We start from the raw sequence: 70,807 nt of genomic DNA, 5'->3' as shown, positions 1-70,807 counted from the left end.
ATAGCCTGCTGTAATACTAGAAATGACAGAAGGGAACCTCAATTACTGCCACAACAGCACGTCAGTGTCGGGGGGGTACAGTCCGGTCACCAGCGCTGCGATGTTCACGGCTGGGGTGGTGGGCAATGTGATCGCCCTCTGCCTTCTGCGAATCCCACAGAGGAAGAGGAAACACAAACACCGGGTGTACCTGTTCCACATCCTGGTGACCTGCCTGGTGCTGATGGACCTCCTCGGGACCTGCCTCATCAGCCCGGTGGTGCTGGCCTCTTACAGCCTCAACCAGACCCTCGTTAACCAAGACCTAGAATGCGGGGCGCTGTGTAAATATTTCGCTTTCACCATGACGTTTTTCACCCTGTCCACCATGCTCATGCTGTTCGCCATGGCCGTGGAACGGTTACTTTCCATTGGGTGCCCTTACTTTTACCAGAGACACATCACCAAGCGCTTCGGATACATAACCATCCCGGTCACATACGCGACCTGCCTGCTCTTCTGCTTGCTAGCCATCATGGGTTTCGGAGAGTACGTGCAGTACTGCCCAGGGACCTGGAGTTTCATCGACATGAACGCCCACACCCGGACCAACAAGGTCTATTCGTTCGTCTTCGGCAACGTCATGCTCGTAATCATCTTCTCCATCCTCCTGTGTAACGTCTTGGTCATGGTTAATCTAATATTCATGCACAGAAGACACAAGCGCCGCCGCGGTTCCGCTATCCCCCGGGGCAGGACAGACAGGGGCGCCGCGGTCTCCCTCACCGAAGAAGTGCAACATGTGATCCTGCTGGCCTTCATGACAGCCTGTTTCATGATTTGTTCGTTGCCCTTCACTGTAAGTAGTTACTGCTTGGGGTACTTGACCCCTTTAGAAGCTTAACGTGGGGTGTATTTGAAACATTGCCAGATGGTGAGGTTTGGCTCTGACTTTCCCTTGCTGCTCATCATAGTGTTTTATGTATGTATGTATGGATGGATGGATGTGGTGGATGGATGGATGGATGGGTGAATGGATGGATGGATGTGGTGCAGTACCTCCCAGTTTGTTTCCTTGCTCAGGGGTTTAGTTTTTTTTCCCACAGCAGCAGAAACATTGCTAATTGTCCAACAGACCATCCAGCTTATGAGAGTCAGTGAGACTTGCTATCAGTCATGCAGAGTAGCAGTATTTTAATATTTAGAAATATGAAACAAGCCTCAACACATTCCATGACAAACGTTTTAGCCACAGTCTCCCTGCAGCAAAGATACTACGAGGCAGCAGTTTGTCTTTAGCTGTGTGTTTTGTTTGAAATATTTGCATATGCCGAGTTAATACCATTTTGTCGGCACAGTAAATTTGCAAAGATATGTGTGCGTGTGCCTGCCAATACCCAAAACAGGTTTGCCTATATAAACTAAACTAACAGTACTAAACTGCTTCCCCTATTTCAACCTGTAGCGGAATCTCTAAGGGTTGGAGTTAAATGTAATAGACATCATAATTAAGGTTCCCAGCAATACTAATATGTATGTGTGTTTTGCTCTCCAGAAAAAGCAATCCAGCAGCTTAATAGGACTGGTTTGCGGCTGTGGGAGGGGGTTTGGACTGAAAAACTCGGATTTTCCAGTTGAGTGGCGGCGCTCGTTTTTTGTGGCTCATCTGCTTGGTTGTGCAAACACTGCCTGTCCTAACACAGTTTCAGTGAAACTGATGAATTATTAACAAGCGTTCTGTGAAGCGCGTAGGCGTGGCATTTGTACGCTTTCTAGACAGCAAAAAAGAATGGAGAACTCCCACATGGTTTAAATAGGCTAATCGCGTCAGACTCAGAGGAAAGAACTGCGAAACAGCTTCATGAGCCACAATGTGATGAAAGCAAGGAGGTGATTGGCAGGATTTCGGTGTGTGTTTGTGGAATTGATCCGTGTCAAGGAGGAGTTGCTGGGAAGACCTTGGAAGTGTTTAGCATCCCGGCGCCATCAGCACTTCCCGGTCTACTCTCATAGTACAGACTCTTGCTCCATGCTTGCTTTACTCTTTGCACTGGTTAACTATGTACTACACCATGCTTTTGCTGTGCTTTGCTACACTTTTGCACACTGTATTCCCGCATGACGAACGTGTAAGGGTTTCACAGAGCTGATTTCATACGGTTTGATCTTCCCAACACACTTCCTCTCTGTTGCTGGCTTCTTTATCAACAAACCTTTTTTTTTTTTACTCCATCAAGAGAAAAAAACAAAACCAGGAGTCGTTTAAGTAACTCCTCAGGAGTTAAAGCTTTGTCCTCTTATTTAAAAAAGTTAACAGCCCTGGTTTGCCCAAACATGCTTTACTTTGCACTTCAATTAGCTAAACACCCCTTTGTTTTTTTTTTCTTTTTCAGATACAAGCGTACATCCACCACTTTTACCCAGCCGAGAATCATGAAATGGACCTGAGGGCACTCCGGTTTCTGTCCTTTAACTCCATCATTAACCCCTGGGTGTTCATCATTCTCAGCCCTTCGACCTGGCGGGTCTTCATCAACATGCTCCGCAGGTCCCCGACCTCCAGAAAACAGGAAGGGGTGCAGGCCTCGGTCATCCTGCAGAGCAAGAAACAAAACCAGCTGGAACTGAGCAGCAAGACGCCTTGGAAGGGGGCCTCTGCCCCAGACAACCAGAACCCAGCTGTTTAAGTTTCAGGGTTATTCTTGTCTTGTTTATAAAGTTGCTACTACACTTGTATATGGTTATTGACAGGCCAGTGCTGTTCAGGTAAACTCAGGGATAAACACCAGCAGTCGGCAATGGCATCAGGCACGCACAGTATACTGTATTCCGAGGGACCAAAGCCAGATCTATCAAACCTACAGGCTCTAACAGCAGGAATGTAGACAAAGCAAAAATTGCTAGTTTACGTTACAGAGATAACTCAAGAATGCCGAAGCATTCCCTTGGATTCCTTAGGCTTCGTAACTCAAGAAGTGTTTCTATTCTACAGAAGAAAATCATGCTCATGGAGCAAAGGGCTTTGGGAATGTCCATCATCTGGACATATGGGGGGGGGGGTGTATAAAGAAGTCACAGACAAAAAAAAGTCTTTCCTTCCAAGCAAAGTGAACCAAATTCCCCCCCTTCCTGCCTGGCCAGAGTTACATAACAAACTTGGGGAGCATCCCAACATCTCGGAGGCCAGTATGCATCCTCACTATGAGCCAATCAGCTAATGAGGACTGAAGAGCAGCGTCTGAGATTGCATTGGTTCACAGCACGAGCCCCCCTTCCAGTGAGAAGGGATGGAAGTATCACTCCAGCTCCTCACTGCAACAGGGAAATGCCAGCGTAATCTATGTCTTATTATGACGACCTAAATAGCTGCGTTTTTCAATAACTTTTTAGCTGATGGAATGGGTCCTTGCAAGTATAGGTTACCTTTTATTGAAGTATGGATCGATAATTCTAGAATGATTAGGATAGAATTGGAAATGGATGCCACTTGTTCCTGACAGGACTTGAATAAGAACAAGGTGCACAGACTGTTCCACTGTGACCCATAGATGTACTACTGGAGATCAGATAGGGGCACCAGCATAGCTGAGACACAGAGACCTCTTTCACACAATGAGCATCCCTGGCATCTCTATCAGTTCACAGCGGTCTTGACGACATGTACATGGAGAACTATTAGGAGCAGTATCCAAAGCAAGGAGATATAACACACTGATTCTGCTGATTATCACTGAGGTGGAAGAAAGAAAAGGGAGGCGTTTTACTACAGCCTGCGTCACAGAGGAACTGAATTCCCCGCCACCCCTACAAACACGAAACGCTTCTCCTCAGACCACTGGAATGGAAAAGCAAGGAGATATAACACACTGATTCTGCTGATTATCACTGAGGTGGAAGAAAGAAAAGGGAGGCGTTTTACTACAGCCTGCGTCACAGAGGAACTGAATTCCCCGCCACCCCTACAAACACGAAACGCTTCTCCTCAGACCACTGGAATGGAAAAGCAAGGAACATTTTTTTTCCATAAACATTACTCTGCCAGGTTCTGTTTATTTGGTGTACAGGGGAAAAAAAAACAGCACTGAGTAGGAAGATGAGCCCTCGGAAAGAGATGGGCCCCCTGCCGCTCAGAGCAGCGATGTCTCTTGTTGATTGAATGAGATAGACTGGTGGATTACAGGGATGGCGATAAGACTCTCATTGCGTAGTAGTTTGATCGTTCCTGGTTTTATGAGTTTAATAAGACACACCTGAGTTGTTACCTATACACTGTGGCTAATCAAGCTCATAGTAAAACCTGGAATGGGTGACACTGCTATGCAATAGGAGTCTGGTTTCCATCCCTGAGTTAGTATTGCGGCTGACCAATACTAGTACATTAGTACATATACTGCAAGTGTAACCTTCAGTGCCAGTGCAAAACCTGTCCTGTACAGTGTTATTTCTGCCTAATGCTGCACACCAAACACTGCAAGCATTTCTTGTAATAATTGATTGTATCCCGGCTTCTTGTTTTAAGAGGTTAGTTGCCCAGGTTGGGGAGCGTGGGTGTCAGTGTATCTCAATGGGAGAGCTGTTGCATGCCGCTGACCTACAGCAGCAAAAAGGGTTCAAATGAGGTCGAACCCTAAATAAAGCCTTTTTTTTTCATCTTATTTGTCCAAGGTTGTTATAACGTTAAAAAAAGATAATGAAAAGAATTCAAGAAATAATTACTATCTGCAATTTAAAAACAAACAAACAAACACACACACACACACTGTCAGATCCTCTTAATAGAGTGAACAAACACACTGTCTGATCCTCTTAACAGAGTGAACACACACACTGTCTGATCCTCTTAACAGAGTGAACACACACACTGTCTGATCCTCTTAACAGAGTGAACACACACACTGTCTGATCCTCTTAACAGAGTGAACACACACACTGTCTGATCCTCTTAACAGAGTGAACACACACACTGTCTGATCCTCTTAACAGAGTGAACACACACACTGTCTGATCCTCTTAACAGAGTGAACACACACACTGTCTGATCCTCTTAACAGAGTGAACACACACACTGTCTGATCCTCTTAACAGAGTGAACACACACACTGTCTGATCCTCTTAACAGAGTGAACACACACACTGATCCTCTTAACACACACACACTGTCTGATCCTCTTAACAGAGTGAACACACACACTGTCTGATCCTCTTAACAGAGTGAACACACACACTGTCTGATCCTCTTAACAGAGTGAACACACACACTGTCTGATCCTCTTAACAGAGTGAACACACACACTGTCTGATCCTCTTAACAGAGTGAACACACACACTGTCTGATCCTCTTAACAGAGAGAACACACACACTGTCTGATCCTCTTAACAGAATGAACACACACACTGTCTGATCCTCTTAACAGAGAGAACACACACACTGTCTGATCCTCTTAACAGAGAGAACACACACACTCTTAATAGCGTGTCCGGTGTGCTGGAGGCAGGGCAACAAAGGGTTACATGGACTGTTGTTGTTGTTTTTGTCAGTAACAAGCAATCTGTGCACTTCAGAACACTTTTACTCCCCTTCCCTTTTCACCTCAATACATGTTCCACTTCCTGTCATGGAATCTGTGGGACAGAGTTCAGTAAGTGTGTCCAAGTTGTTCTTAATATTATTATAACAATATCTTGATGTGCAAAACAGGATAGGGTTTTGTCCTGGGCCGTGAAAAAAATGGTTCAAAAGAAAAATCCCAGCCAAAGTGTTGCACATGTCTTTAAAGTGCAAGACAAGCAGACCTGCAAGTGCAGCATCGCCTGGTGTTCTAGCACTATGTTGTATACTGAGGACAGGCACATTTGAAATGTACCATTGCTGCAAGCATGGCATTGATCTACAGAGCTGAGAACCTCATCCCTGCTCAGTAAGGGTGCAGCAAAAATAAATCATTCTTTCCTGGTACAGAAAACAGCATTACCAAACCGCACCCTGATGCAGAGCTAAATCAAACTATCTCAACAGAGAATTGCACCCGAGAGGGGACCAATACACACATCAGCAAAGTGCCTGCCGGACACAATGCTGTTTATAGCTCTTTTTAAATCCATGACATAGAGTTGTGTTGCTGTTAAATTGCTGGTATGCTCTAGAATCGAATGACTGATATGTCTTTGTATTGCGTATTTTGTATGGCTGTCCAGGGAATGTCATTTCATTTTGTAACTGCCACATGATTAAAATGCACTGATTCACATTGTTTTTTTAATCTGCTCAACACTGCAGAAATCTAAGTAAATGAATAGCGACTCACTCACTTGTGTGTGTTACTGTCATTGTGCTTAACAACTCCATCATCCTTAGCTAAGATATCTTCCTGAATGCAGCCCCAGCTTCTCAGCTGCAGGCTGGACTCCATCAGGGCTAGTTTCACACTGTGATTATCACTAATCGTGGACGGCCTTACTTCAAAAATAGTGCTAACTGGGGTCTGTGAAACTAGCCGTATATAAATTACACTTGCTTGTCTCTACCCTTATAAAAGTTCAACGTAGAATAAGCCACAGACACAGAATGCAAATGCCCTCTGTATAATAAGAAGTTGCCAGGATGGAGCACTTAAACTATATCAATGGGAGTTTGGTTGACATTGGAAAAGGAAACCCCTTTGTTAATCACCACTAAATGGTTGTGTATTGCGCTGACCTGACCCAACTCTTAACCCACTGGTCACGTGAAAACTGATCCATGCAAAGAGGATGCAGCTGTCAAGACAGAAGACTGATGGAAGAGGATTCGGGATCCACAGGAAAGCAGGCAGCAGTCAGATACGAAAGCAGGTAAAACATCTATTTTGAGCTTGTCAGGCTGCTGTTGTCAACGGTGTTTTTCTTCCTCCACCTTCTGCTTAACCCTGGATTGTAGAGTCTGAAACACACCACACATTCCCTGGACAGGTAAACAACGTCCCAGACAAGGTTTGCATCAAATAGATACATGCAGGGCAATGGACAATAAAAAGTCAAGTTTAGAACTTCAAAGTTAAGGCCTTTCCAATGCACCAAACCCAGTATGAGCAGCTACAGAACACTAACCCAGCAGCCCTGACCATCATGCACCAGGGCTGGCGAGTGCTGTGATTTCCCAGAGCACTGTGTAGGTGTATACCTGGCTCTCAGAGGTGAAGAAGAGTTTGGGTTTTTATTAGTAATTCACTGCTTAAGTGCCATGAGTCAGAACCAAAGCTAAAAACGAATCCAGCCAATAAAACCACGGAGCTTACTGGGGTGCTGGGATTGAAACAACTTCCCTGCAGCCTCTCATTAGCAATGATTACAAGCTATTATCCAGCTCATTTCTGTCTGCTTTCTGTGCTCTCCTCTTCCCTTCATTATTGTATTCCTTTATGGCCTGTGTGTACTTTGTGGCTTAATTAAATCAATAATTATGCTGGCCCCATACTTAGTAATCCAGGCTGGTGTCCTTCATTTAATGGATCAGCATTGCCAACACAGACATCATCTGACCAGTCTCTCAAGAACAACGGCCATGTGATCACACCCGTTTAGTGCTGTAGACACGCTGGCAAAACACAGTGTAAGAGGGAGCAGTGGTGGTAAATAAAATAAGGAAGCTCATCCCTGTAAAACCCAGTGCAGTCTGGCTTTTGGTTTGATGTGGACTGTTCTTCTAGGCAGGGTTGATTGTATCGCTGCAGTTTGGTGGCACCTCTAAAGAGCAGACTGCATCAGAAAATATCTTCAAAGGGCAAAGGAGACACAACGGGGCTAGATTCTGGAAGACACCGAATAAAAGTTACCAAACCAGAAACACACAACCCAGACATATCAGTTTGGAGCTTGTTGGTAGGCTTTCCTTTCTCTTCGTAATTAGTTTAAAATTGTAACACAAGTTTTTTTCCTTCTTAAAAAAAAAAAAAAAAATGTGCCGACGGCAACCTGGAAGTAAGCAGCTTTGAGAATGTGGTCTCAACGTTTCTTGTGGCCGCTATCCGTGGTTTTATCAGACGAGCTAGCTGATAGGCGGGTCAAGCCATTTGAATTCGCGTGCCTCCTAAACACACAGCTATCAGCATTCATCTCCTGTTCGTTTTCACTAGTAACACCATTCCTTATAATGCAGTATAAGTTGCAATCCTCATATGAAGCACCATGCCTCAACATGTTTCACACTTCACTTCAAGGTGAGCTGAGCATGAACTTGCACAGATCATGTCTGCGCTCCTGCTGGTTAGACCTCGGCGGGCAGGTCAGGGTGCTATTCGTCCTGGAGTCCCTCTGCAGGCGCGATGCTGCTAACGATCAGGAGAAGGCACTCCACCACCAAATTGCTGTGATTACTGCTGGTCATTATTTAGAATTATTGTCAAAAAAGGAACAGGTACAACAAATTAGAATGGGCTGGTCTTACTGGAGAATGTATGGTCTCTTTATTATTAAAACAGTTTGATATACATGAAACGATTCTAGACTGTTGTTAATAAAGCTGCCTGCGGGGTCTATATCTACTGCAGTAATGGGGTTGTTAAGTGCAGTCCTTCTTAAATAGGCCTACTTACTAACTACAGTGCACTCTGCATGCACTACCACCACAGCAGCTAGTGAGTAGCAAAACTCAGTCAGGCTACAGGACAAGCCAGTCATTTTAGTGGACTGTATTATCACCTAATTGCTGCTGTGCAGTTTTACTGCTGTTATGAAATGATTTAACACTTGGTCTCAGTTTACAACTGGATAACATTTCAACATTTCACCCCCAGAATCGGCTCTCAAGAACCTCAATTCACCAGACGATGATGAACTCATTCAGTAAAACAAGCTAAGTTATAAAAACAGATGCACATTTCCCAGGGCAGACGTTGTAATTGAAATGCTTGCAGGATGTTAGGAGTGCTGCAGAGTATATTGTGATTGTTTCAACATCAACAGCGTGATAGAGAGTGTTACAGCCTGCCTTTGTAAACACTTTCTTTGCGGTGTCTTCTTGGCATGCTGACCAACACACGCAGCACGGAAGTCAGCAGGGAGTTTGTCAGATACTAGAAATCACAGGCTGATGAGTGAGGAAAGAAGCAGCACCATGAATCACAAGACTTGCGAGATCAGAGTTCATTCTGGGATGAGGGTTTACTTTGGGTTATCACAGGATTCCACGAACACCGGGACAGGGCAGAACAGTTCAGGCTTTTCAACGCACATACCCCAATGCTTTCTGGGAAGTGTAGTCCTGCCATGAAAGGTACCTGAGACAGGTAAAACGTACCAGAATGCATTGCGATGTGAGTTGAAAATCTTGTTTAATGTCAAAGGTTAACAGGTAACAGAAGCATCATTTGAAACGTGTGTCTGACTTCCGCCTCGCCACACGCATTCCCGTTCCAGTAGAAGGTGCTGGAGGCAGCAGTACTCAGCATGTGGCACTGTGCCATTGATAACGATGGCACGGCAGCAGTATCAACATCCCATTTCCTGATTCAGTGTCAGATTGGATCCGGGCAGCAGAACCAACAGCTCTGTGTTTTGTTTAAGTTGTTATTTCAACAAGATAAAATCCAGGATGCAATACTGTATTTCCTATTCCGATTAAGAGCAGAGCAAACCTGGAGCTTTTTACATGTTGTCATTTAAATGTTATTAACAAATTAGGGATGCTTCACTCAGGGGGTGGGCCAGAGTCGAGCTTTCCACTGCTGCTCTTTGTTCCAACCCTGTTCTACACTGTTTAATTAAACCTGAATCCGGACCCTGATGTAGTTCATTATCTCACTGTACCTGTTAAACCTGGAGCAGAACAGCCCTCCAGGGCTGTGATTGGACATCCCTGCGTTCATCTAATCCACATGTTCCTAATGTTTACTAGTTTAATATCACAGTATCTTCAGTGTTTAGTGAAGTTGTGAAAGTCTCGAGTACAGAGCACACAATGCATTCTGTTAAAATCCAGAGTTAAAAACTCACACCAGCCCTGAACCCAGGTGAGGTTTACTCAGGTGCGATGAGTTCAGAGCAGATTTAGCAACAGACAGCAGTGACAAGCAGAATCACACACAGGGACCAGAGGTAGGAAACTGGGGACACAAACAGGACCTTTCAGGGAATTCCTGGAACTCACACAACTGTTAATAGAAATGATATCCTGCCATTGATTTAGACAAGCAAACAAACAGCCTCTGAATCATGGCCCTTCGTCCTGTTGTGGCATTCTGACTGAACGGTGCTCTGTCTTCTAAACTCTTCTCACACACTAAGAAACTAAACCAGATGCTTTCCCAGCACGGGAGCCACGGACTTGAAGGGGTCTGAAAAATGACTGGCATTTCCAGTCAAAGCATAACAACATTACAAAACGGGCAGAGCTATGCTGCATGCCAAACTGTCATCGTACCAAACTGGCATTTGTGAGAAATGCATGGGTCCCGCCCCGGTTCTTATTTTTGTGTGTCATGTTGTATGTGGTGTGTTATTGTTTCTGTGGATATAGTGGTGCATGGGGTATAATGTGGGCTATGTGGCACGAGTGATTTAAAATGTATATTTGTATTTAGACACAGGGATTGCACAATCACTTCCCTTGCACAAATGAGTTCACATGCTGGGATTCAAGTGAATGATTCATTAGTAATTGAACCTGGGCACAGCTGTATAGATAGATGCACTCACTCGCGGTGGGGTGTTCGGTGAGTGGATAAAAGAAAGATAACAATTGCTACTCGTGCTGGAAGCACCTGCGCCGTACTTTCTGCTTTATTCGTCTATTTATTTTGGCCAAGGCACCGTTTCGTTTTTTGTTTTGTAAAATCTTTTGTTTAATAAAAAGCGCAGCGCGGTAGATCTCAGTTTCACCCGCAGTTGCCTTGTGTGCTGCGGATTCATTTCCTGGCCTGACGTCCCACTGCACTTGTAGCTCACTACAATGTTTCCTATGCGCAAGATGTTACCAAAATGCCAGTCTCCAATAGTACTGAAAAAATAAACCCACTGGTATAACTAACCACCAAGTCAGAAATCGTGGTGGAAAAAAATGTGCTTTCTTTAAAAAGCGTGGATGGTGTGGGATCATGGGCTCCAATAAGTGCCTCTCATACTGAATTCTCTCACAGAAGCCCTCCTGTGGCCAGTGCTTCACCAAAACACTCCCAAATAATCAAGTTAAATGAAGAAGGCTGATTACTATATGTTCTCAGGCACTTGTATACAACATACTGCACATCTGCAGCAATGTTTCCACGCAATGCAGTTAGCTGTTAGTTGCGGATCAGTGGAGTTTATGAGCAGAGGATAAGTCTGTAGTCATCACAGGAAAAGGTGGGGGGGGTCTGGATTGTGCACATTCTCATGAATCTCGCACAAACAAGTGTGAGCAGGCAGAGTGGGCGCAGAGCTCCTTGAAGATGAGAAAATGGAAATGTTACTGCAGAGAGAGAGAGAGCTGAGCAGAGAGACGCAGCGTCACACCCTGCTGTGCAGCTCAGGAAAGCCAGGAGCTGAGCAGAGAGCCGCAGCGTCACGCCTCAAAAGAGCCAGGCAGCTTCTCATTCTTACTCAAGCACCCGAAGAAACCTTGAAAGCCCCACCTAGACTTAACAAACAACATACCCTGTGTGTAAATATATCCGCTTCAGTTACTGTGTATAATTGTAACATGTTTTTCTTTTGCTCTGTACCACCTGAGTCTGGCTGTGCCATCAGCTGAAATCACAATTGGTTTTATGTCTCAACTTAAATGTTCTAATCTAATGAAAAAATAAGAAACAAAATTTGTATCGTAGTAACTAAAGAGCTTGTAGGAAGCTTTACATTTAAAAACAAACAAAAAAAGAAAACATTCAATAAATTGTGCTGGCGTTTTCCAGAAAATATTAATTCAGTGGAAACATTAAATCACATCATAAAAGTCACTGAATGTAACTGTTGCCACCAACACTTAATCCTCTGCAAGCATGATATGTTTATTTCAAATACACCTGTCATGGGAAACGTCTTTCTAATAACATTATAAAATTACACTTTTTTTAAGGCTGCTTCAGCAAATTTTTCCAGGTGCCAAGCGCCTGTAGCTGAGCTAGGCTGTGCATTTAAAGTGTGAATGTGGGATCTTTCGGAACCTGCAGGTAGGAATTAACATGCCCTCCTGTGGTTTCAATGAAAGGAGCAGCAAAGTGAAATGCCCGGTACAGCAGACCGGGCTGCAAACTTTCTAGAATTGCACAACACAGCAATTGATTTATGAATCATCCAAGAGCATTTCTTTTGATGGTTATTTTCCACATCGTTGTCTCTAGCTAGTTTTCCCCTTAGTTCAGCAGTGCTGTATGACTGATCAAGAGGCAGTGCCCACTCCACTTGATGCTCCTGCTCCAGTATTGTACACTGTAGTTTAGACTTGTATAGTACTGCAGAGTTGATCACACTGTTAGATTGCAACATGCAGCCCGATTAGCTAACACAGTGTCACATGACCAAAACAATTTGTGCCCTTGCTCATGAAACTGGCTAATAGTCTAATATTATTGCCCTCTGACATCACAGGCTAAAAAAAAGAAAAGGATTGAGTGCAGTTTTCTAGTTTTTTCCAGTGTAGTGGAAACTTTTCCCCTCCTGGACTGAAACCCCAATGGGGAAATGTATCCCGAAGCCTGTCATGAGTGACCTCTTGGAATGAGGGACACATGGACAGCACATTGAATTTACCAGAATTATGGGAACAAAGATGAGTCAAACTCAATATTGCAGGACTTACTAGAAACAGGACTGGCCAACTATCAGCTTGCTTTGTCAAACACATAATCAGGATGCCTAGCAGACCTGTGCAACTCCTAACGCTGAGTGTGAGTGAAAGCAGGGTGCAGGGCAATGCATTCCAAATGCATTCGCTGTGGATCTGGAGCTCAGAGCTGCAGAATAACTGGCCTTGTCATTCTCACTGTGGTCAGTTCCTCTGCTTTGAAGTTCAAGTTCATATGTTAAACAGTCCTTGCTGTTGAGTGATAAAAGTGAACTTTGTTTCTAAAGAATTCAGCCAGAGGTCCAAAAAGAACCCCAGCAGCTTGGGTTAGATTCCAGCCCAGTGAGGGCTGAGGTTTACAGGGCTCTGTGCACTAATCTCCAGTTCATCCTTCTGACGATTCCTGGATGTTAAACATCTTCCTGTTCTGCAAATCCCAAATCCCTACTCTAGTAAATGATGGATCAGTATCCTCTGACAAGATATCCACCCTGTCAATGTTTTTTTTTTTTACATATTAAATTCCGAAAGTGGATTTCTAAAATCTTCATTTGAAACATTATTTTGAATGAAGCATCCTGGGTGCTTTCAGAAATAAATTTATGTTTCGTTATCTTTAACAGTTCTAGTGCGTTGGAAGTGCAGAAATGAAGATAACAAAGAACCATCTGGACATTTCTAACATTTTCTTTTGATTGTGTTTCCAGGATGGATTGTACACTCAAGAGAACAGCTTCAGCTGGGTCAGTAAATCGTCCATTCTGAAAGCAACAGTTTATAGGAACAGTCACAAGGGATATACCATTCTTGGAGAGCACAGCAGATCTTAATTAGCATGTCTGATGTATAAAGCACTCAACAACAGACTCAATCACTCCCCTGAGAGCTTGTTATCTCATCCCTCTGCTCTCCGGTGCCTCTAGTGTCTTATAAAGGGATTGCACATGAGATATGTGAATTGAAGTGGCACAGCCTGGTTCACGACTGCTTTTAATTCCACATCAACAGTTCATATATAATGGTACCGTCGTTACCTTTTCACAGGTTCACAGCAATAATTAGGCCCTTTAGTTTGCATTGTGAATTTTGAAAGCGGTTTGTTTCTTTTCTAAGTGAAAGTCGTTTTCCAATCAAAGCAGCAGTGGAAGGGATCCAGCGCGCAGGGGCCAGGAGGGAGGAGGAGAGAGGGGCCCATGCTCACAGTCTAATGGTGGCTCTGCTTCACACTTTATTGCCTGTGACTGATCATTTGAAAGGATTGTTTCAAGCATGGAAATGAATACGACCTTTAGATAACAAACCTGTTATAATGAGTACAGCATACAGCACACTCATTCATTACAGTAAGGGGAAAAACCAAACAACTGACATTTAACCACCTCCTCAAGTGAGTTGGGTGAGTAGCTGTGTGAATAGCGGTTAGCTGCTGTCTGAGTCACAAAGCAGGAGGCATGCTGGAGTTTCAGCACAGCACACAGGATACTTTTTTCAGTTTCTGAGTCACTGGCAGCATCCAGTTAACACCCTGAAGGAATTGGAGGTGAAACAAAAATGTTCACAGTGCATTCCCAGCCTCTGCTGTGTCCTAATAACCTTCAGGTTTATTTCTGTTAATAGGGGTACTGTCTCCCCTTACACCTGAACCTGGTCTACACTGGTCCCCATTGCCATCACCATCACCAATATTTTCTATAGCAAATTCAATTTATTCATTTCATTTTTATTAAATTCCATTTGCATAGCCTTTCTGCTGCTGTCATCACACACTGTCCACTGTCACAAAATATTTCTGTAAGTAAGGCTTCAACAATGGAGTGAGAAAGGGGTGATAGAGACTGTACAGCCAGTACTGACACTCAATCAACGTCATGCACTCTGAAATGTGTGGGGAAGATGCGAGAGAGCTTCCACATTGATGATGTGTGTGGAAGGTAGAGTCGATGTGAGAGAGCTTCTACATTGATGATGTGTGTGGAAGGTAGAGTCGATGTGAGAGAGCTTCCACATTGATGATGTGTGTTTGTAAGGTAGAGTCGATGCAAGAGAGCTTCCACATTGATGATGTGTGTGGAAGGTAGAGTCGATGCGAGAGAGCTTGCATATCGATGATGTGTGTGGAAGGTAGAGTCGATGCGAGAGAGCTTGCATATCGATGATGTGTGTGGAAGGTAGAGTCGATGCGAGAGAGCTTGTATATCGATGATGTGTTTGGAAGGTAGAGTTGATGCGAGAGAGCTTGTATATCGATGATGTGTTTGGAAGGTAGAGTTGATGCGAGAGAGCTTGTATATCGATGATGTGTGTGGAAGGTAGAGTCGATGCGAGAGAGCTTGCATATTGATGATGTGTGTGGAAGGTAGAGTCGATGCGAGAGAGATCGTATATCGATGATGTGTTTGGAAGGTAGAGTCGATGCGAGAGAGCTTGCACATTGATGATGTGTGTTTGGAAGGTAGAGTCGATGCGAGAGAGCTTGCATATCGATGATGTGTTTGGAAGGTAGAGTCGATGCGAGAGAGCTTGCATATCGATGATGTGTGTGGAAGGTAGAGTCGATGCGAGAGAGCTTGCATATCGATGATGTGTTTGGGAGGTAGAGTCGATGCGAGAGAGCTTGCATATCGATGATGTGTTTGGAAGGTAGAGTCGATGCGAGAGAGCTTGCATATCGATGATGTGTGTGGAAGGTAGAGTCGATGTGAGAGAGCTTGCATATCGATGATGTGTGTGGAAGGTAGAGTCGATGCGAGAGATCGTATATCGATGATGTGTGTGGAAGGTAGAGTCGATGCGAGATAGCTTGCATATCGATGATGTGTTTGGGAGGTAGAGTTGATGCGAGAGAGCTTGCATATCGATGATGTGTTTGGAAGGTAGAGTCGATGCGAGAGAGCTTGCATATCGATGATGTGTGTGGAAGGTAGAGTCGATGCGAGAGAGCTTGCATATCGATGATGTGTGTGGAAGGTAGAGTCGATGCGAGAGATCGTATATCGATGATGTGTGTGGAAGGTAGAGTCGATGCGAGATAGCTTGCATATCGATGATGTATTTGGGAGGTAGAGTTGATGCGAGAGAGCTTGCATATCGATGTCACTGTTGTTAATAAATCAATACCTCTACATGTGCATGTGTGTCTGCTTCCGGAACATGCCTGTAATTCACTTGTATTGAAAAAGCAAAAAACCTTCTCGGTTTACTAGCTGGTAATTTAAACAGAACAGTAAATGCTCTCCTTGTGGCCAGCTTAGATTCCTGTAACAAAGATTTCTGTGTAAACAGCATACCAATTTATTTAATTAAGTCACTCGTCTTGTTCACACTGGTAAAAATGCAATGATGAACTAATTCAGTGTGGCTTTTACAATCCTGTGTATTACGAGATAAAACCATAGCTCGCCACTCGAGACGGCCCCAGGTAACGCTCTCGCTTCAGTGCTACCATTCAGTACGATTCCTTCACAGCATGTGCTCTGTATCAGTTGAGTCAGCAAGCACACCTGCCCTCTCCTCCTCCAGCTACACAAGGCTCCCTGTCTATTATCGTTGCCCCTTCAAATTCCTTACCCTTGTGTACAAATCTCTCCATGGTCTTGCCCCACATTTATCACCTACTATGTTCCTCCACATCCCTTCTGCTCCCAATCCCTATTGTCCCTCTCTGTCCCATCCTCGCCCTGTGCCCAATCCTGTTTCCTTTCTTGCTCCCCTTCATTGGAATAGACTCCCACTTATCATAAAACAGTCACCCACACTGCGTAGTTTCCACTAACTCCCTAGCCCATCCTAATAATACCCTTGGCCCCTGACCTCCTGTTATGACCCTGCTTGCCTGACCCTGACCTAGCCTCTGGCTCTCTACTTTTATATTAGCAGCCCAATACCTTACATTCTGTCTTCACACATTTTTCTTGATTGTGCCGTTTTGTTTAAAATTTGTAAAGCTCTGTGGCAGAGCAGAGCTCAATCCTATATAGATTGGCAGGGATGGGGTTAAAATCCCCTACCTGCCTGGGTTGATTGGTTGATTAGATGATTAGCTTAATTAATGATCAATCAGTGCCCAGCCACCTGACATAAAAGGAGACCTCTGCTTCCCATTAGGAGGAGGGAGTCGAGGAAGCAGGTTGGTGGTGTTTGTGGTTTGAAATTTTCTAAATTCAGTGAAGGCATCGCCCAGCCTGGAAACCTTTATTTTTGTGAGTTTTGATTTTTGCTTTATTTGTATTTAAATATCTGTTATTTTGCCCTTGTGCACTTTTATTGTTGTGTTTATTTATAATAAAAGTATATTTTTTTGAACTGCAGTCTGTTTCTGGGCCTCTATCCACTTGCCAGCCTGTCTCAAGCTCCTTGGTTAAAGGCACTATAAAAATGTAAATCAATCAAAAAAATAATTAAAATCCTGGAATGCAGTCTGGATCTTCCTGAGTAACAGCTCCCTATAATAAAAGTGCAGCAAAGCATTAGGAAGCACAGTGAAAGCATGGTAAAGAATAGAGAGGCATTGTAAAGAATAGAAAGGCATGGTAAAGCATAGGGAAGCATTGTAAAGAAGAGAGAGGCATGGTAAAGCATAGCGAGGCATGGTAAAGCACACGGAAGCATTGTAAAGAAGAGAGAGGCATGGTAAAGCATAGGGAAGCATTGTAAAGAATAGTGAGGCATGGTAAAGCAGAGGCAAGCATTGTAAAGAATAGCGATGTATGGTAAAGCACATTAATAAACACAGCAAACCAGTGTACACTCTGGAAAACTCAGACTAACAATGAGAACGCATGGGAAACCACAAGTGCTAACCCTAACTACGTCTTCTATTATTCACTCTTGCTGCAACTGCTAAAAAAAAAAAATGTAGTTGGGAAATCTCATCCCCGCGTCTGCACTCATGCTTAGAAATGCTCCTACCTCTCAGCTACAGATTCAGTGGGAAAGGGAACAATAGAATAAACATTGCCTCTCAATGTGAGGAAACTAATGATTCATCATAACCTCTCCACAACCTCCAAGCATTTCATATGGAGCAGCCTGTCATTAATTAAACGATAATGAAAAACAACCAATTCTCTACAGTTTAACCCAGGGCTTCATGTCCCAACATCCCCTACATATCACATACATGCGCACACGGCTATAGTTAAGAACAGAGAACAGCCCTTCAGGCATGCAGGCTGCTACACAGATCTGCAAGGGGGGCCAGTGGGACAGTGCAGTTAGTAACACTCAATCATGGGGCAGAGTTGAGTATAACTGGAACATTGATCTGTATTTTTCAATTGTTCCCTCGACCATCTCTGTAACTCATTTTTTCTATCACTAAACAGCGAAGGGGAAAAGGACCTTGCATTTGTTCACCCATACTACTGGCTCGTTTAGCATGCCTAATTGGAGGCTGCTGGAGAGACCGGATTCATGTTTATTTATCATGTTTTCTTTTATAATGAAGACAGATATGATACCGGTCTCCAATGTCGATTCATCCCATGCAAACTGCTCTGTCAAACTGTTATGCAATTTCTGATATTCCCATGCCTGGGAGAAAAGGCCTGTTGAGTCAGACACTGGAGCCAGATATGCCTTGATTGAAAACATCTCCTGCGTTTCAATAATTCTGACAACAGCGCTTAATACAGCTAACTGGGCAACTGACCTACCAGGAAGACAGCTTTATGAAATCGGGCTGTGATAGAGGCAAACATTTCCTGTGGCGCCATTTATGTCCAAATCAAACTCTCTGAAAGAATAAACACAGCAGATGGCACAGACCCTAAAGCCTATGTGTGGCAGCCAGTGAAATGTCTGTTACGAGGTCAGTGACGTTGTTCAAGAAATTACTGAAAGTGCGTGTGTGTTCATGTACGTCTGTGTGTGTGAGAGAGAGGATTTACACAGAGAATAAGCGATTCCAGCTCTGAGTCCTTGCCAAGACAAACCCATCATACAGTTGGGAAAATGAGCAAAGACTGGAAATGTTCCTCAAGCTCTTGATTACTCTAGCGCTCACTCTGTGCTGAATTAACAATATAAGCAAAAAAGCTTTCCTGAGCCAGCGGCATCTGTGTTCCATTACAGCAAATATCCAAACCTTGCTGCTATTTCCCATCTTCAGATAGACATGGTCAGGATGGGGTGGGGGGGAGGTGAACATTTACAGGTAATTCAGGGATGATAATTAGATGCCCATTGCATAGAAGTCTTATCCATTCCTGATTTTACTACAAGTTTAATACGACACACCTGAGCTTGTTACAGATACACTGTGGTTAATCAAGCGCATAGTAAAACCTGGAATGGGTAAAACTGCTCTGCAATAGGAGTCTTATTTCTATCCCTGTTATTTAATGGTCACTAAAACCAGCCTGAGATTGAAGAATCATCAAGTTTAATAGGGACAGTAGGGTTGGTTCTTGTTGGCAATTCCTAGCCTGTCATTTGGGATAGCTACAGCATCGGCTACAAGATAAAATAATCTCAAGCATCCTAGATCAATTGTTTTTTAATATGTTCCTAAAACAGGTTATTTGATTAATTCACAGTTAAAACATCTCTTGACCATCTTAATTCAGGTACAGTAAATCAGTAATGGGTTGCATGCAAATTATTTTTAGACAATGGTTTATTTACAAAACACTAAATAACATTTTCCTATTTACAGAATCTATCATACCAGATAAATACCTCTTCTAGTGAGGCAGCCATTGGATTCTATTGCACTGTTTCATGGTCAGCATGGAAAATCCGCACGCAGAGAGCACAGTGCTCCGCTGAGCTCAAGCTACAGCCCTGAAAGAGTTACGGAAAGCTATTTCTTTTACCAGTCTCTACAGGCAGCAGGATATTACCTTTCTTTCCCTTTGGCAACCTACGAGCCAACCTGAATTGACTATTTATTTTCTGGATGGAAAGGTTTCAGGAAAGAAGATCTGGCAATGAGCATTGCACTGTCCCACGTTCTTCACAGGTGGCTGTAATGCAAGTCGCTCAACTCCAGGTGGCATGTCTCAGCAAACGCTTCAAATTACGGTAATACATTCATTATTTACCTATACACTAAATGAATCTACAAATACAGCTGTATTAACTGAATATTAAGGTAAAGCTACAGTAAAAATATGGTGTCATTTTTTTTACTAGTTAAACTTTATTATCTCAAGAACTGTGATGCCTGTGCAGGGACCCGGAATCCAATTCAGAGGCTGTTGCTGCTGCTGTCACACCTGCCCTGCACGGCAGAAAACACTACTCCTCGTCTACAGGCAGCGAGTGATGAAACAGCAGAGCAATCACTGCACCAGCACCATTTAATGTTTTTGGTTGTTTGTTCGTGTGTATTTTGCAGTCATGTTGCCCGCAGTGTGTTCCTGTATTAATTTCCGTGCAGAGGTTGCCAACGGTCTGCCACCTCAAACACAGTTGAGTGGAACCCCCTGGCACACACACATTCAGGCTTTTTTTTTTATTTCTTCTTTTGCACCACCTGATCAGGCACCAGAACCAGCTGGAGGTCCATACAACTAATCGACACTAAGGCACTGAAATACCGGCACTTTGCAACAACACAGGAATAACTGAACAGAATCTGGTCGGTTATGTTCAGTTTGATTTAACCAGGACGAGAACCCACCGGCACCTCATTACCAAAGGGGGTCCGGGGGAATGCTGGCTGACAAAGTGTTTTAATATGGAGTGGGTGTCGGTGTCTGGGTGAATGGAGCTGTCCGCAGTGTGCAACTAAAGCTCGGTGTGGGTGTGCTTGGGTGGGTCTGATCGCTGGGGAGGCCGCGCTGCGGAGACTGGCGGGCTGGTCTCTGGGACTGGGTCTAGGTCCGCTCTCTCTGTCTCTCCCTCCTCCTCAGTCCTCTGGGCAGCGAAGCCCGGCACTGCCTCGTCCATCACAGCCAGGAAATCAAAGAGGGGGACCGGGGGACCCCACTGCTCATCCGACAGCACCCCTATAGAGAGAGAGCAGTTCATTCGTACATACAGTGTGCAAATGGGAATGGTTGTACACTGTGAAAATGTACACTGTAAAATATTTATTTTGGAGCTTATTTAGAGGGCAGGTATTCTATGTCTTTGTTCTTGTTGGACTGCTTTGTGTTTTCATCAGTTAACAACAAAATGCTTCCAATTTAAGGTCACAGAGAACAGCGCACATGTGTATAATCAGAGCACAGTTATTCTCTATGTGGCTCCAGGGCTTCTAGGTATAAAGTAATATAACGGCCATGAGAAACAGCAGGTCCAGTGATGCTATGCATCCTGAAATGCGTTCTATACCACAATCATGAATGATCTCTACACTGCAGTACAGCCAGCTGAATGATCTTTACACTGCTGTACATCCAGCTGAATGATCTTTACACTGCAGTACATCCAGCTGAATGATCTCTACACTGCAGTACATCCAGCTGAATGATCTTTACACTGCAGTACATCCAGCTGAATGATCTTTACACTGCAGTACATCCAGCTGAATGATCTTTACACTGCAGTACAGCCAGCTCAATGATCTTTACACTGCAGTACAGCCAGCTCAATGATCTTTACACTGCAGTACAGCCAGCTCAATGACCTTTACACTGCAGTACAGCCAGCTGAATGACCTTTACACTGCAGTACAGCCAGCTGAATGATCTCTACACTGCAGTACATCCAGCTCAATGACCTTTACACTGCAGTACAGCCAGCTGAATGATCTCTACACTGCAGTACATCCAGCTCAATGACCTTTACACTGCAGTACAGCCAGCTGAATGATCTTTACACTGCAGTACAGCCAGCTGAATGATCTCTACACTGCAGTACATCCAGCTCAATGACCTTTACACTGCAGTACAGCCAGCTGAATGATCTTTACACTGCAGTACAGCCAGCTGAATGATCTCTACACTGCAGTACATCCAGCTCAATGACCTTTACACTGCAGTACAGCCAGCTGAATGATCTTTACACTGCAGTACAGCCAGCTCAATGACCTTTACACTGCAGTACAGCCAGCTGAATGATCTTTACACTGCAGTACAGCCAGCTCAGTGATCTTTACACTGCAGTACAGCCAGCTCAATGACCTTTACACTGCAGTACAGCCAGCTGAATGATCTTTACACTGCAGTACATCCAGCTCAATGACCTTTACACTGCAGTACAGCCAGCTGAATGATCTCTACACTGCAGTACAGCCAGCTCAATGATCTTTACACTGCTGTGGAGAAAAGCAAACATGACACTTTGTTGCATTATTTGCCTGCCCTCAAGGTGAGTTTTTGAGTTTTTAGTTATTTTAAATAATGTCTTATAGTAACAACAAAATAAATGTATTTTTATAGATCTGATTTGCGTGTGAAAGTTTATTTAAGCCTACGAATGTGTGTCATTAATTTTGTTTTAAAAAAATGGCAAAATCGAGCACTAATCTGTTTTAGATTTAAAACATTTTACTTCTAGAGTCTCTTAAGCTGTATTTAATCAATTATTCTGCAGTGGCATGTTCTGTTAATTGATATGGAAAACTCCTGGGCTTCAAGTCTGATGCTAACTATTTTCTAGATACAGACAATCAGTTCCAGTAAGCATGGTGAAATGAGACCCGCTTTTCGAACAGCCAGTTTGGAAAGGCTCTTCCATTACTTTCTCATTGTTTCGTTTATTCATTATTGATGTCAATCACTATTGAAACCAACACCTCATATTTTACTGACCAGCACCTGCAGCATACTGGTATCTTATCTGTTTATGACAGACATCAAGTTGGGTTTTGTTTCCAAATAATTGATATATTCATGTCTTAATATGCGAGATGAGTTGACTGTTCTAAAATTAAAAGGATAAAATCATTTGAAGCCAATGTTTAAAAGTGTTAAGAGCATGTTTTTACCCGAGTACCCTGATCCAGGATCACTTATCTGTTCAATATTACAAAATGAAAATTCCCAAAGTTCCCGAATATTTCAGAAAGCTCCCAAAATTCCCACTGGAAATGTTCGCTCTCAGAATTCCCAGGAATGTTGCAGCCCTAGAAGGGGGTCTAATGAATGCGCAGTTTCATTTACAAGCTGTATTAAGCAGGATGTTAGTCACTGAGAGCAATAATACAGAACCTTCTCATCTGAAATCCCAGGGGTTTGAAAAGAGACCATTTACAAACAGACATGCCAGTGAAAAGCCTCCAGCCAGACCAACACTGTGACATTACAATTAGAACCATATTTTAGTATTCTTAGAGTCATTTCACTGTGTGCTTCATAAGATCTTTTGTACACCTACTACAGATACAACACAATTTCACAATAGTTTACTGAAGCCTTCAAAGATCTGATCTATAAAAGAAGGCTAAAATGTTGTGTTTCAATGGAGGAGATTGTTCATGGATAACATGGCCATTAGTTCTGGGAACTAAAAGAGTTGAATGCCAATATCATAATACACACTGGCATGTACACCTATTAAACACACATTGTTGTTTAAAAAAAGAAAGAACCCTGGCATGTTATTGCTGGCAGTGCAGTCTGTGTGACAAGGAAATGTGTTTCTTGCAAGTGACCCTTATCAAGCCACAGTGACTGCCTGAAATGACTTCAGCCCGCAGATTGGAAAAAATTAACCTTCTGAAAACCAACTAGCTAATAATAGCACTGGGGTGCAGGCACTGCGACAGGACGAGATTCACTGGGACGCAGGGCACTGCGACAGGACAAGATTCACTGGGATGCAGGGCACTGCGACAGGACAAGATTCACTGGGGTGCAGGCACTGCGACAGGACGAGATTCACTGGGGTGCAGGGCACTGCGACAGGACAAGATTCACTGGGGTGCAGGGCACTGCGACAGGACAAGATTCACTGGGGTGCAGGCACTGCGACAGGACGAGATTCACTGGGGTGCAGGGCACTGCGACAGGACAAGATTCACTGGGGTGCAGGGCACTGCGACAGGACAAGATTCACTGGGGTGCAGGCACTGCGACAGGACAAGATTCACTGGGGTGCAGGGCACTGCGACAGGACAAGATTCACTGGGATGCAGGGCACTGCGACAGGACGAGATTCACTGGGGTGCAGGCACTGCGACAGGACAAGATTCACTGGGGTGCAGGGCACTGCGACAGGACAAGATTCACTGGGGTGCAGGGCACTGCGACAGGACAAGATTCACTGGGGTGCAGGGCACTGCGACAGGACAAGATGCAGAATTCCCAATGATTTCCATGTTGTTTTCCCAACATTGAAATTGTAAGTGGAAGGTTTTAGCATTAGGTTTTAATATTATGTAATTTCATTAAATCGACTCAGCACCTTTTAAAAAGCAGCAAATATCCCTGAAAAGGAAGAGTCACATTCGAGCAGAGCTGAAAGGACTGTTATGCTCAGGCACTCCAGATCCCCAGAAAATGATAACAATATCAACCCAGAACCACTCCGAACGATGGCAAACACCACGAAGAAATAGCAAAGGACAAAATCTATTAACATGACCGCTACTTCCTCCCTAAGGATGTCCTAAAGAACGCACACACTAAGATGAACACTAGAGGAGTGATTCTCAACACACACACACACACACACACACGCACGCACGCCCCTCCTCGATATACTCACACAAAGACTCCTGGGCTCTGCAGCCTGAGCAGCCCTGGGTATTGCAGTGGCTGCTGACTCCCTTTTAAAAGGAAGAGGCTGGCAGTGGTCATTGTGTGCATGAAGAATAGGAATATTTTTAAACGCTTGCTTCAGAAATTTGACGCATTCCATTGCTTCATGCATCCCCAGGAAACAGAGGGAATTCTACAAGGGCAAAGAAGCAGATGGGGGCCACATTCTCACTTTGATGAGGAGAAAGTTGAAAAGAACAAATTACAACAAACACATTAAAAGACAAACAATAAACACAATTTGCTAAGTTTCACAGCATTTTTCTACTGTGCTTCAGCGATAATTTCAATAAAAATGTAACTTTCCTCAACTTTGCCATTCATCTGCATGTCTGGACCGGGCTGGCAGGGTTAATAACTGTTAATTCTCTATGTGATTCAGGAGACCAACCATTACAATGCATTCACTGCTCATTTAAAGACTTGGGCTCCTTCTTGAGACAGACGGATGACACTGCATCCCCAAACTCACAAGCACGTGCGTGCGTGTGTGTGTGTGTTGAGGATCACTCCTCCAGTGTTGATCTTAGTGTGTGCGTTCTTTAGGACATCCTTAGGGAGGAAGTAGCGCCTGAAGTATTGAGCTTGATTAGCCAGTGTGTAGTAAAACCAGGAATGGATCAAATTGCTACGCAATGGGAGTCTTATTTGCATCCCTGTGCTGCCAGCAGAAACGCTTTGTTTAGAACAGATTGTGGTTCTGGCATTTTGCCCCAAACTTGCGGTACATGTAATGATATTTTGTAACTCTTTATTGAACTAAGGTGCGGTCGAGCAGGAACGCTGCTCCAGTACTGTTTCCTATAGGCGGTGCGGTCGAGCAGGAACGCTGCTCCGGTACTGTTTCCTATAGGCGGTGCGGTCGAGCAGGAACGCTGCTCCGGTACTGTTTCCTATAGGCAGTGCGGTGCGGTCGAGCAGGAACGCTGCTCCAGTACTGTTTCCTATAGGCAGTGCGGTGCGGTCGAGCAGGAAGCCAGTGTGTTTATTTACCCAGGGTATGAAGAACCCAGTGGTGCTTATAGTACCTGAACTGCGCTGCTGGAGCTAGCAATCACAGCCTGCCTTCATTTCCTGTGCCTGTAATGTAGGACAAGCCCAGTGTAACTCAATTGCCCTATTTTAATTAGCTGATCAACCTGATAGACAAATGTCAATGAGCAGCCTCTCCAAACACTTGTACTGTCACAGCCACATGCGATGTAGGAGAATACGAGGCTGTATCATCTACATCAGGGCTGTAAAGGAAGTTGTTTAGGAGTCAGGTTTAGCAGATTGATATACCATTTATTTATTTTAGAATTTAGTAGTCACCAGTTATTTTTTCTATTTTCTCCCAATTTAGAATACCGTGGTTTATAAGTGCGGTTCCATCTGCTGCTCTTTCCCTTTGGTTATTTCCAGTGATAACAATCCTGCTAATTGGCTGTATCAAACTGATCTGCGGCTCCCATTGCTTCCATTAAGAGATACTCAGAGATGTGTATGCTATAAAACTCCAGACCCTGCACTGAAATTACACCTCACTCTCCCCTAAAGTCATTTTCCAGCAAAATAATAGTCATGCTGTATAATTACCATCAACTGGTAATGCCAGACAGGGGGGTCCCAGTTGTGCACCATTCATGTGTTAAGATGGTGTGTGATCACTACTGAAGTGCCTGACATTGACTGCACACACATGCTTCATACACACACCGCTGTGCACTGTTCATAGTGTACAGGCACACATGCTTCATACACACACCGCTGTGCATTGTTCATAGTGTACAGGTACACATGCTTCATGCACACACCGCTGTGCACTGTTCATAGTGTACAGGCACACATGCTTCATACACACACCGCTGTGCATTGTTCATAGTGTACAGGTACACATGCTTCATGCACACACCGCTGTGCACTGTTCATAGTGTACAGGCACACATGCTTCATACACACACCGCTGTGCACTGTTCATAGTGTACAGGCACACATGCTTCATACACACACCGCTGTGCACTGTTCATAGTGTACAGGCACACATGCTTCATACACACACCGCTGTGCACTGTTCATAGTGTACAGGCACACATGCTTCATACACACACCGCTGTGCATTGTTCATAGTGTACAGGCACACATGCTTCATGCACACACCGCTGTGCATTGTTCAGAGTAGTGTACAGGTACACATGCTTCATGCACACACCGCTGTGCATTGTTCAGAGTAGTGTACAGGCACACATGCTTCATGCACACACCGCTGTGCATTGTTCATAGTGTACAGGCACACATGCTTCATGCACACACCGCTGTGCATTGTTCATAGTGTACAGGTACACATGCTTCATGCACACACCGCTGTGCATTGTTCATAGTGTACAGGCACACATGCTTCATACACACACCGCTGTGCATTGTTCATAGTGTACAGGTACACATGCTTCATGCACACACCGCTGTGCATTGTTCAGAGTAGTGTACAGGCACACATGCTTCATACACACACCGCTGTGCATTGTTCAGAGTAGTGTACAGGTACACATGCTTCATGCACACACCGCTGTGCATTGTTCAGAGTAGTGTACAGGCACACATGCTTCATACACACACCGCTGTGCATTGTTCATAGTGTACAGGCACACATGCTTCATGCACACACCGCTGTGCATTGTTCAGAGTAGTGTACAGGCACACATGCTTCATGCACACACCGCTGTGCATTGTTCAGAGTAGTGTACAGGCACACATGCTTCATGCACACACCGCTGTGCATTGTTCATAGTGTACAGGCACACATGCTTCATACACACACCGCTGTGCATTGTTCAGAGTAGTGTACAGGCACACATGCTTCATGCACACACCGCTGTGCATTGTTCAGAGTGTACAGGCACACATGCTTCATACACACACCGCTGTGCATTGTTCAGAGTAGTGTACAGGTACACATGCTTCATACACACACCGCTGTGCATTGTTCAGAGTAGTGTACAGGCACACATGCTTCATACACACACCGCTGTGCATTGTTCATAGTGTACAGGTACACATGCTTCATACACACACCGCTGTGCATTGTTCATAGTGTACAGGCACACATGCTTCATGCACACACCGCTGTGCATTGTTCAGAGTAGTGTACAGGCACACATGCTTCATGCACACACCGCTGTGCATTGTTCAGAGTAGTGTACAGGCACACATGCTTCATGCACACACCGCTGTGCATTGTTCAGAGTAGTGTACAGGCACACATGCTTCATGCACACACCGCTGTGCATTGTTCAGAGTAGTGTACAGGCACACATGCAAGGGCTGTTACTTTTGTTTGTTTTGTACTTGGCAAGCTACTGTTCACTTTAAAGAATTGTTGAGGGACGTTAGGTTGTTTTTTTATGTTGTAATCGCTCAAAATCTGATCATTTTAAATAACTGATAAAGCCATGCAAGGACAATAAATTAGGTAAACATAACCTTCCCAGGTTAGTTCCCTATCCCGATCCCTGATGCAGTTTCCACATGCTTCTTAAAAGTAACTGTGTCAAATTAAAAGAACTGTAGTGATTTACAGCACACAGACTCACAGCTTTCAATGACACCCAGTAACGCTATCCCCACACCCCCTCAAAAATAAAACCCGGGCAAATCAAACCACAAATCAAGCAAGAGCTCAAAATGAGACGACCCACGTCCCCTTTTAAAAGATCAAACCCCTACCGGAAAGGTTATCAGCGTTCAGATCTGCAGCCTCAAGTGCAGAAGCTGGCTCTGCATTGCACAGCTCTGCACTGAGGAGACGCTTTGCAGCTCAAACCGAGCCTGTGCTGCACAGAATCGCTCTTTATCAGTTCTGGATTAGTCAGGGCTCTGTCACAAAGCTTTTAAAAGCCAGTGTGGGTGGGATGTTAAAACTACTCCCATTATGTTGTAGCACTAGCTACATGAATGCAGCACAAGTAATTTGCTGCCTGCTGCTCTTAATTGAGTATCAGAATACCTGGCCAGGTTAATTTAATTCTCTGTTCAATTGCTAAATAAGTAATTTTGTTCTCATTTTTAAAGTGGGCCTTTCAGATTCCATAAGGTAAAATTAGGTGAAGCTATTTCAATTTACTGTTAACTTTTGGTAAGGGGTTTATCTCTGCACTGGACTTTCTCTCTTGTTTTAACTGAGGATCTTTTCTTTAATTGCCTCATGGACATTCTATTTAGATTCAGGTGTTTTCCTTAATTGCCTTGGTAAAGGTCTTACTGGGCTTGATGTATCATTAAGTCTAAGTATCTTAATTGGGGGCTCTTTAAATAGGACTATTACTTGCTGGTGGGGAGGTTGGTTCCTTTTTTTTTGCGGGGTGATTCTTTTTCGGGTGTGTTTCTTTGTGGATGCAGAGTGTTTGAAGAGGGAGTTTGCTGGTCTGTAAAGGAGAAACCAGGAAGCAATAATCTTTTGGTTGTTAGAAACAGTATTATCTCCATTTTTCCAGTTTAAATTAACCAGTTATCTAATCTCCTGCCAAACTGAAACTATCCACATCGTTCAAATTGTTTATATGGATCCTAAGAGCAACAACAGTGACTAATCCAGTTATCATCATCACTTTTTGTCTTCTTACCTGGTTGGAAAATCCCAGCTCTACAGGACCAAGGAAGAACTGGGCGAGATCCCCTAATGGGGAGGAATCTTATTTTATTTTCTGCTGGATTATCTTGGCCGTTCTGACTGTTTTGGGAGTATTTTCCTTTTTATTTATTTATTGGGGATTAACGAGCACCCAGCACAGAAGTTTCATTTTTGTTTTGTTTTGCGTTTCAACTTTTCTGTTTCAACTACATTCGCAATACGGATTGAATAATATTTTGGGACTTTTAAAGTATTGGTGGTTGTTTCATGGACATTTTTTTTTCTTTTTATAAGGACTGCCTGATGGACTGTGGTAAACATTTTGAATGGGTCAAATGCTGTCTGTTTAAAACTCATGTACTCCAAATGTCTGATCCATCTGTCTCAAGTATAATATTCCACACATTCAATACCATCTGCTATATGAACTCCTATGTTCTATTTGTTGTAAACAATCCTGACTTACCCCGCAATTTTTCTTGGTTCTGTCGCGCAATCCTACTGCTTTGGAGACTTATATTGTTCTGGGTAGTTTATTTGTATTTCCGTCAAAAAATGCTAGTTATTGGATGTTGTTTAAGGACTGGGTTTTGTTACAACGTAATGTGGCTCAAGGGGTCTCGCTGCCTCAGGGTTCATTTATTTGTTTGCAAGAGGTTCTAGACAGGCAGGTGCAAAGTAGGGCTGGACGATAATGACATTTTCAGCTGTGGATTATCGTCTGTAAATGATCACGATATCGTGATTACTGGCTGAATAAATACAGCATTAAAAATTCCTGTAATTTATCAAATTTACACTTGAGCAGCACGACCACGGCCAGTCTACATCATAGACTGAGCTCAGAAGAAAAAGAAACTTGACAGTATATACGGCAAGTTTTAAAATTTCTGGTGGGGCCCAGAAAACACGAGTATAAAAATACCCCTATTGTAATTTAAATATTAATACATTATGTAGTTTCTCTTTAAAATAATACATATATTTTCTTATTTAAACATTTGTTAATTCAAGAACATTTACTTTCATAAAAGAAAGTGTCACCAAATATATTAATACAAAGAAACAAAAAAATTGCTAACCCTATTAGGAACATCACTGTAGTTTACAATAAAGAAGCGACACACTGTTTAGCCTATACGTGTGCCATGTGGGTGTGCTTTATTTTGTCTTGTGGTTTTCTTTTTGCAATTGCATTCAATTTAAAAAAAAAAAAAAAAAAAAATCCTGTGTCAAAATGTTTTTTAGTACAAAGTTCCACTTTTCTACAGTAATTTTATAGTGCGCTAGCGGTTTTTTAAATTTTATTTTACAAACAACAATGTGTTTTTAGGGTTAGAAAACCAGTCATGTTTTGCCGGTGAACAAATTATTATCAGATTGAAAGCATGATGTAAAGTTTGAAGCATACTGTTTGAAATCAACGTGCGCAGTGCTCACACAGGTCGCGTTTACGTCTCACGCAGACAGTTCAGTGCTGCTTACTGCTCGATGCAGAGCTGACTTCTGCTTCATCGTTATTATTAGCGATAAGAATTTTTCAACACAATTGAATTATCGCTGCAAAAAAAATAATAATGTGATTATCGATATTAGCGATTATTGTTCCAGCCTTCGTGCTTGTGTTTTTAAGAAGATGCAATATTATAAAACTGATGTATTTCCTCACTCAAGGCTATATTTAGTGTCAAATCTTGCTGTGTGGTGGAGATGGCACCTGATTTCTTATGATATCAAAAATCAATCCACGATGGTTTGTGAGCAAAAAAACAAAAAAATTTAAAAAACAGATGACTGTCTAAAGAAACCCAAACACAGTCACAAAACAGGACATGAGGGGAGACTCACAGCTCTGTGCCTGTGTGTGTCTCATTCTGTGTCTGAGGGGAGACTCACAGCGCTAAGCGCTGCATTCATTGCAGGGTGGCACACAATGTCAGCATCTTTCCTGAAACTGAATCCCTTCAGTCCACATTTCTTGCTTTTTTTTTTGTTTTTTTGTTTCGAGTGCCCAGACCCCAGTGTGGCCCCGGGACCCCTGAAGGGGGTGTTCATGCTGTACAGGGCTGGCCAGTACTCCTTGCATTTCCTCTGTGAATATTAAACAAAACAGATTGTTTGACAGCATCCCATGTCCCTTTCACAGCATGCGATCAAAACGAATCCCTGAAATCCACATGCGACACTCGGGAGACGAGGCAGTGTCTCCAGCAGAAGGACGATGGAGTCATTAGTCAACATGTTTGTTTGCGTGCTTGTATTGCTTTTAACTCGGTCCAGCACGCCAGGTGAATTGAACTCTACTGAAGCAGGCAGCTTCACTCTGCTGTGGAATAATGGGCTGGGCAGGCTTATTGTCTTACAGCTATCGCCAGCATGCAAACCAGGTCCTGATCAATTCACAGCTCTTTTTACTGGGGACCAATTGTCTAACCCAACCGTTTTAACAGAACTGAAATCAACATTTCCTGCTGTAAAATCAGAACAATACAAAGAAAACCCTTGTGTTACTGTGTACTGGAGAGAGAATGGGGCGCCTGCTCATGGCAACAGTCACCAGGCACCTTCTGTACACAGATGCCAGCCAGCCTTGAAAGATGCAAAAAAAAAAAAAAAAAAAAGACTTGATGACCTCAAAGGTCACTTTCTTGTATCCAGCAAGGCAGACTGAATGCTGAATGCTCTAGACAAGGCAGAATAAGGAGCATGCCCACGCTGGTACAGCAACACCACATTACAGCGTAGTCCCTTTCCTTGTTTGCATTCACACATCCCTAACGGACAGATCCTGTCATTTAAATTAAAAAACCAAAACACTCCAGTACAGAGGAAAAAAATAAAATTCAACCCGTTTTCCTCAAAACCAGAGAAGCAGCTACACAATTAACAACCATTTTAGGGAAGCCAACGGAGAGTCTGATAACACCGTGTAACAATTTTTTTTTTTTTTTTGTTCCTGGGTAGTAAGTGTTATTTCCTAATTGCTTATGCCTCAAAAGTATAGAAAATGGCTATTATTCCCCACAAACTTTGCTTTTGTGACCAGGACAGTGATATTTCGAAATATCACTATTTCCAATGGGAAAATGGGCAAATTTGTGTCTTCGTTCACATAAAGTCAGAAAAAAACAACATATGAATCCAAATTAACATGTATTTATACTAAAGTAATACAAAAATGACTACGAAAGATTTAGAAGTGAGTAGTTTTTCGAGATTTACGATTAAACTGTAAATTTACAGTTTAATCATAAATCTCTAAAAACTACTCACTTCTAAATCTTTTGTAGTCATTAGTGATATTTTGAAATATCACTGTCCTGGTCACAAAAGCAAAGTTTGTGGGGAATAATAGCCATTTTCTATACTTTTGAGGCATAAGCAATTAGGAAATAACACTTACTACCCAGGAACAAAAATTGTGTTACATAGTGTAATCTGCAGAACACCCATATCACCTTTCATGGATGGGGAATAAAGCAGTGAGACATAAGCCTCTGTGTTGAGGGGAATAACTTTTAAAATCGCATCCTATTAAAAAAAAAACCTGCTTAAAACGGCTACTCAAAAACAGATAAGCCATAGGGTATAGGGAACAAGCTCAGGTGTGTCTTATTAAACTCCTAGTAAAACCAGGACTGCATCAGACTGCTATGCAATGGGAGTCTTATTCCAATCCCTGTAACAGCAAAGCACAGTTGAGACACCCTACATAACATATTAAACTTGGAGGAGACAGAACTGAGAACCACACAGCAGTCTAGTAGTATAGAAGATAACACTACTCAGCACAGCACAGCAGAGCACAGCACTAAACTAAACCAATATGCCAACATGAAAATCAATGTCCATTTTAATGTATTTGTCAAGAAGATGCTAAAGGGGGAAGATGCAAAGCCCAACACTGTGTGAGTTTGTGGAGGGGAGTGGGAGGGAATCTCATCAACAGCTACAGATCTACATATTCCGGCCTGGAGAAATCGTTCTAAACATGCAAACAGAAGTTCACTTGTAGTTTAAGAACTTTACCATTGTATTCCTCTATGCTTTCAACTCCTTACGCCCAAACTCGCCTGGCACGCAGGGAGAAGGATTGACGATCTTGCACGCAGGGAGAAGGATTGACGATCTTGCACGCAGGGAGAAGGATTGACAATCTTGCATGCGGGGAGAAGGATTGACAATCTTGCATTCGGGGAGAAGGATTGACAATCTTGCATGCATGTTGGCTGCTTGCATTCTGACTCTAATCATGGCCTGCAGCTTGGAAGAAATCTGTGGTGCTGCAGCTTCTTGTTTGATTTATAAATATTGTACTGAAAGGATGGATCTCCTGGGGAGTCGTTTCTGGGATGCCATGTGTTTCTGATGAAGACATTAGAAAGAGTCATTCCCCCGTGAACCCAATCCTCCATTTCAAATTCTGTAACATTTTCCACATTTAGAATGCATGCTTAGTTAGTTAACCCTACAGCTATCTGTCCTTTCTCAATACTGTAGTTTTCCAACTACCCATTAAAAACATTTTAAATAAAACACCAGCACTAAATGGTTTCTCAGCAGGCAGACAGCTTGTAAATTTGTGGGCTAGTTTTGGGAAATATCACTGAGGGTTTAAAATCTGTGCCGTTTTTTAGAAGTCCATTATCCTGGACATTCCTGGACACAGTAAAAGGAGGACTTGTATCTTCAGTGGAACTCAAAACCAGCCATCTACTGAACTACAGAAGAGGAACCAGAAATCAAAACAAAAAAAAGACAAGGCTCAGAACTGCAGTCCAGTCTTGTCTGCCGTCCAGTTCAATTCTGATTCTCCACAATAAACCAAAACAAAAAGGTTCCAACTGGCCTTTGGAGTTTTCACAGTCCAGGCGGAGAATCTCATCTCTTCAGCCAGTAACCAGCAACACATGCCCTACAGCACACCAGCTCTCGTGATGAGAGAGTTTCTTGTGCGGGCGCACTCTGCGGGAAGTAAAGTCACTCGCGTTTCTGGGGAGAGTGGCTACTTTTAAAAAGTCCTTGTCAGTCCTATATGATGAATGAAATATTAGAAAAGAAGACTGCGCATTTGGATATTCAGAGACTGCTTTAAATGAGGGAGTTTCACCATCATTTACAGCCTGTGTGAGATGGGGAAAGGCAGAGGGATAACGTAGTAATATATTTACACACACACACGAGAACGCCAATGTTTCAAAACAATCCTGTGAGATCCTCAGTGGTTTTTACATTGGTTCTCAAACATGAAGAAGCTTTTATAAAAAAAAAAAAATTTAAAAAAAGAGATACCAACCAGTCCCCTCTTATGACAGACACAAAGAAACCCATCCTGAAAAGCCGACAAACATCTCCGCTTCACAGCTGTATGCTTTGGGGTAAACGAGAAAACAATGCTCCCCTCCAGACCAGACCCGCTGCCTCCAGCCAGACTGTTTGTCTTGCATTGTAGCTTAGCTAAGTGCAGCTGCTACATTTCCTGTCATTATGTGCCGTCTCGCACTGGCACATTGTTCAGTCAGTCATCAATCCTTCAGTGGGCATTTTCATTTACCAAAACCTGGGTTGCTTTCCAGTTATTTAGTTACACATTTTATTATATAGTCATTATGTTTTCTTTAGTCATTTTCCAACGTTCTCGCCAGCAGGGGTGAGGCTGGGGCTCAGGAATTGAGAGAGATAAATCTGATAACGTGGAGATAGATGGCATACTGATCCACCACGAACAATAAACACATTATAAAAATGAGGGATGCCACTAAACAAATGTCTATTTAAAATCATAACCAACGTTATCACAAGCCAGAAATAATTCATAGTAAAACATAGTAATCTATCACCTGGACAAGAGCTGAACCAGCGACTGGTTCGCACAGGAATGTACAAAGATTCCCACTAATTGCACAAACCTATTTCAACCCTTTCAGTCCTGAATTGTTTTTGTCGCGCTGAAGACTGCAAAATTAAGTTGTACAATTGAAAAAATAACTCCTTATAGAGCATCTATTTCTACAGTACCCGAGACTGGGGCCAGGAAGCTCCGTGAGGTTACGACAGCATGTTAACATGTGGCACTAGAGACCTCAAGGTCCCAGCCAGGACTGAAAGGGTTAGAAGACTTTTTGTCAGGAAGCCACTGCCAGCCAGCTGAACAGCAGCAATGATCCTAAAGGGAAAAGCCAACCTTGAATTTCTTGCACACTCCTAAATGAAGTGGCTCCACGAACTCTGGTCAGTGGGACTGTGCAGCTATGGGTTACTGTGCAGCTATGGGTTACTGTGCAGCTATGGGTCACTGTGCTAGTGCAGGGTTACTGTACCTCTATGGGTCACTGTGCTAGCGCAGGGTTACTGTACAGGGTTACTGTACAGTTACGGGTCACTGTGCTACTGCAGGGTTACTGTACCGCTATGGGTCACTGTGCTAGCACAGGGTTACTGTACAGGGTTACTGTACAGTTACGGGTCACTGTGCTAGTGCAGGGTTACTGTACAGCTATGGGTCACTGTGCTAGCGCAGGGTTACTGTACAGCTATGGGTCACTGTGCTAGCGCAGGGTTACTGTACAGGGTTACTGTACAGTTACGGGTCACTGTGCTAGTGCAGGGTTACTGTACAGCTATGGGTCACTGTGCTAGCGCAGGGTTACTGTACAGCTATGGGTCACTGTGCTAGCGCAGGGTTACTGTACAGCTATGGGTCACTGTGCTAGCGCAGGGTTACTGTACAGGGTTACTGTACAGCTATGGGTCACTGTGCTAGTGCAGGGTTACTGTACAGCTATGGGTTACTGTGCTAGCGCAGGGTTACTGTACAGCTATGGGTCACTGTGCTAGCGCAGGGTTACTGTACAGGGTTACTGTGCAGCTATGGGTCACTGTGCTAGCGCAGGGTTACTGTACAGCTATGGGTCACTGTGTTAGCACAGGGTTACTGTGCAGCTATGGGTCACTGTGCTAGCGCAGGGTTACTGTACAGCTATGGGTCACTGTGTTAGCACAGGGTTACTGTACAGCTATGGGTCACTGTGCTAGCACAGGGTTACTGTACAGCTATGGGTCACTGTGCTAGCACAGGGTTACTGTACAGCTATGGGTCACTGTGCTAGCACAGGGTTACTGTACAGCTATGGGTCACTGTGCTAGCGCAGGGTTACTGTACAGGGTTACTGTACAGCTATGGGTCACTGTGCTAACACAGGGTTACTGTACAGCTATGGGTCACTGTGCTAGCACAGGGTTACTGTACAGCTATGGGTCACTGTGCTAGCGCAGGGTTACTGTACAGGGTTACTGTACAGCTATGGGTCACTGTGTTAGCACAGGGTTACTGTACAGCTATGGGTCACTGTGCTAGCACAGGGTTACTGTACAGCTATGGGTCACTGTGCTAGCACAGGGTTACTGTACAGCTATGGGTCACTGTGCTAGCGCAGGGTTACTGTACAGGGTTACTGTACAGCTATGGGTCACTGTGTTAGCACAGGGTTACTGTACAGCTATGGGTCACTGTGCTAGCACAGGGTTACTGTACAGCTATGGGTCACTGTGCTAGCACAGGGTTACTGTACAGCTATGGGTCACTGTGCTAGCGCAGGGTTACTGTACAGGGTTACTGTACAGCTATGGGTCACTGTGCTAGCACAGGGTTACTGTACAGCTATGGGTCACTGTGCTAGCGCAGGGTTACTGTACAGCTATGGGTCATTGCGCTAACCCAGGGTTACTGTACAGGTATGGGTCACTGTGCTAGTGCAGGGTTACTGTACAGCTATGGGTCACTGTGCTAGCACAGGGTTACTGTACAGCTATGGGTCACTGTGCTAGCGCAGGGTTACTGTACAGCTATGGGTCACCTCGCTATTCTTTACAATGCTTTCACTGGAATAAAAAAAAAAAAAAGACTTGATGAGGATTTCACTTCTTACAGCTGAAAAAGATACTCTGCTGGCAGTATGAGGGCTACTTTACAGAGCTATATAAAGATCTAGGACTTCCCTAAAAGCAAGAGCACTCACTTAGGAGAGAACGAGGCAGACCTCAATCATTCACACTGGAAATGGGAGCTAAATGTGCTTTACAAAGACGAAAGATGGAATTAAGAAAGCTCGGCCGTGCTGAGAAATGCAGCAGGGCCTTCCATGCAGTCCAGTCACTGCGGAACAATATCAGACATCTCCTAGCGCTACTCAGCTGGAGAGAGGGAGGGAGCCAGGCTCCATTACCGAGACACCACAGGATTCCACACAGACGACAACAAGATCTTCATCACTGATTAATATAACCAGACACAGCACCTTAGAGGAGGCCAAGAAGGAAAGCAAACAAACAGATATAAATAAATAAGTGGTTGGTTTTATCATGCTAATCTCGTTGTTATAGAAGCAGCTGCTGTAAACGCAGTCGATGCCTGTCGCTACGAAGCACACCGAGGCCTGCCCTGCCCTGCTGTGTTGTTTACAGTGCGAATGTATTCTGTGTACTCTTATTAAACTTGTTTTTGTGGTGCCTGTGAAACAACAGACTCCAATATTGTCGTTTCAAACGACGCAGCCTCTGGCTTTGTACAGGGAGACCTGTACTGTCGTGCTGTTAATACTGGAGAGGAGACAGCGAGAGAGGTGGGGGGTCAGACCTATTCTGTAAACAGTGTACGTTTCAAAGTTTTTTTGGCTTTGGCCAGCAATATTAATGTGGTGTGACCACCAGCTCAAAACATACAGCCCTGCGAGGCCAGACTTCCCCAAAATAAAAAAGTGCAAACGCATCCACAGCACACAGGAAACAGCTGGACAGAATGTAAGCCAGATTCACACTGCCTGAATATTCCACACGCTGTTACAGGACTTCCACACAATTATTTGCATTTTTATCTAACACCCTCACATGCCCTTCTGTAATTTATGCTGGTTGTATATTTCTGCTATTGTGGGTGGGTGCGTGGGAGTGTCTTTTAGCTGTACAGGAGAGTCAGGTACAGTTTAAACAGCCCTGCTGCTGTCAATGGGAACTCATGCTGGGTGACGCATGCTCTCCCACACACAAACACTTGTGTTTGAGTGAATGCAAATCAAAACCACAATGTTATCTTTCACACTGTTGTCATTTTATTATTTCAAATCCTGGCTGACTCAGTATGTTTTCTTAGGTGCAGCGAAGCAATGGAGACTGAGAGGCAAGTGCCATTTAATTAAAAATGCTGTTTGGGGCTTCGCTGCTTTACACCGGCTTGTTCTTCCTCTACCGAATGTGAAATTCCAGTCGTGCAGCCAGAGTGGCTTGCTGCACTCCTCCGCGTTCCTGTTTGTTTTAGGACTTTTCTTGAACAGCACAACTGAAGTTACTGTACAGTACTGCTCTGTGTACCTCCTTATAAAAAAACTTCCCACAGTAAAAGTGTAACAAAGCACAGTGAAAGCATGGCAAAGCTTTGGTAAGCATTGTAAAAAATAACAAGGACGGGACTGTATATTAATAAACGAGGCAAAATGCATAATATAACCCTGGGGAAAACCGCAACAAAACCATGCATAAAAACACAGCGGCACACCTTTATAAAGGTCCTGGCCATGATGTTAATTAATATGAAACAGCACTTGATAGAAACAAACCCACAGTCTCCCGCTTTGCATTCCTGACTCATCAAAACGAATGAAGTTTTCCATTGTCCTTTTACCCAGGAAAGTCTTGTAAAAGAAGAAGATGAATCTCAATGAGTGAGAGAGAGTGAGACACACACACAGGCAGGCGCACTCACAGTCTGATGAAGCTGTGCAGACTCTCTGTTCCCAGCATGCCGTTGTAGCGTCGCGGCCGCTCGCCGGGGCTGAAGAGCGTCACCGTGGGAATCTGGCTGGCGTTCTGATTGGTGCACACCTCCGTCCAGTCGCCGCAGTTCACGCGGGCCAGTGACACATCCTCCACATCTAGGAGAGACAGCGTACAGAGGAACACAGCCAGCAGGGTATGCTGGAACACCATTCTGATCAATTACAATAATTACACCGAAAGGCCAATGAGAAGGGTCTGCAACAGAAACGGCAGACGCTGCAGTCAGAACTGTGCTTTCAAAACGATTCCATCTCAAACAACCTGCCCTCTCGTTGAACTGCCAGCTGATTTATTCATTTATTGCGCTGCGGTGGAAGATTTTAAATACAAATTGTTAGAAGCAGTATTATTTTCAATGGCAAACACTGGTTCAACAGAAATGATGCATTCTACATCCAAAACCCGGGATTACAGTCTGGGATCACGCATAACTGTTAGGCACTGGTCAGTGCTGAATTTAGAGACACTAAAGGAAAGTCAATGACAAGCGCGTCCACGCAAACTCTTTCAAAGTCTCTTTGGCATGGTGTAACCCTATGTGGTGATGCTTCCTTACAGCACAATACAGGATCAAAAGCACGAGTCCTAGCTGCTTGTAAACCACCAAGTGATTGATCAATATCGAGATTTCCACAGCGGCTATACAGGTACATGTGATGCATACAGTGACAAGTCAGAAACCTATACCCACTAACTGTATGCTGGCATAAAAACAAAGCCTGTTCAGCCAATCAGAGTGGTATGCAGGAGAGCTGTATCCAATCAAAATACCGTAAGGAAGTACCAGTCACATGACAGACATACAGCCAATCATGCTAGTGCTATCACTGAAAAGTGAGCAGGAAAACTACCCTCATAAAAAAGCCTCCTATGGTAAAAGCACAGTGTGATACAGCACAGTGGAAGCAAGGTAATGCACAGGCAAGCATTGTAATGCCCAGAGAGAAATGGTAAAGCACATTAAAAAACACAGCACAACTGTGGTAAACGAGGCTAAATGCACAGTATAACCAGGGGAAAAGCACTGGAAAACTGCAAAATGTCTGTGAAGAAATCCCATGGTGAACTTTTAGAAGGGTATCCCCAGCACAGTCGCAACCCTAAACCTGGTGGGAGCAGAAAGGCAACTCTGAGCAACCAGGTTTCAAACACAGCACTCCAAACTGCAGAACTGCTACTAGGAGAGGCACTGGGCACCGCAACCCAGACTACTGACCTGGATGCAGAGTTCATGAGTAAACTAGAGCTGAATACACATCATAAACTCTCCATTAACTGTGAAGAATTTCCATGACGTTCAATGGGAAATTCTCTGAACTAACCTAGTTTGGGAAATCAAGACGATTATACCAAGATAATATGACCTGCGCTTTCTGATACACAGACAGAGAGAAGAGAACATACAGTAGGGTTCTGTATCTAAACTTGTGAGATGCAAGAAACTCCCTTTTGATAAACAGCCCTTCTTGTGTAAATACATTTATAATTTGCTGCCAGTGCCAATCATGCACACTGTTGTTTGTACAAGATAAATATTTGCTCCTGTGAAATGTCCTTCTTCCCAGGCTCTCAGTATTGATTCAGTGGAAGTTATACATGATTTGCTGCCCCATAACTAACATTACCCAGAACTATTAAACACTCAATAGCAATACATTTAGAAATCTTAAAAGAAACGTAATAAAATAACCAAAGATTATATCGCCAGTTACAGTAAATGGATGTTAACCCCTCCCTACCTTGCACCATGCTGGCTACTTCGAGGTAAGACAGCATGAAGGCCATGGACACAGCATCCCCTGCAGGTCAAAAAGAGAAACAGCAGGTTCAGTGCCACCACATCCTTCACTACTCCACTGTATTTTTGAGGCTGATTTCCCAAGCCTGGGGTTTTATTCCGCTGCCATATGATACTAACTCAAAACTGAAAACTGTGGAAGTGCAAACAGAAATGGCAAGACTGCACAAGGCATTCCCTTCCAGGTTTCTTAGCCTACCTGTGGGCAGGTATTATATTATTCTGTGCGAACAGGCAGTGTTGTAAGATGCACTGCAGTTACAGATTCTGTCCTGTCGATGAGATGAGGTGAGGTTAAAAACTCTATAACCACAAACACAGACGAGCCCGGCTCTTTTGCATTGTGGTTAAGACTCTCGTCTGCGGTATGTGGGGCCGTCAGTTTGCGCCCAACTGTTATGCCAGCAAACCTCTTTGCCTTGCCGTGCCCCCCAAACAGATTACTGTTTCAATCCCCTGGTGAATCACTGATTTCAGTGCAGTGGCTGGATGGCTGACATGAAGGTATTTGTACTTACAACTATGGTAGAAGCGCACCACCGTGTGGCCTGCTGCTGCCACTGCAGTGCCGATGACTGAGCTGTCAGTGCAGGCACAAGCTGGGACTCCAGGTTGACACTCCTGTCCCTCTACACAGACTCAGACACATCGTCATCCAAAATATCTGAGGAAGGAGCAGCATGGACCTTTTAGAAAAACTGAAGAGACAGGGCTTTTCTGTACAAGCCCATTATAAATCTGGCTCTGCGAGTGGAAAGTTGCATAACCATGTTGTGCCTTGAATAAATGAAAACTGTGGAATAGTAATGTGCCTGGGGGGGTGATCTTGTATTGATATTATTACTGTAATTATTTATTGTTACTTTGTAATATTTACTACTTCTTGGTACTGCATTTATTTCTGTTTAAACCGACATGTAAAGCACTTTGAGATACCGTGGTGTGAAAGGCACTACATAAATAAAATAAATAGAATAATGTATTCACCTAAAACAGACCAGTGCTCCTCCAGCTCCTCCTCCTCCTCCTCCTCCAGCCCCACCCTGTCCCCCTCTGTGAAGAGCCTCACCACCCCCTCCACGTCCTGCAGGGTCAGGTACTTCACACGGGAGCCCTGCAAGAGTGAAAACACAAGGTCGGCTTTCAAAACACACAGCTCCAGGCTTGCTTACTCATCCTCTCTAGCCCTGCGGGAACACAACTGCCCATGCAAGGTGCAGCACTGCAGACCAACGCCTCACACAGACACAGTCACAGCATGGGCAGCATGCCCTCAGAACACACGGCGAGCAGGACCTACCGCTGTGCATTTCATTAAAAACGAAGGCTGCATTATGTGTAAAAAAATCAATAACAATAATTCCTGTATTCAGATCGGTTCTGTTACCAGTTACCAAAGCAATAACAGAGGCTTGGCTTATTACCAGGTAGTAACTGAGCAAAAGTGTTCTTAACGTGACAAGATTAAAACTCCTGCTCTGGACTGCTGAATTCATAAAAGTGAGAGCAGACATTTTAAAGGTTTCCACCCCCAGTCCCTGTATACAGGACTCCTGTGACCTGTGTGGTAATGACCTCCTTTGCATGGGAGAGACTGACAGCTTCACTTCAGTGCCTCTCTTCAGTGCCTGCAGAGAAGCAATGGGTGCCAGGCGTACTGGAGGGGGTGTGACCGTGCCCTGGGGGGGGCGGGCTCACCTCTGCTGGCAGCCGGTATGCCACGTTGTGTCCTGCAGGAACATTCACTCCTGGGTGATCCCTGTCGAGACATGGAGAATATAATCACTGCTCTCTGAAAAACACTCTTCATTCGTTCACACAGGCGCTGCGTGGAACTTTAAACAGACAGACACTAAGATACACACATACAGGCAGGCAGATGCACACACATACAGAGAAACACACAAAGAAAGACACACACCCAGAAACACACATGCCCAGACCCACTTGCAGACAAACACACACCACGACAGACACAGGCACACACACAATGTTACCTGTGCACCAGAACCACCCCCGCCTCTCCCCTCAGTCTCCGGGCAACAGACTCAGCCGTGCTCCTGTCCAGCGCGAGCGTCTCTCTCTGAGTGAACAGGAAGAGCACGGGGCACTGGAGATGGTTGTGCACCGCCTTCACATCAGCAGGGTCTGCAGAGACTTCCGTCTGAAAGAGGGAAGAAAGATAACACTACCACCTCTTACACACTCAGATCACAATCCAAACCATTTGAGAAACAGACTTCAGTTTTGGGACACTCATGTCCAACATTCAGCTGGAAAGTATCAAAAAAGTAACTGCAATATCCATTTTGCACAGAAGGGGACAGCAAAGCACTACAAATTATTTGGATCTTCCTGAGCATCTGAGACCTTCTAAAAACAGGCATAGTGCATGATAAAAATTACAAGCTGACTATTTGTGAAAAAAACACAAAATGATGGGTGGAAATGATTGTTGCAAACTGATTATATCGCCGATGCGAATGAGTTCGAGGAAGTAGATCTGCACAGTGGTCAGGGGCTTCTTCAGGGCACTGACCTCCTAGACACCAGCTTGCAGTGCAGAAACCACAGTCCAGCGGTCAGCTTGCTTGACTCAACACTGCGCAGCACAAAAAGCACAAGCACACAATCAGGACAACCGCACCCCACGCACAAGGGGCTGGAATCAGAGCGACACACACAATCTGGAGAGCAATAGCTTGCTTCTGGTTCAGTAAATTCAAACAGGATAAACCAGACGTGGAATATTTACAAACGCAAGGGGAGAATAAACCAGAATCATAGATATGGAATATGTACAGCTTGTGCATGCTTGATATATTATAGTGCTGCATTGTTACTATGTTTTATTGGAGTGTTGGATGAATCCGGTCTCTCTTTGCATTGGTGCTTGCACTCTTGAGACCTGTGTTGGCTCTGGCCAGCACACAGTGAACAAACTAAACTAAACTGGAGTTTACATGAAGGGTCACTAAGGGAACTTTCTCAATAAAACCCAAGGGCTAACACAGAATGTATTTAACCTGGAACATTTATGATGAAAACCTCCCACAGACTCCCGGGCGGGTGGCAGAAATCAAATCAATTTCCAGAGGTGGTCGGGCCAAACGTGTTTGAAGCTTTCGGTCTGCAATTGGTAATCGATGCTTGGGTTGAGTTAGCAATCTCCAGAATGATTATAAGGCACTTCAGAACAGAGGTTTGCTGCAATGAGAGAGGCGTAGTGCACCTAGCACACTGCTCCTGTGGGTTACCATCGTGTGAACAGTCATGTATTGGACCAGTAAGGCTCTGTGGAGCGATGCTGATCTCCCATGCTCTCAGTACCACCCCACTCTGTACAGTGCATGCTCTGTGTACTGGAGCCTGTCTGCTGGTGCAGAAGCCAGGCCTCTCGAGAATTCACCATCAGTGGAACTTATTTGGGTTTAATTGCTAGGATACCCCTGAAAGTTGCAGATCTACAATATGCATGCAATTACATGCAGGGATAGAATTAAGAATCCCACTGCATAGCAGTTTGATCCACTCCTGTTTTTACTACGAGTTTATTAAGACATACCTGGGCTTGTTACCTCTATACTGTGGCTAATCAAGCTCGTAATAAAACCTGGAATTGGTCAAAGTGCTATGCAACAGGAGTCTTGTTTCCATTCCTGATATGCATGTGTTATTTGTCATGCTTGTGGTATAACTATTAATTAATGTCAGCTCCAATTATTTTATTTACAATGAATGATTTACACCAGAGCGACCATATCAGCTAAACACACTACAGCCGGTCCACATGTAAATAGGGGGCACTGTTAGGATTCAACATTCAAAAAACAACAGTGAGGTATTAATGCAATCTAAAGCAATACAGCTTGCAATGATTGCACGGTTATACCATTCCCGCCTCCAACTAAAAGGCGCAGTGACTTGAGTCACCACCTTTACCTGTAACACACGACCTCGCTCACCTGCATCGCCAAAATATATGAAAGAAGCTTTCCCGGAATCCACAACTTTGAAAAAAACCGTTTGATGTTAATTCTGTGAGATCGGAGTCGGCCTCTGTGCTGCCCCGCACCCCGGTCACAACTTTGCAAATTAACTGCAGTATTGTTTTGTTCTTGTAAACAAATTAAAAAAACAGAAATGTCTACTTTAAAACCAATTACCATTCAACAGAGAAATAAGGAATATAAAACCACGATCCGATTGTGCATCGGCCCCCTGAGGAATTTAAACATCGCTTTCATTGCTCGCTATCGGTCCGCTTGAGCAGCTAGTCTGAATGCGCACGGGTCGTGTCTCCTCCGGATTTTCCTCTAGATCCAAGACGAAAACACCCAATCAGAACGGGTCAGGGGAAATAACAAAGGAGGAGCCAGGAAATGTGACATCTAAACTAACCAATGACTTCGCCTCTGTCTGCGTGAGGCACAGAGTTGATGTTATCGCAAGCCTATCGGCGATGAATAAATTGAGGGCGGGATCTTTGGGGACCAATAGGGAGGCGGGTAGAGACCGCAGGTAAATGTCTTTTCAGAGCCGAGCGTTTGCGGAAACTGCCGCCATTTTGGCTCCGTAAAGAGCCAGTCGCTTTCTAATTTATTAATCCGTAGAGCCGAAATGGCTCACAAGTGCGCAGTTTCTAAGCACGGTTATGTGTTGTGCACAGGGCGGTCCTAAGACCACCCCCTCTCGTTTTCTCTCAGTTGTTTGTTTTGCAGGGAGGTTGGGGGTAACACAGAAGAGGGTATTTTTTTATGCCCCTGTATTAAATGATAATCTTCTTTCTGATTGTTTAGATTCCCCTCCGCCGCTCTGTTTTTGTTGCAGTTTGAAACGCCGTCGTTGTTTTTGTTGCTGTTGTGTTGTTGATCGTTTTGTTGTTTTAAATTGTTTTTTTTAATTTCCACAAAAATAAAAAAAAGGCTTTAAATTGAAAAAGTTAAGCCCTCTTCGTTTTTAAATATTAGCCGTTGTTTATTTTTTTTAAGCTGTATTGCTATGTTGTTGACAGACACCCAGGTCAGTTCGAGTGCTTGTACATCAGTGTCAGACAGCGCGGATGAGCCCGTCCGAGCCGCGGTCCCGCCGGCGGTGGAGCTGGGGCTGACGGTGGTCTACACCAGCCTCTACTCGCTGCTGTTTGTATTTGTTTATTTGCAGCTCTGGTTGATACTGCATTACGGCCACAGGCGCTTCAGTTTCCAGAGCGTATTTCTGTTCCTTTGCCTGCTCTGGTCCGCGCTCAGGACTACACTTTTCTCCTTTTATTTCAAAAACGTCGTCCAGGCGAACCAGCTGCAGCCCGTCCCTTTCTGGTTGTTGTACTGCTTTCCCGTCTGCTTGCAGTTCTTCACCTTGTGTCTGCTCAACCTTTATTTTGCACAGGTAAGTGGAGTCTTCTGTAATAATGAATATTACAGTGCGCGTTGTTATCCGAGCCCCCTTAAGTGCTGGAGGAGGGAGGAATAAATGCTGCAAAAAATAAGAATAATACATTCTTTACCCCTTTAGTTGATTTGGCAAAATACTTGGCAGTTTAAATAAATGACCCATTAGTTTTTGGAGTACTTGCTATGTAACCAGCGCTTCGATGCGTTGGCGTGAAAGGCGCTGTTTGTGTGTGTGTTTATGTACCGTGTTTCACCCCAGCAGTTAAGGGTTAATAATGTAATGCATTACAGTGGTGTTTTTCTTTGATATGAAAGCCATGATGTCATACCTGTTTTTAAAAAAAGTGCCTTTCTCAGCAGTGATAACTGATTTCCACAAAACCAAACGATACCTTCAGTGTCACATGACTATGAAACAATTGGCTTATTACTCATTTGCCCAGTTGCAACTCATATTATTGACTGGGAGCCTAGAGACGCATTGATTCAGCTAGTCACATGACAGATATCATTTCTTCCTTCCTGAACTAGACCAGGCTTTCCCGTAAGTACAATAGCAAAGGCGGAAAGAAGACTTGCATTGCACAGCAGTTTCGTCCATTCCAGATGTTATGACAAACTTGATTAGCTACAGCATACAGATAACCAGGTCAGGTGTGTTATTAAACTTGTAGTAAAACCAGGAATGGATCAGACTGCTATGCAATAGGAGAGGGACAAAGCACCAGGGTGGGAGATACTGTATACTGTAAGGGAGGCATTTACTCCACTCAAAAAGCTGTATGGACATTTTTTGTTCATTACCACGTGTTATACAATAATTGTAACAACTTTGCCAATGCCATGTGATTCCCAGGTCAAGTGTGATCTAATTCATTTGAAACGCTGTGACAGTAGCAGCTTCTAGTACATTATGTGATGGCTATTTTAGATAGAGATGTCTAAATACAAATAAAGTAAATATCTCCTAAATAAAGGAATGAAATCTAATGCTGCCATCATCACTCTGCTGTCCCAGATCCATCAATCAATCAACCCTAGGACAGCAGCCGTGGGTAAATCCATGTTAACCCTCTCTCAGCTCACCGTGGACTCTGTTAATCCCAGTAGAGGCAGAGCATTCACTAACTGCAACACACACGTGCATGAACCATAAATCACCTGGCAATCGAAAACCCAAAAGGGGTATAATATAATATAATATAATATAATTAATTATAACGTGAATGATGCTGCATCTCCGGCAACCCTTTGATGTCAACTGAGAAAAACACAATGTTTCATTCAAATGTGTTTATTTTTGTTTTGGTTTTTTTGCATTCTTAAATCCTAATCGGTCCATTCATATACAGTTCTAGGTAGATCCGATTCGTTTTTAAAACCTAAACACTTTGGGGGCAAGTTGAAAGCTGCCCACAAGCCTTCATGGAGTGCTGAAGGAATGCTGAATTGATTTGTGTAACGCTGCCCTTTTAGATATTGATGCACGGTGACTGCAGGTTGGCAGCCGTCATCATTGGGAATGGTTTTTGTGGTGTTGCTATTCAGCGTTGGGTTTAGGTGCGAGTCTGTACTGCAGACTCTTCCTTTTTACACACTACCCACTGCCACAACAAATGGTCCGATTTCAGGCCACAGCTAAACTCTGAAGACGCTCACAGTAAGTAAATAAGGGAAGTGAAACCGACCTGCAGCCAATCAGTAGAGCGAAGCCTCTGTTGACACAAGTGTCGACCGCAGAGAGTTACGCAGAAAGAGAACTTGAGACTGGCTTAGGGTTAAGTGATTGATGGTGCACACTCTCAAACAACTGATCATGTGTTCAAGACCTCCTGCAGTCAGTGTTAAAAATATATTGTCTACTATGCTGCTTTCTTTTATAAACCCATTTAATCATATTAGCATTTTCTATACAAAATCAGGATCATCTTGAATAAGGGGCATACCTGCTAGATAACAAAAGCTGCTCAACAGTAGTTTTTTCTATTTAATTTCTTTTCAGCTTAACTTGTAAAGTACTTGCACTGTTGTTGTAGACCAATGATCACTCAGTTTGATGTAATGCAGGCACGTGCACTGCGTTATACTAATATAAATGCAAAGTGAAATCATGTGTGTTGTTTGCATGTGATCTCAGCCATGAAAGCAGTGAATGAACAGGGTCCATTGGAGATATTATGAAAACAGGGCTGTGAGCGCTTTTATTTTAAAGGACTGCCTGTTTTTCTGTGTTGATTATGCTCCTTCATTATTAAGGGCGGTCCTGCACAAGGCTAATGTGGGTCTCATGAGTTTAAATGTAATCCCTCCACTTGAGGAATGCCACTGGAGTGAGCCAAAAAATAAAGTAAAAGCCTCCTTGTTAAGCTGAACTAGTCAGAGAACTAGTTTCAAGTGATTTTGAAAGTAGTTTTGCTGCAGGGTGCTGGCGGTGGTGGGATGTCAGAAACGTTTGTTCCAGTACTGGACAGGCATGTTGTTTGTGGTTTGCTTAGGGCACTGTTACACAGTGGCAGCGTTCTGCAGCGCACCCACAGGACAGACTGATTGAGTGTTTAGCATGTCTGTGTGGAGCGGCTTGTTCTTCTGTTTTTAGTGCACAGGAGTTCCTCTGAGTTGAGAGGCTGCTTCCTTTCTCCGGCAGTGACTGCAGACGACAGACCCTGCAAAGGCTTTGCATTCAGGGTTGTTTGTTTTACCTGGTTTTAGATGCCTGTAGCATATTGGACACATCACTGGATGTAGGACTGGATAACATCTAGCTTGCTTTAATAGCAAATCCAATAGACCTGCAGAGACCTAGTCCTGCCTTATCCTACCCTTTGGTCTAACAACAGAATGATTGATTTCCAACCTTGCATGCTCCGACCGCTCAGTCAAGCGCAGATCAATGCAGCTGATCTGAATTGCCAGCTTCGAAAAAGCTCTACATGCAAATAGTCTGATATTGTTTGATATCTGTTCAGATTGCCTGTATTGTACAGTAGTTTTAGCTGCAGAGATGGATGCTGCTGTCCCACTGCCCTGGGCACCTCTTCTATACCTCTAACAAGTGTTTCTCTCTCTCTCTCTCTCAGGTCATGTTTAAAGCCAAAGCTAAATATTCTCCAGAGCTCAACAAATACAAGTAAGAAAATTATTATTATTTTTCAAATGTTTGATGTATAATACCGTAATAAATGACACTGTACATTTTTGCATTCAGATTTGTTCTTATGTGTTTTGGAGACCCGGCTGTTTATCCATGCACTTATGAGAATGAGGTCCAATCTGTTTATTATGCAGCAGCTGGCGGGTGTGTTTCTTTTTTTTTTTTTCTTAAATGGGGGTCTCTTCTCCCGTATCTATAGTTCCAGGCTTTTCAGACACATAGACGGCACTCACAACAGCTGGCCCCATTCATCCCACAGGCTTGTGACTGAGAAATCCAGTAAACAGCTAGCATGTGATACTGGGGGAGCTGATTCGCTCTCTTTCCTCTCTCCTCTCTCTCTCTCTCTGCCCTGACTGCAAATTCAAATGAATTGAGTCGAGCAGCTCATCTAAATCTGATTTCCAGTGTGCTCTGCTGGCTAGACTGTGGCTGGAACAAAAGCTGCTTTTAAAAGCTCTTATCCCCCTTAATAACAACAACCTGGTCCAGTGGGCTGACTGACTGTACCCAGTCCAGTTTTAGTATCACACTGCTTCTTCCGGGACTAATATGCAGGGATTAGTCCAGTTTGCATGTTTGCTATCATTGTGTTATATATAGCGTCACAAACCCATTACTCAATTATAGAGATCCAGCTCTCCACAGGTGAGGGCCATTGGTGTTGACTGGGCTAATTTACCATTCTGAGAGAGACCACTGAAGAAACAGCTGCTGGGGTTTGTGTGGATTGCTGATCACCACAGAGGCTGAAAAGCAGCTGTTTCTTCACTCATTCCACTTGGAATGGTGAGTTAGTCCAATCAACAGCACTGACCCTCACCTGATTGTCAGCACCGGCTTTCCACGGAGAGCTCAGTCAATCAATCAATCTTTATTTTATATCGCGCCTTTTATAGTGGAGCACCATCACAAAGCGCTTTACAAGATCCATAATACTTCAAATACTGTCTACTTCATATACAGTATAGAAAATAAAAAAGCATACTACATTAACTACAGTGGAAAGTGCATAATGCATGATAGTAGCATAATACATGAAATAGTACATTAAATACAGTCTGAATAGCCTACTGGCAGCCTGGTCAGACTGTGGTCTGGGAGCCCTGTCTGATTGTGTGTGTTCCTCAGGGTGCCGCTGCAGCTGGTCTTCCTGTTCATGAGCCTCTTCTTCCTGGTGGTGAACGTGACGTGTGCCATGCTGCTGCAGGGCAGCGTGCCGGACGGGGAGCTCAGGCACGCCGTCCTGGCCAGGGTGCTCATCAATGACAGCCTCTTCATCCTCTGCGCTGTCTCACTCGCCGTCTGCATCTTCAGGATCGCCAAGATGTCCTCTGCCAACGTCTACCTCGAGTCCAAAGTAAGAGCCCCTGTAACAGGAGCTTGTCTGTAGTGCAGTTCGCTTAGCTTTTTCTTTTTGTTTTTTTTGGGGGGGGTGTCTTTTTTTGGTTTTTCTTTTTTTTGGGGGGGGGGGGTTTCTTTGGTTTTTTTTTGGTTTTTCTTTGTTTTTTTGGGGGTTTTTTGGTTTTTTTTTGGTTTTTTTTTTTTTTGGTTTTTCTTTGTTTTTTTGGGGTTTTTTTGGTTTTTTTTTGGGTTTTTTTTTTTTTTTTTGATTTTTCTTTGGGTTTTTTTTTGGTTTTGGTTTTTCTTTGTTTTTTGTTTTTTTTGGTTTCCTGAACTTCAGGGAAGCTTGTAGTTAACCACCCACTGCTGCAAACGGTGTCAGGCAGGTTTCAGTGTGGGATGGATCTAGCAACGGTTTTGGTGACAGGAATATAAAGCTGTCGATTTTTAAAGATAATAACAAACAAATTGAGTACTGAAGTCCTGGAACTTGGCAAGTAAAATTAGCTGCCTTGTGCTAGCATTAAATAATTTTGGGCTAGATAGTAGCTTCATTTTAATTTCATTTTTCATGATAAATGCATGTGTTATACTATGATTTACTATGATAAAAACAAATATTAATACAAAAAATAAACTTGCTCTTTAAACTTTGGAGGGTGCAAAGATACACAGGTCCCCAAGTGCACCTAGAAACGAGCACTGCAGCGAGTCACGGGGTCGAGAGGTCGCCGGTTTGACTCTTGTGCTGAATTATTGTGTTACACTGTGAGGGTCGCCTGTTGAGTCCCCTTAAGTCTGTAGCAGGTTGCAAAGAGACCGTCTCTGAGCTGATCCAGTGTCTCTAGCTCTATCTCTTTGTGTTTGCAGGGCACATCTGTGTGTCAAGCCACTGCAACAGGGGCGGCAGTGATCCTGCTCTACACCTCCAGAGCCTGCTATAACCTGGTGGTGGTGGCTCTGTCTCCCGAGGACCGGCCCAGCTCCTTCAACTACGGCTGGTACAACATCTCCGACCAGGTGGGTCCCAGGGGGGGTGCAGGGGAGCCACCAAAAGAGTGTTGCAGCCCATAGAGACTCCGGCTATATGTACTGTAGCACAAATGCTTGTGTAAACGGCTGGGCCCTCATGTTACTAATTTATTTCAATCAGTACTTTTGATTTAACTTTGATAGAGGACTGACTGCAGCTGCTTAGTGGGAAACACGCTTCTGTGTCTAAAGGCTGCACCAATTCCTCTGAGTTCATGTTATTTACTTGCATACACGCTCATGCTGCAGAACCCTGTCTGTCTGAACAAACCCTGCTGACCAAGACAAACAGCCTCGATTTTTGTTAACTGTCCGTTAATTGACCTCTTCCATTGTGTTTCTGATAGGATTGGTAACACCGTTTGTCTTTGTGCGCGTGGTTCAAGATAACCGTGCCTTTGTGGAGTGGTTCAGGGCACAGTTCTGTGAACTTTGGGCCTTTTTGTCAGGAGGAGATGTTGCCATGGTTACATCTCTTCTTGCATTCCTTTTATTTCTTTCTCTTTTTTTAAGTTTAAGATGAATAAATGTATCGTTTAGTTTTTGTACTATTTTCACTCCACCTTCTCGCTTACTCGTCATACCAGTCCTACAGTGCCTGTCGCTATCACCATCATTCATTAAAATGAAGAGCAAAAGGCCCACGCCTTCTGTGTTGATAACGCTGTGCAGTGATGGGGTTGCATGCGGTTCTGTGTTGATAACGCTGTGCAGTGATGGGATTGCATGCTCTTCTGTGTTGATAACGCTGTGCAGTGATGGGGTTGCATGCGGTTCTGTGTTGATAACGCTGTGCAGTGATGGGGTTGCATGCGGTTCTGTGTTGATAACGCTGTGCAGTGATGGGGTTGCATGCGGTTCTGTGTTGATAACGCTGTGCAGTGATGGGATTGCGTGTGGTTCTTTGTTGATAACGCTGTGCAGTGATGGGATTGCATGCGGTTCTGTGTTGATAACGCTGTGCAGTGATGGGGTTGCATGCTGTTCTGTGTTGATAACGCTGCCGCTGTTGCCTGTGCAGGCGGATGTGGAGAAGATCAGCGGGGAGGCCTACGTGGTGTTCGGGATCATCCTCTTCTTCTGGGAGCTCCTCCCTACCAGCCTGGTGGTGGTCTTCTTCAGAGTGCAGCGGCCCAATCAGAACCTGGTGAGATGCACTCTACAGGTCTATCCAGCCAACTGACTGACAGGGTGGGGCTACGTGCATCAGGATGGGGTCAATCCAGCCAACTGACTGTGACAGTGCGGGACTACGCCCCTCAGGATGGGGTCAATCCAGCCAACTGACTGTGACAGGGCGGGACTACCCCCCTCAGGGTGGGGTCTATCCAGCCAACTGACTGTGACAGGGTGGGACTACTCACATCAGGGTGGGGTCAATTCCTGTTAAATTCTAATTACTTTTTAAAATCAATTTCAAATTCAAATTCCAGTTCCCTTTTAATCAATTCCAACACATCATTGATCATAATTGCAATTGGCTGTATTCTGTTTAAAGAGCTTCTCAAAGTGGCAACACATTTACTTAAATTGAGAAGTCATTGTTAGTCAGTTGTTTGACTGCTTTCATTTGAAGCCAATTCAATCACAATCATTATGTCTCTAAAATACAATTTTTCAAAGAATTGGGATTAGAATTGATAAACAGGACTTGACCCAACCCTGATCGATATCATCATCTTCTCAAAAGCAGTAGACAGTGGCAACATCAGACATTATATTACATTTCGGAGGGTGTAAAGATGCACAGGTCCCCAGAGCGCACCTTGTAATAAGCGCTACACTGAGTCACGTGAGGTCGCTGGTTTGAATATTGGTTCTCTGGGACCCAGCAGGGTGCACTGAGTTGGCCTTTGCGCTCCACAGGGTTGCCATTTGAGCCCTTTTCGGTGCAGGTCGAGTATTTGCATTGATTAGCTGTGATGTGTGTTTCTCGGTTCTATACTGAAGCCTTATTGTTGTTGCAGACGTCCGGAGGAATGATAAACAGCCATAGTTTCAGCTCCAGAGCGTATTTTTTTGATAACCCACGCCGCTACGACAGCGATGACGACTTGTCTCGGAGCGTGGGATCCCGGGGAGAGAGGAACAGGTGAGAGCTTTTCATGGAATGACCCGTATAAAGGATTATTTAAAGAATATGTATTTGTAATATTGGTAGATAGAAGATTCTTACACTATGTTTGTTCTGCTCAGCAAAGTTTCCTGTTTTAAGTTTATGTATTAAAAGAATAGAAAGCTTTCCTCGTATTCTGTTACCTGGTAGTTTTTGTGATGTTTTTCTGTCTGTGTTTTCGCTGTGTTTTGCTCAGTATCCTGTCCTCCACGCCGCAGTCGGGATCCGGCTGGTACGGAACGATCCGGAGGAACGGCAGCTTCACTGTGGTGCCACACCTGCTGAACGGGCCCCCCGCCGCCACGGCCCCACTTCTACTGGCCTATGGCAACGTGCAGAACAGCCACCACAACTACTACTCAACACCGCAGAACCTCTGCTCCACTCCGCAGAACCTCTGCTCCACTCCGCAGAACCACTGCTCCACTCCGCAGATCTAGCAGCCCCAGCCTGCAGAGCCACACTTCACCCTGCAGAGCTCTGCAAACTAAACCAGCTCCCCGCTCTGCAGAATGTGTCGTTCCGAGCCGCTCTGGTCCAGGGGTAGTTGATTCATTAATATGAAGAAAATTCATGCTTACAGCAAGGTCAGGGTCTGGAGCAATATTTTTGCATGGACTGCTATAACCATATCCACAAACACACACACACACACACACACACACATAGCTACACAAATGGTTATATTACACATGTTGTTGCTGGTTTCAGAGTTCATCACTAGGTTTAAAGAATAATTTTTTGGTTTATTAGGAATCTTTTTTTTATTTTTTTTAGCAGAACTGCTTTATAATAGTCTGCCTTCCTTGCTGTCTTGTTACTGCATGAGTCCATTCAGAACATATGAACGGTCCGCCTATTGACGACCCCTGCTCTGATCCACTCAGCAAAGACTTGTGATGCAGAGTCAACTGACTACACTCCTCAGAAAGTAGATACTGCTAGGCTACCTTACTCAACTCTGCAAAACAGAAACTATGTTTCAATTCTGCTAAACCATTCTTCTTCTCCTCCACTTTGCAAAACTGACTGCGCAACCCCACGGAGCTGAACTGGTACCCTTGCACTCCACCGAACCATCCCTGGGCATGGGGGTGGGAGAGAGCGGACTTCCTGTAGCGTTTTGGAATGGTAGCTATGCCTGGAACAGTTTACAAGAGAAGAGTTTGTACGCTGACTCAACTTCCTTGTATCCAGGGAGTCGAGTGGAGATGAGAAATGAACGTTCCACTCTGAGACACCTGAATTCTGTCGTTGCTGAAGAGGTGTTTTGTTTTTAAACCGAAGAGAAGTCAGATCGCAGGTGTGGAGGTTTGTAGCTTTCTCTGCGGTCTGTCTGTCTGTGGTGTGTCTGCCTGCAGTGGCTGACCCCAGAGCTTCCTGTGTACCTTTACTGAAACAGTTACAAGCCGGGATGTGAACTTGCACATTCAGTCTACCACCCGTCCTTCTCATGGCTTCCCTGTTGGGTTCTTCTACATGTTTTGTAGGAATGTTGTGTACAGTACATATAAAAACTTGCCAATGTTGTCCTTGTGACCTGAGAAATGCACAGCCCGAGTTTCAGCCAGGCCTGTTTCTGGCGTGGGAAAGCCTGCATTTACTGTGCAGGGAATCACAAGGTGTTTCCAGCTAGATGTCCATGCAGAGAAACATTCCTGCAGAACAGAGAAAGGATGCAAGTCTCTTCAAGCTGGGGCCCACACTTACAGCAGCCCCCGCCACGAAGGAGCTGACAGCATCCTAACTCATTCAGGGCTGCACAAAAGAGGCTTCATTTGGAAGGGTGGGCAAAAGATGTGTAATAAATTGGAATTTTGTAGCAGTGCAGCAGAATTTAATTTGAGCGAGTCGAATGAAATGGCCTACTCAAGCAGCTATTTAAACTAACCAACAGGGTTTGGTTGTCAGGAATGCTAGAAAAGCATTTTCTTCTTTTTTTGCTTTATTTTTTTATCAGCTAGAAGAATGTGGCCTACGCAATTCGAGTAGAGACTCTTATTTGTCTCCCTACCTTATCGAAGGGGAAGGCTGGCGCAGATCAGAGAGGCAGGACCTGCCACCCCTGCCAGTTTAAAAGCATTGTGTGTGTCCATGTTCCACCCATGTTCCCTCGTGTTCCAGTTTACAGTGTTGATCCCATCACTTCAGAGCACCTGAAAATGTGCCATTAGAACAGAGCTTTTGTTATTGCAAACCAGTGCACTGTATGATAAAACAATAATGGATAAGCTAAATATCATACTGAGTACAACCCTGGCAGAAGGTTTGTCTTACCATTCCAAATGTGTCTTTATTACCATTTATAAATAATTGACAGCCTTTTTATTTAGGCTTTGTAACGGGGCAGCTTTCAAAGCAACTTGTTTGAAGTGATATTTTCAAGAAATGTTCTCTACTTGCAAAGCTCAAGCTCTAGCCATTCTTTTTTTTAGCAGCATGGTGAAAAGGGATTGTTGCAAGCAGCTAGCTGTGCTGCAGATTTACCAAACGTCAAGGTCCTTTTTGTTATTGGAGATCTGGACGTCTCAATTTGATTTTATGTGTGCAGGAAAGTGGGCTAGTGCAGTGTGTATAGAATGAACCAATCAGCATGCGGACCCAGGTCCCAACCTGATGCTGGGGGGGCCAATCAGCATGCGGACCCAGGTCCCAACCTGATTCTGGGGGGGCCAATCAGCATGCGGACCCAGGTCCCAACCTGATGCTGGGGGGGCCAATCAGCATGTGGACTCAGGTCCCAACCTGATGCGGGGGGGACCAATCAGCATGCGGACCCAGGTCCCAACCTGATGCGGGGGGGGGGCAATCAGCATGCGGACCCAGGTCCCAACCTGATGCGGGGGGGGGGCAATCAGCATGCGGACCCAGGTCCCAACCTGATTCTGGGGGGGCCAATGAACTGGGAAGTGAGAGTCGGGTCAAGGGTCAGGTTCTGAGGTTGTAGCTGATTCTTGCTGTGAGTTACTGAACAGTGTTTAATACAAGACAAGACAGTCACTAAAGAAAGAATCCCATTTTGAGCTTAGGGTTTTCTGTGGGTTCTCTTTCTTTCTGTCCTTGCATACAAACCGAACCCAAAGCTTTTTGTTTTTCCTTTTCATTTATTTATTTATTTTTTTTACATCGAATAGCGTTCCACTGTGTAAACTTTAAAAGAATTGACAGATTGTAGCGTGTGTGCGATGACTGTGGGTTTCAGCTGATGCTCAACTGTTTGCCTGTTTTGTGGTTTATTATTATTAGCTCTGGTGTCTGGTATTGAGCTCTGGTGTCTGGTATTGAGCTCTGGTGTCTGGTATTGAGCTCTGGTGTCTGGTATTGAGCTCTGGTGTCTGGTATTGAGCTCTGGTGTCTGGTATTGAGCTCTGGTATCTGGTATTGAGGTCTGGTGTCTGGTATTGAGCTCTGGTGTCTGGTATTGATTTCTGGTATCTGGTATTGAGGTCTGATGTCTGGTATTGAGCTCTGGTGTTTGGTATTGATTTCTGGTGTATAACATGGGGGTGGTTGGGGTTTTGAGAACACAGTAAGAATATTTTCATTCCTATAAAAAGCGAAAATAACTCTGTACTAACAAACATATCAGCATGCAATGCACAGTGAAAATATCTTAGCCTATCTTATTCTTAGTCTGAGAGGGCTAAGAAGGGTGTGGTTCTGTCCCCTAAGTACTGTGTTTCCATGGTGACGGGCCACCATGCCCTGAGGCTGAAATGTGATGATGTCAGCGTTTCGGTCAAGAGAAGCCATGTTTATACACGATTGAGATAGAGGAGAGGAATCATAAGATTGAGATAGAGAAGAAGAATCATAAGATTGAGATAGAGAAGAAGAATCATAAGATTGAGATAGAGGAGAGGAATCATAAGATTGAGATAGAGAAGAAGAATCATAAGATTGAGATAGAAGAGAGGAATCATAATCCTTCCAGCTCGATTAGTCTGAAGTAAGCTCTGGGCAGCGATGTTGCCTTCTTTCTAAAACTAGGTTTCTGCACTGCAATGTTAGCCAACCTATATTAGAGACGTATAGAGAGATTCTGATGGGCACCTTACACCAGGGCTGGCCAAAGTGGACCCTTCCACTCCTGGTCCTTGTTCCAACCCTGTACTAAATCGTTTCATTGAACTAATTAAACCTCCATCCAGTCCCTGAAGTCGTTCATTATCTCATTGTACCTGTTAAACCTGGAGTGGAACGACCCTCCAGGGCTGTGATTGGACACCCCTGCCTTATGATATCAGAATATGTTCTCTGTTGGTGGCTCAGTAATGTCTCGAGGCTTATGAAATCATGGAGCCAATTGGCAACACAACTCGCATGCTTCTGTAGGAGAGTAAAGCAGCCACTGTTCAAACACCTTGGGGTCTGAGCCGCTGTGCAGGATCCTCCGCATCCTCTGGTGACTAGGCTGGGGACCCTGACTTGTAGCACAGCATCACTACGTTCCTTACCTTACCCTGGATCAGTAGAAAATGCTTAAAAGAAACAGTGCAGAGTCCCGGTCAGCCCTCAAGTAACCTTAGCACCTTCAATAAGCACTTGGCCTTTAATAGCGGTCTGTCCTCGCAGCTCTGCAAGCACTGCATATGTTACTGTCTCTGTCATTCCTGAACTCATTGACACGGTAAACAATTCAGCATGGTCACCCCCCCCTCACCCTCACCCTCACACTAACTGGTACAGCTCTGAATTGATTAAATCAGTGCAAACTCTTTGAGTTAGCTGGGTGTGACTGGAGCTCAGATTAAAGCTAGTTCTGAATCAAACTGGAGAATGAGCTGGCATAGATAAAGCTGTGTTTGCACAAACCTCTTGAGGGCTTTAAAAAGTAAACAAACAAACAAACAAACAAATAAATAAATAAATGCGGGGGTTGCAGGTTGTGTCTTTCCCTCTTAGGTAAACGCAGTGTATTTCGAGAATGTATTTTATAGAATCAGTTGGAATGCAGTTGTCTGGGTTTCCAGTGAAGTAGTTTGAGGATAAGAACTTATTACATTCAAGGGTTATTAATAATGAAACTTATCTGCCCCTCTTTGGAATGGAAATGCCCTGGCTAATTCAGAGAGTAGGGTGTCCAGCTCACAAGCTCAGCTGCTCTCTCACAGGTTCCACTGATACCAACGTTTTGTGACTAAGGGAACATGGTTTATTTTAAAAAATGTGACTTTTTAGGAAGAAATAAATAAGAATCTGCAAAAAATAAGCGTGTGGAGGAGCCGGGCGGGCTGAGGGAGCTGCTGTGTTCCTGTTTAGACCGTTTGTAGGGTTATCTATTTATTGATTCATTTATTTATGCGTTTATTGTTGTTCAGTTTCTCACAGGCTGGTCCGCTGCACATGTGCAGGGCTTGAGGGTGCTGTGTCTTGTGGTACGTGATTCTCCCATTTTCATCTGAATGCACTTTTACTGTGATTTAAAGAATGTACGTTCGTCTTGATATTTTAAAATGCGAATAAAACTGAAAAGCAGAGAGGAGAAAAAAGCATTCCTCTTGCACAGAATATTCCAAATTTAAGGATGTTCAACAATTAAAAAATAGAAAGGGGTACGTGCCTCGGTTTGGGGGATCCAGTCCTCTTGAACGCTCTGCTTTCAGTCGGTTTTGTTCATTGTTGTGCCAAACTTAGGACAGCGGGAAGAAAAAGAGCTGCCGTCCTGATGGCTTTCAACGCAGCGGAGAGTGTGCTGAATTAGATCTGGAATTTGAGTGGGTGTCTGGATGCAATGCCTGAGGGCTGTAGCACCGTGTCCAGGTTTCAGGTACTAGCAAGCAATGCAGCTTTAAAATGTACATCATTGGTACAAAAACCTGGACAGCTTGTGCCTTAGGGGCTGGGTTTGGGCACCCCTGTTCAAAGAGGCCGGTGTGTTTATGATGTGATAAACAAGAGTAGAAAACTAGTCAACACATTCTTCTTTGAATTTTCAGAGACTGTGACCATTTCATTTTGCAGGATTCAAGTTATGTCCCATTTCCCAATTGGGAATAGTGTATAAGTTAGGTGCAGTATTTCAATGTTAGTAATGAAACTGAGTTGGCCCTTAAACAACTATTTATTTCTATATATATGTTTGTTGTTTTGAAAGGGGCTGCGTTTCCACTGCCCAGATCCTGCTCTCTGTGAGCAGTGACTGCTGGCCCCCTCCCTCGGCAGGAATCCGTCTCATGTAGGTCTTGTGTGGAGAATGCTTAGTAAAGCATTCTCAGTGCAGGTCGTGTGACTGCACATGACGTAGCGTTTTTCCAGAACAGTAAAAAAGTGTCCCATTCCTGACCTTTAATATTGCACCCCCCCCCCCCCCATCTCCCATCTAATGAAATAACGATCCTCTATGAGGAGGCGTCCTATCTGGGCAGTGGAAACTTGGATTTCACATTTCTTTTTACAGTGCAATAATTAAACTAAACATTTCACAGGACCACTACCGAGGTGCCATAGGGACCAAATATTGAATTCTACTTGCTTGCCTAACTGTTGAACTGTGATAATCCGAGTGTTAGAGAGCTCGACTGGTTTTATTCAAGTCAAAGTACATCCAAAACCCTTAGGTGAGAGGCCGCTGTCATACCATCAGGCATTGCTGCCCTTTCTGGATGCCGCTATCATACCATCAGGCATTGCTGCCCTTTCTGGATGCAACTATCATACCATCAGGCATTGCTGCCCTTTCTGGATGCAACTATCATACCATCAGGCATTGCTGCCCTTTCTGGATGCAACTATCATACCATCAGGCATTGCTGCCCTTTCTGGATGCAACTATCATACCATCAGGCATTGCTGCCCTTTCTGGTTGCTTGGGGAGGGGGGGGAATGTCTGTTCCTTGTGCTTCCCATGTACTATAGTATCATCAAGGTGATCAAAAATTCAAACATTCTCAAACCTGTACAGTATATTCCCAAACTATATGCTATGTATTTAAAATGTTAAGTTGTTTGTTTGTTTTCGATTTGTGTCCTGAGGAATGTAAGAGATTTATCTAGATTTCTAGTTTCACTAATCTGTATGCACGCATTACCGTGTTTCAATAAAGTTTTATTGCACTGTTTTAAAAGGGACTGTTCATTCTTTTAATTCAGGAAACTGGTGCTCAGGCAGAGTATATTCCAAATCCCTTCCCTTTTTAATTCTGCATTGTGTCCATTCTCCTCACTTTAGCACATATTCACACCAGTTTGCAAATGTGCATTTATTATTATTTTGTATTTCTTTCTTAGCAGATAACTGGCAGTGTTACAAAGCAAGGTACCACTCCATGCATGCATCCTTCAATTTAAAACATCACTGTTTTGTTTCTGGTTGTGTAACACTAAGTTTAATTTTCCGTTCATACACTCAGTCATGCCAGTCTCATGTCTGGTGCAAAGACCTTGATAAAGCAGCCCTGTGCAGCAGTCTCTGCTCTTCAACACTCCACAGGGGCAGCAGGATTGCTTTTACAATTCCTACAAGAAGATTCCAAGCACTTCATAATGATTTCATTCAGACTCGGTCCCAGAGAGGCTTGTACTGCCCTGTCTCTCCAGCACAGCCTGGTAATGTTAAGCAGCCCCCTGCCTGTGAAGCCAGGCCCGCGCAGCCCTGCGACAGACAGCGTGCAAAGGAGTTTTTTTTAATTTTATTTTTTATTTGTTTTTTCCTATGTCACTTTATACCGTTTCTATTACAGAGTGACACCATGCTGGCTTTAAGCTAATGCAGACAGACGGGTTGTTTGTAAAGTCTGGATGTGAAATCTAAACAGGACCATCTGCTTCTCCCACTGACCACTGCTACCCAGACCCAAGCTGTCAGGGTGAGGCTGCAAGATCACATCTCTGCATGCAAATCAATTTGAAGTTTCTCAAAAACAGTTATTGAAAAGAACAAAATGCCTTCATGGATAAAAAACATTTGATAAAAAAAAAAAAAAAAAAAAAAATTAAAAAATGTTACAGACTGCACTCTGCAGGAAAGTCAATGTCCCGTCTCTGCAGAGGCATGTCCTGGGGCAGCCACATATAAACACTCTACAGCATGAGTCTGGCATCACTGCAGGTAAACTTACCCCTGTGAAAAAACGATGCACAACATTTACAAGCAGCAGCCTGAACTTTTATTATTACTATTGAAATAATTGGTTAATTACCACCTTTTTCATTCAGTGCATTTGAAAAGCTGCCAACCACAACCATCATTTATTAAAACAAACTTAATTAAATAGGATGCATGTGATAACAACAAACAAAAAGCTGTATTTGATTATACAACATATACACAAAAAAAAGACAGATAAGTACTCTTATTTTTTAAACAAACCAAGAAGGCTCTTTCAGTGCAGGAGGATCTGCCAGACCCTTGCAGCACCATTAACCACAGGTTCAATACAAAGACACAGGGACGTGATTACTGTACACAATTAGATCTTCATCATGGATCCTTCGTTTTAATGATACAGGTGCAAAAGAATCTCATACACGTCATCCAATCTCTTTCTATAGGTTACTTTTCTTTCTTATACAGTGTATGGCACCCTCTAGTGGTTGATTAATGCAGTATCTGCTGTTTAAAATCAGAGATGGTCAAACATGAGTTTTCCACAGATCACCAGTAAACCTGCCCAGTTAATTCAAATTCCACAATGAACAGCAAGCAGCTCCCTAGCTGGGAGAGGCAGGACCGGGGCATTTCAAACACTGGGAGTTACAAAATTAAAGGGTAGGATGTTTCATGTTCAAATCATTGATCCTGCAGCAATGCATTTACATCACACACACACAACACACTTCAAAAGCCTTCTTGAATCACCTCCTCACCCCGACAATCATGCAAAACAGAAAGATACGAGACCTCCTCGGCCTCCTGTTTTCTTGAGGAAAAATAAAGAGGAAAGGAGTGTTTGGAAGGCCTGGAATTCTTCAGTTTTCCGTGTCCATAGCGGATGATCCCTCACTGTACCTTCGACAGCAGGCCTCGGAAGTGCTCGAGTTCCTTTATACTCGTTGAAATTCTACCAAAAAGATGAATAAACAAATATAAAAAAATCACCAGGGCACAGCATTTATGTAAAATAAAAAAAAAAACACCACACACACACCTCAACAACAACTTCACAGCAATTAGACAGCGCCATTGTCTGGAAGTTTGCAGACAAGGTCAAAGACCAAGGTAATTTCTTCCAGTATGTATATGTGTGTATGGCTGGATGGATGGATAGATAGACAGACAGACAATAGAGGCTAATGCCCCAGATAACATGTACTGATGGGTCCACACGGAGTGGGGCCTGGACTGCATGCTTTACCTCCCAAAAGCGTTGAGGAGCGCCACAATCTCCTGCCTAGTCAGCTGGAAGCTGGAGTGGGATGAGCCAGACTCCTGCAGGGACTCAATCTGCCTCTCAGAGAACAGAATCTTCAGAGCTGTGCCCAGGCCCTGGGTCTGGAACCACAAGCACAGCACTCAACCACAAGCACAGAAACACACAACCCAACCCAACACTCAACCACAAGCACAGAAGCACACAACCCAACACTCAACCACACAACCCAGCACTCAACCACAAGCACAGACACACAACAATCAGGTAAGCAGCGATTCCCTTTTAGATGTTAAACTTCAATTTGCACCGTTTTTTGAGTGAGTGTTAGAACGCAGGTAATCAACTCTGGGACACTGAATTGCTGCAGCTAATCTCCTCATTTCCATTCCTTTCTAAGGGAGCCAGGCAGAGACCAGGGCTGTGTGCTCCTGCTGTACCTGCAGTTTTCCCCACAGCCTGCACTTGAAGCAGCCGACACAATCCATGATCCGGGAAATGTTCCGAAAATGGAAGCGGAAGTCCTCCTGCAACAGGAAGAAAGATTCCATGAGATCAGCGAGCGTGTCCCCAGGCCAGCCCAGCCCATGAGATCAGCGAGCGTGTCCCCAGGCCAGCCCAGCCCATGAGATCAGCGAGCGTGTCCCCAGGCCAGCCCAGCCCATGAGATCAGCGAGCGTGTCCCCAGGCCAGCCCAGCCCATGAGATCAGCGAGCGTGTCCCCAGGCCAGCCCAGCCCATGAGATCAGCGAGCATGACCCCAAGCCAGCCCAGCCCATGAGATCAGCGAGTGTGTCCCCAGCCCAGCCCAAAGCTGCTGAATGCTCCGGACTTACCTTCAGCTTCGCTGCTTCCTTCTTATCCCCGGCAAACATTGAGTTTTCGTCAAAGTGCAGAGGAAAAGATCTGCAATGAACAGAACATAGAAACAAAAAAACAGACAACAGAAAGAGCATTAAAAATCAGGCACCAGAAAGAAAACAACAACACTGAAACGTTGCATTTGTGGCTCAGTTCAGCGATCAGACCTGGTGCTTGCAATCTACGCCGTGGCGCTGGGCTCTGAATACCGTAATTGTCGGCGGTGTCCCGCAGTGCACTCACTTGGCCAGGCGGAGGAGCTCTAGCAGGAGGTCCTTGTTTCTGCTGTCTTGGGCGGGGTCCCCGGTGTACAGCAGGAAGTCGGGCCTCTCGAAGAAGGGCAGCACCTTCGACAGCGCGCGCAGCTCAATCAGGAACAGGAAGTAGAGGTTGCGCAGGCGCAGAGGCCCCTCCCCCTCGGTGAGCACCGCGTCGAAGCGCTGCTGGAACTCGCTGACATTGTGACCCCACCGCTGCCCGGACCAGTTATCTGAGCGCACCAGGGAGACGCAGGGGGACATCAGGATATGCTTTCTTTTAGTTCACTTGTTTTAAAGTGAATTCAGGAAAGGCAAGTTACTTTAGAACACACCTGAAGCATCCTCGTACCTGGGTCACACTGCAGGTCACAATGATCCAGTTAAGTCCATTTGCTAATGCTAGAATGACCCTGCCTCTCACCTGAACTGCAGCAATTCAATCCTACATGACAACGAACACCAAGCCTCGCGGCTCAGCGGTTTTTCTCCCACAGTTTCAAATACCAAAATAAACCAAGCAAACCCAACTCAACAAAACCAATTCTGACACTGCAGTCGGTCCAAGCCACTGGGCTCCAGGACAGCAAGGGTTAACAGAAAGATCCAGCTCAAAGGGGGCCTGAGAAAGAAGGATAACAAAGAAGAAACTAGACCCCCTCCCCCCCCCCACCTTCCAGCAGGTATCGGGCACTGAGATGAACATTGATGCTGGCGTGCAGCCCGGACAGGAGTCTGAAGAAGGCTCTCTTCTCAACACACAACCCTGAGGAACAAGGAAGATTAGACTTGATTCAGTGGTCAGTATTTCTATTAGTTTTCCTGCGTGATTGTATTCAGTGGTCAGTATTTCTATTAGTTTTCCTGCGTGATTGTATTCAGTGGTCAGTATTTCTATTAGTTTTCCTGCGTGATTGTATTCAGTGGTCAGTATTTCTATTAGTTTTCCTGCGTGATTGTATTCAGTGGTCAGTATTTCTATTAGTTTTCCTGCGTGATTGTATTCAGTGGTCAGTATTTCTATTAGTTTTCCTGCATGATTGTATTCAGTGGTCAGTATTTCTATTAGTTTTCCTGCGTGACTGTATTCAGTGGTCAGTATTTCTATTCGTTTTCCAGCGTTATATTATAATTGGTAGTTCAGAAGCCAGACTCTTACTCATTAGAGACATGTGTGCACGCTGAACTCAAATAAGGACGAGAAGGTTTTAAAATGAACTCCGAAGGTTATGAGGAAACTGAACTCACCTTCTAGCCAGCTGTAAAATAGCGTGCCTGGAAAGAACAGCGAGAGACACTCGGATTAAATCAGTGATTGAACAGCAGTTCTGATATTTCACAATCTTCAGACTGTCTTACCTTCAGCTTTTCCTGCAAACAAAAAACAAGAAAATGAATACAACAGTGCTTCACTTCTCTTATTTCCGTTTACTCCGAATACAACATCTATTTCTTTTACACGAGATGTCACCGTGACTTTTCATTATACCCGGTAACATTTCACAGGGAAAGTGGACAATGTGTCGCTATACCCGGTAACATTTCACAGGGAAAGTGGACAATGTGTCGCTATACCCGGTAACATTTCACAGGGAAAGTGGACAATGTGTCGCTATACCCGGTAACATTTCACAGGGAAAGTGGACAATGTGTCGCTATACCCGGTAACATTTCACAGGGAAAGTGGACAATGTGTCGCTATACCAGGTAACATTTCACAGGGAAAGTGGACAATGTGTCGCTATACCCTATACCCGGTAACATTTCACAGGGAAAGTGGACAATGTGTCGCTATACCCGGTAACATTTCACAGGGAAAGTGGACAATGTGTCGCTATACCCGGTAACATTTCACAGGGAAAGTGGACAATGTGTCGCTATACCCGGTAACATTTCACAGGGAAAGTGGACAATGTGTCGCTATACCCGGTAACATTTCACAGGGAAAGTGGACAATGTGTCGCTATACCCGGTAACATTTCACAGGGAAAGTGGACAATGTGTCGCTATACCCGGTAACATTTCACAGGGAAAGTGGACAATGTGTCACACACAGTGCGTTAGCTGCATAGCTCACCTTGGCCAGACACCAGAGGGTTTAAGGGTCTCCTGACAGCAGCTGGCCTGGTGAAAGAGAAGCACAGTATTATTAACAGCTCAGCTCAGCTCCCTCTGTCTCACATGCTGTTGAAATGATCCCCAATTCCCGATACACACCGATTACAGGAAGAGCTGGAGTCATGCAAACAAACAAAATACTGAGAAAGAAAAACACTTAAAAAAAGCAAAATAACCACCAAGGAAGCAACAACCAAGACTAACAAATACAATAAATAAAGGTGGTTTACTGATCCCATCATTAACATCACCAAGTACAATTCTACATGGTGTGTTCATAAGTGTTAATGAAGCAGTATTCTCATGAAACTAGAGTCCTGCATACATCACAGAAAGGACCAAATACCAACAGCTGCGCTGCACATCGCTGGCATCACGTTGTACTTCAACAGTTTTGTGATGCGTGGTACGACTGTAAAAAGACCCTGAAAAGACCCTGATGGCTTTTTCCAGCCTCCACGCTAAAGCTAACAGCTCCTGTTGGGGTGAGTGTGGAGATAGGGACAGTGGGATTACTTGAAGCAGTTTTCCTCGTAGATGCTGTTCCAGATCCTCCAGGCGGCCGGCCCCTTGTATCCAGTGAATCGCTCCGGGTTCAAAAGCAGGTCCACGTACTGGGAGTCTGGAGACTGCTCATCTGCACAGGACACACACACACGTTTGATTAAACAAGCAGCACTGGACACAAAACAAACAAATCCTTCTGAACTCAGATCGTGAAACAGTGATGCTTTGGGGCGTAAAGTGTTGAACCCCCAGATCAATCGGGGAGCACTCTTGTTCCTAAAGAAGGTTCACAGACACATGCTGCTCCGAATCAGGCCCCTTGCCCCTCCCACTTCCCCACCCTAATGCTCCTTACCGTCAGCCTCACAGAAGCGGTCAGCTGTGTCATCGTGTCTGCTCCACTCCAGCATGGCCTGACGAGTCTCCTCACTGCAAACAAAGCCAACAAGGGCAGGGTGAAGAGCACCAAACACCTTCCTCCTCAGCGTGGCGCTTGTGTGCACGCTCCAACTCAGGGGTGAGTGGCAACAAAAACACGCTGACCACTCTGTGCATTTACTTTGGAAATCCAAAGTCGTACTTGTTGAGTCTAAGACTTTGCGAGCACAAAGCCATCCCCAATGCAACAATGACCAGCGCAGTTTAGCTGACAGCAAGGTGCTCTGCATTTACCCTTCAAACTGGAGAGAGAGACTCGAACCAGCACTCGAGTCATTTATATGGCATTGAACCCTTTCCTCACCTGAGAGAGCTGTTGACAGCTCCAAGCTTCTCCGCTTTCCCACACTCCTCCAGCTCAGCCTGGGCTTCTTCAGAGTACTGCAGGGAGAAGAGAAAAAATCTATATATAAACTATATTAAAATCAACCTCATCTCAAAATCTGACACCTCTAAATCCATTTCCAAAGGTGTTTCTGCACAGAGGAAGAGCTCCTGTAGGCTGCATATTTGGCACAGTTTCTCTGAAAGTCAGTGTGAATTGCTGCAGATTCTGAAGTGCCGAAGACTGCGAGAAAGGCGCATGCTAGGAGCTGCTTGCAAAGCCACCTTAAATCACTTCTGGTGAGAAAGGTCAGTCACTGATACGTGAATTAACATGAAGAAACACTGGCATACTAAAAAAACACTGAATAACAACAAATACCTTGAAAGTGTCTGATTTAATCCCATCAGGAACTTCATTCTGGAAAACAATGACACACATCAGTTCGTTAGAGTAACAAACCCTCCTTTTTCCTGGAACAGCCCCACTCTCTCTGGTTCAGGCTTTGGGAGATCAACGCGAGTCCTCATGAGACATTCTGACATCTTGTAGACTCCAAGCCCTGGAGTGTCCCCTCTTGAGGACAAAGCCAGTGTGCTCCCTGCGATGACCACAGAGGACGCTATTGTGAGCACAGTGCTCGGTACTCACCAGTTCACACAGCTTCACAGCACAGTGTCTTATCCCACAGTGGCTGTTGTCAGTCCAGAAAGGACACGGCTTATTAAGATTCACCTGCACAGAATCACAAGGAGCAAAGCACGATTAAACCACAATCACACAGAAACAAAGACTGAAGCCTGAAACAGATCCATTACATTTGATTGCTCGCTACTGTGACGCTTGCAAATCATTCCGAATGGCTCCCAGTTGCTCCAATTTTGAGATTTGGCAACAAAACTCGGATTCCTTAATTCAGAGGGATTCCAGACACCATGTGTAGCAGGTAAACAATAAGCAAGTAGGCTCTGCTCACCTTGTAAAACCTGAAGTAATCCGTCTGCAGGAGCCTCTGTAACTTTGGGAAGAGTTTGTGGTTGTTGACGTGGTCGATGGTCTCCACGTCACAGGTGCAGTCATCCAGGTGACCTGTAACCTGACCCCAACGACAGACTGCTGACTTCAACGTGTCTTTATTATTATACAATAAAACACAAAACTGTTCAAATTCCTCAAAGTGCACACTGTATGACTAATTAAACCTGTAGTGTTTAAAAAATACAGACATCATCAGGGTCCCGGTGAGCCAGAGCCTAACCCAGCAGACACAGGGCGCAAGGCTGGGCTACACTCCAGACCGGAGGCCAGTCATCGCGGGGAACCACACACACACACACACACACACACACACACACACACACACACAATTTAGAGTGGCCAATCAACCTGAACTGCATGTCTTTGGACTGTGGGAGGAAACCGGAATACCCAGAGAAAACCCACACGAACACAGGGAGAACATGCAAACTCCACACACAGACTCCTCGGCCGGACCCAAACTACATACATCGGGGATAAAAACAAGACTCCCGTTGTAGAGCAGTGTGATCCACTCCTGGTTTTACTGTGAGTTTAATGTGACACACTTGAGCTTGTTACCTAGCACTGTGACTAATCAAGCTCCTAGTAAAAGATTTTAAGCAAACTATATTATTATACATACTGTTCACAACTCGAAATAGCATTTTCAATTGCAATAGTTATTATTACCTGACAGAAGCACCTGTGCGCGGCAGATCCGGGGGAAGATGCATCCGGACTCGGGTCCTGCTGCGAGGTAATAGTACTAGCGCCCAACAGAAACAAGAACAACCCGATTACATACAAAAACGAGGAACCCATAGCCGCTGTAAACTTTCAAAATGAAACGCGTTTCCTCGCTCGGACACTTAATAGGTCAGTCCGCGTCTTGTTTAAACGTCGAATTAACAGCTTGGCGTTGTTTCGAGAAGCTGTGGAAAATCTCCTTCTACGTGTGCAAGTAAACTATTAGTTAATAAAACGTCTTAGAAAGTGGACTGAATTTCCAGCGACCCGCGATGTAATTCGTGCAACCGCGGAACGAGTATCTAACTGCGTGTGCTGTCTCTTCCTCTTGCAGATGCTGCGGACGTGAACTACGTGTCTCCAGCCCTGTGCGCACTGGGCGACTGTTGCATGTTTGTTATATTACTTACCCGGTGGGCGTGTTGCAATGTAGGCTCAGTTGTTTGAATTACACGTGTTGCGATGTGCTGACGTCAGGTATTATTGGCTCGGAGATGCAAGCAAGCTTTTCCTTTACATTATATACCACAAAACCGGACATCACCTGTTTCTGAGGACTACAGGGCTGCATGTTTAACGTGTGGGTGGAAATAACTCCAGTGTTATTGCATCAAATGGTTGTTTTTGCAGTGCATGCTCAACCAAACACACTTCTTCCTTTCTGTAATTGTGTGCATTTTGTTTTTAATTGTAAAATGAAATCAGAACTTCACTGACAGCTGGAGCAAAAGCAGCAGTAACGACTTTCTTAACTTAGTTATATATCCATCTGCCACGGGACTCGACAGTCTATGCGACGGCTCCTAACATACAACTCAATGTCAACTCAGGCTGGAACCAACTCCCCAGGAATGTTGTTGAAGCTGACACCCTGAGATCCTTCAAGAAGCTGCTTGATGAGATTCTGGGATCAATAAGCTACTAACAACCAAACGAGCAAGATGGGCTGAATGGCCTCCTCTTGTTTGTAAACTTTATGTTCACCTATCTAGATAAGCCAAGGGCAGGGGAAACGTTTGTGCATCATTTATTTTATTTAGTTACATTTGCATCTTGCTAACAGTGCAAGATATCTCCCGATTCCCTCTGGTCTGGTTACTGTTAATTCTGCGTCATTCAAGTTCAACCGACCCACACTTAACAGGACGACACAGCAGGGTTCAAGTGTCCAGAAAAGCAAAACAGGGGATAGTGTTTAAAACAGAACAGCCTGTAACAGCCCAGGCTGGGGTTAATTTACAGCTACATTCACTGTCAAAGCAGAGAAACCTGTCAAACATTCTGAAAGAACACAGCCAGCGAGGTGAAAGCTCCTCATGCAAGTTTGCATTAAGTGACAGTGGTGCTGCATTAACAAGCTACAGTGTCTGAAATGCATGCTGCACGGTACAGAACCAACAGCAGGATCTTCCTGTAAACATGGGCTTGGCTTTCATAATACACAGCATCTAGTTAACAGACTAAACCCCATCCAGCACCAATAATGAATCCAATCCCTCATCCAGCACCAATAATGAATCCAATCCTCATCCAGCACCAATAATGAATCCAATCCTCATCCAGCACCAATAATGAATCCAATCCTC

General features: G+C 44.3%; 5 protein-coding genes across 5 annotated transcripts in view; 2 read left to right on the top strand and 3 right to left on the bottom strand.

The window, feature by feature from the left end:
- Positions 1-4,629, top strand: part of LOC121324944 (prostaglandin E2 receptor EP2 subtype-like) — a 5,259-nt gene extending 630 nt beyond the window's left edge. Inside the window, exons 1-2 of the mRNA XM_041267156.1 lie at positions 1-838; positions 2,373-4,629. The exon at positions 1-838 is cut by the window's left edge and continues 630 nt beyond it. Coding sequence (XP_041123090.1) covers positions 23-838; positions 2,373-2,666 — 1,110 coding nt within the window. The 5' untranslated portion in view covers positions 1-22 and the 3' untranslated portion in view covers positions 2,667-4,629. The remainder of the gene's footprint in view (positions 839-2,372) is intronic.
- A 15,618-nt stretch (positions 4,630-20,247) lies between these two features.
- On the bottom strand, positions 20,248-39,726 carry LOC121323772 (thioredoxin domain-containing protein 16-like). The gene is made up of 2 exons (XM_041264975.1): positions 38,730-39,726; positions 20,248-20,667 (listed from the first exon to the last, which is right to left on the bottom strand). The coding sequence occupies exons 1-2, from the start codon at positions 38,951-38,953 to the stop codon at positions 20,652-20,654; spliced, it is 240 nt and encodes a 79-aa protein (XP_041120909.1). The 5' UTR covers positions 38,954-39,726; the 3' UTR covers positions 20,248-20,651.
- On the bottom strand, positions 38,859-45,185 carry LOC121323771 (thioredoxin domain-containing protein 16-like). Its single transcript, XM_041264974.1, has 7 exons — positions 44,567-45,185; positions 42,599-42,765; positions 42,300-42,360; positions 41,589-41,715; positions 41,120-41,265; positions 40,543-40,602; positions 38,859-38,941 (listed from the first exon to the last, which is right to left on the bottom strand). Exons 1-5 carry the CDS (start codon positions 44,768-44,770, stop codon positions 41,231-41,233), a joined length of 594 nt encoding a protein of 197 aa, XP_041120908.1. The 5' UTR covers positions 44,771-45,185; the 3' UTR covers positions 38,859-38,941; positions 40,543-40,602; positions 41,120-41,230.
- A 135-nt stretch (positions 45,186-45,320) lies between these two features.
- On the top strand, positions 45,321-56,333 carry gpr137c (G protein-coupled receptor 137c). Its single transcript, XM_041264973.1, has 7 exons — positions 45,321-45,989; positions 49,072-49,121; positions 50,277-50,505; positions 51,360-51,509; positions 52,543-52,668; positions 53,489-53,613; positions 53,834-56,333. The coding sequence occupies exons 1-7, from the start codon at positions 45,603-45,605 to the stop codon at positions 54,075-54,077; spliced, it is 1,311 nt and encodes a 436-aa protein (XP_041120907.1). The 5' UTR covers positions 45,321-45,602; the 3' UTR covers positions 54,078-56,333.
- Positions 56,334-61,722: 5,389 nt separating this feature from the next.
- ero1a (endoplasmic reticulum oxidoreductase 1 alpha) lies at positions 61,723-69,600 on the bottom strand. The gene is made up of 16 exons (XM_041264972.1): positions 69,165-69,600; positions 68,431-68,550; positions 68,106-68,189; positions 67,836-67,874; positions 67,434-67,510; positions 67,047-67,120; positions 66,701-66,821; positions 66,144-66,190; positions 65,426-65,437; positions 65,315-65,341; positions 64,740-64,832; positions 64,053-64,299; positions 63,785-63,854; positions 63,389-63,475; positions 62,934-63,070; positions 61,723-62,639 (listed from the first exon to the last, which is right to left on the bottom strand). The coding sequence occupies exons 1-16, from the start codon at positions 69,294-69,296 to the stop codon at positions 62,579-62,581; spliced, it is 1,428 nt and encodes a 475-aa protein (XP_041120906.1). The 5' UTR covers positions 69,297-69,600; the 3' UTR covers positions 61,723-62,578.
- Positions 69,601-70,807: the final 1,207 nt, after the last annotated feature.

This window comes from Polyodon spathula, chromosome 12 (assembly GCF_017654505.1).
Source record: "Polyodon spathula isolate WHYD16114869_AA chromosome 12, ASM1765450v1, whole genome shotgun sequence".
Classification (NCBI taxonomy): domain Eukaryota; kingdom Metazoa; phylum Chordata; class Actinopteri; order Acipenseriformes; family Polyodontidae; genus Polyodon; species Polyodon spathula.
The sequence above is the reverse complement of the archived record's forward strand: the minus strand, read 5'-3'. Positions and strand labels throughout refer to the sequence as shown.

What these genes read in the sequence shown, in the direction of transcription:
- LOC121323771 (XM_041264974.1), bottom strand. Translation starts at nt 44,770, where the DNA reads ATGGTAATTGGTTTTAAAGTAGACATTTCTGTTTTTTTAATTTGTTTA. An exon ending in CATATATTTTGGCGATGCAG is followed by an intron (nt 42,766 to 44,566) that starts GTGAGCGAGGTC and finishes TCCCTCTTTCAG; the next exon opens with ACGGAAGTCTCTGCAGACCC. An exon ending in GGAGCACTGGTCTGTTTTAG is followed by an intron (nt 41,266 to 41,588) that starts GTGAATACATTA and finishes CTCCTTCCTCAG; the next exon opens with ATATTTTGGATGACGATGTG.
- LOC121323772 (XM_041264975.1), bottom strand. Translation starts at nt 38,953, where the DNA reads ATGGTGTTCCAGCATACCCTGCTGGCTGTGTTCCTCTGTACGCTGTCT.
- gpr137c (XM_041264973.1), top strand. Translation starts at nt 45,603, where the DNA reads ATGTTGTTGACAGACACCCAGGTCAGTTCGAGTGCTTGTACATCAGTG. An exon ending in ACGTCTACCTCGAGTCCAAA is followed by an intron (nt 50,506 to 51,359) that starts GTAAGAGCCCCT and finishes TTGTGTTTGCAG; the next exon opens with GGCACATCTGTGTGTCAAGC. An exon ending in GGTACAACATCTCCGACCAG is followed by an intron (nt 51,510 to 52,542) that starts GTGGGTCCCAGG and finishes TTGCCTGTGCAG; the next exon opens with GCGGATGTGGAGAAGATCAG.
- ero1a (XM_041264972.1), bottom strand. Translation starts at nt 69,296, where the DNA reads ATGGGTTCCTCGTTTTTGTATGTAATCGGGTTGTTCTTGTTTCTGTTG. An exon ending in GCTGTCAACAGCTCTCTCAG is followed by an intron (nt 67,121 to 67,433) that starts GTGAGGAAAGGG and finishes CTTTGTTTGCAG; the next exon opens with TGAGGAGACTCGTCAGGCCA. An exon ending in ATTTTACAGCTGGCTAGAAG is followed by an intron (nt 64,833 to 65,314) that starts GTGAGTTCAGTT and finishes CTTGTTCCTCAG; the next exon opens with GGTTGTGTGTTGAGAAGAGA.